This window comes from Crinia signifera, chromosome 2 (assembly GCF_055691185.1).
Source record: "Crinia signifera chromosome 2, ASM5569118v1, whole genome shotgun sequence".
Classification (NCBI taxonomy): domain Eukaryota; kingdom Metazoa; phylum Chordata; class Amphibia; order Anura; family Myobatrachidae; genus Crinia; species Crinia signifera.
The window spans coordinates 330,254,559-330,326,647 of NC_139218.1; the positions used below are offsets into that span (position 1 = coordinate 330,254,559).

Here is a 72,089-nt window from a genome sequence, read left to right on the forward strand (position 1 = left end):
ACCTCTTCCTGTACTCACACTGCCACTGCTCCTCTCCATGCTCCTTACTTCCTATCAAAGAGTGAAATGGCGCCAATGACCCTTTATATAGGGGGTGTGATGCATAATGGAGGGGACACAGGTGGGCCAATAGGTTGGGGGGTTCTTACTCATGCGGAGACAGTTTTGTATATCGCACTCCGGTTGGTCCAAAAATCGCACATGACCGGCGGAAGAATTCGCACTATTTTGTTACTTAAAAGCGCACCACTTCGCCGCAAATCGCACCTATTCGCACTTTTCAGCCTCCAAAACGCATCACATTAAATATGCGAATTATGACTGAAAAGTGCGATTTGTAAAAGTGCGATTTGCGGCGATGTGGTGCGCTAAAAAAACATGCGCATTTATGTGCAAGCATAGAATGTCACCCTATATCTACTTAGTTAGAATATATCACAACTAGTTGGCTATTATTTTGGGGATATTTTCCCGTTACACACAACTTTCTTTACACAGTGGTATAAGTCATAGAATGTGCTGTAGATAGCATTATATTCCCTTTACAGAGCTCTTAACACCTATCAAGACTAAAGATAATTTTTAGAACAATGTGTTATCCCAGGGCTGGGCAATTTGCGGCCCTCCAGATGTTGAGGAACTACACATCCCAGGATGCTTTGCATTAGTTTTGCTATGTGGCCATGCTAAAACTGATGCAATTTATGCTGGGATGTGTAGTTCCTCAACATCTGGAGGGCCTCAATTGCCCAGCCCTGTGTTATCCTGAGATATTGTCCCGTCTGCACAGAATGTTCACTGTGCAGGATTTGCTTTTATGAATACAGATTGCAATTTAAGAGCACGAGCAGCAATATAGTATCACATAGGAGAAAATGGGGCAACTAATAGCAACCATATCAAATAACGGTGTGCAGTGTGCCCAACCTCTATACTGTTTGAATTCCGTCTATGAGTAGACAGTACTTTTGCCCAGATACCTTTACTCCAGCCATCCCATCAGTGCCAGATCAGCCACCCAGAGCAGATCCACAAAACCCAATCCATGACAGTTTGTACCAGCCACATGGAGTAAGCTTCAGGTGCCAGTTATAGTACTGAACTTTTGCAGAGAACTGTCTCTCGTCTCAAAAGCCTTGAGGTATCCCAAAGGCCGATAGCACAAGGTCTTCAGGATATTGCCCATCCATCCAAACTACTGATCCCAGGGAGCCTTCTGTGACACCCACACTACTGGCCGCCAGGGCAATGTCCATGTCATTCTCACCTACTGATCACTTGCATCTCTCCACACAGCAAGTTCGATGGTACTCCGAAATTATGCTGCAGGTTCCTCAATCAGTGTGAGGCACACTTCTCCTAGCTGGCAAACAGCTTCTCATCAGACATATCCCAGGTAGCATATATGGTTTCACTTTTATCCGGTACCACTCTAGATTGGGTGTCACCCTTGTGGGAAGACACCCAATCGCAGATGAAGTTTAAGTTTAGGCTGCAGGGAGGGCAGGTTAAGCGTACCTCCCAAGTTATGATTGCAGGGAAGAAGTATAAAATTTGGGGGCATGTCCCCATGGCTATCTCACACAGTGCTGCAAATAAGCACATCCCTGTCTAAACCACTGTGAGGTATGCATATGTGCACAGCGTCTATTCACTGATGCTCTGCTAAGCAGACCAGCGACGGACAGCGGGGGCTTACATCTGCATCCCCCCCCCCCCCCCCCGCTGGCACAATGCCAACCAAGGGTGTGATTCGCAACAGTCCCAAAAAACAGGAGTGTCACGCGAAAGTCTAAGCATCTGGGCAACATTGCTAAAAAAAATTTTTTTACCTATTACAAAACATATGAAACAGAACATGATTATTCTTAGCCGACTTCTGGAGTATAACCGCTCACACAACCAGTTTGGAATTTTGACAGATCTGTATGTCAGCATGACCCCAAGTATGCATTCAAGTGCTGTTCCGAGAACAAAGTATTATTCTCTATACATAAATAACTATGGAAATGCATTCACTAACATGCTGTGTTTGTAATGTACCAACAAAAAGTTAGCATACAGTATCTATACATTAGGCTTCATTTTTTAATGCAGGATCCATCGTTGTACACTATGTAGATGCTGTAGAAAGTGGGGAGATTTTTTTTTGCCACTGTGCATGTGCTGCAATGATGGTAGCAGAGAGGATTCACAAAGTGACTGACAGTGACAGTGAGAGGTAAAATGTTTGCATGTCACATTCTCGAGGCATACTTGTGCACGTTACCAGGGCCGGCGTCAACACAAGGCAGGTCTAGGCATTTGCCTAGGGCACCGGCCACTGGAGGAAGGCAGTTCGCCCCTCGCCCGCCGTGCAAAGGGGGTACCTGCTGCGCCATCTGGGGAGCGGGCAGGGGGGTCCATGCTGGCTACTGACAGGAGCCTGCAGTGGTGTCCTTGCCGCGCGGGTACCTGCGGCGCTGTGTATAAAGCTGGCGGCGGTGGGGGGTCCCTGCAGTGAATAAGAAATAACTAGCGCTATGCGGCGGCGTGGGAAGCGCTGCCGGGTTTGAAAACACTGGCCGCACGCTGATTGCTGAGATTCAGCCAATCAGCGTGCGGCCAGTGTTTTCAAAACAGAAGAGCTTCCAGCGCCGCCGCATAGCGCTAGTTATTTCTTATTCACTGCAGGGTCCCCCCGCCGCCACCAGCTTTATACACAGCGCCGCAGGTACCCGGGCGGCAAGAACACCACTGCAGGCTCCTGTCAGACGGCAGCATGGACCCCCCTGCCCACTCCCCAGATGGCACAACAGGTACCCCACCCCCCGGCACTAGGGCGCCCCCACCCCAACTCGCCTGCGCCGGCCCTGCATGTTACTGCTATCTGAGATGCAGATGTAATATCTCCGGCATCCTTTCCCTACCAGCATGGAAAAGGATGCCATGCTCACTTCCTGCCTTCTGGTCTCGTTGCCTGCACCTCATGTCACCTGTCAGTCTCCCTCTCCCACTAAATTGTAAGCTCTTTGTAGCAGGGTCCAGGTAACAATGTGAGGGCGGCACTCCAGTGATGATAAAAGATACATAGACCAACGTTTTTTACCAACGTTTCAAATGCATTGTAACATTCTTCGTCATACACGGCGAGAAATGTTACAATACATTTGAAATGTTGGTCAGTGGAGTGCTGCCCTCACATTGTTCCCTATTTAGGTGCAGCCTTCAGCCTCTGCCAGGAGGTCTGCAAAAGTGTAGTGCCGGCCGCTTCACTTCAAGGCTGGCATGCCCCTTTGTCAAGGTGTAGGGAGAAACAATATAACATAAAATGTGCTTACGTTTAGTAAGGTGCCCACTAAACCCTCTGATCCCCGCAATCTCCGCTGCCCAGACCTTTGATTGGACCCTGTTGGAAATCCCAGAGGCTGTGCACTGTAAGCTGGAATACCCTGTGAGAGGTCCCTGCAGTGATTTCCCCCCAACAGCAGCCTGGCTTTAATGAACTGAAAAGGATCTGTCATCTAGAAGTGCATGTCCGGAGGAGAAAGTAGCAATGCAGAGGAAGCTGATGTGACCTTTAGAATATAACAATCCACAGGAGACGTAGGGTGAAATGTAATAGGTTGAGAGATTCAGAAAGTCAGATTTGGTAAGAAATCTCCAGGTTTTTTTTAAAGGGGCAATCATTTACACTTCCAAATTAAACTGATTTTTGCAGTGTAAATGATTGCCGCTTTAAAAAAACCTGGAGATTTCTTGCCAAATCTGACTTTCTGAATCTCTCATTCTATTAAATTTCCCCCATGGGAAGAATCAGGGCCGGCGACAGGAGGGGTCAAGGGTGACAAGTGTGACGGGCCCCAGTGATCTGAAGGGCCCCATCTGTGTGTGGCTAAATCTGACTGATTCACTGTGTGCCACTGCTGTGTACTGTGTGTGCACAGGGCCGGCAACAGGAGGGTCAAGGGGGACAAGTGTGACGGGCCCCATCTGTGTGTGGCTGAGTCTGACTGACTCACTATGTGACACTGCTGTCTACTGTGTGTGCACCCTGCCGTTCAGCGCTCAGAGCCGTCTACTCTGTGTGTGCACATGGCCTGGGGCCGCAGGGGCACTGCCGTACCTGCCGCTGTGGCCTCAGTCTCTGGCCCATGTACTTTTACTGCGCATGCGCGTGTCGTCTGTTCTGCACTCTGCAAATGACCAGCCCTGCCTGCTCGTAGTGCTCAGCGATCTTTTGTGAAAGTGACAGGCCAGCAGCAGCCAGGAGCCAGCAGGAAGCAGCAGCCAGGAGCCAGCAGGACTGAGAACGAGAGAAGTCTGCACCTGAAAGCAGGTTCTGGAGCAGCAAAAGATTAAATGAGGCTCATGCAGAAGAGCGTTGTGTGGATTTGGGATTATGTGGGGGGCCCCAGAAATATTATTGTACAGGGCCCCAAGATTTCTGTTGCCGGCCCTGGGAAGAATGCAGCTGGAGAGCCAATTTGAGGAGGCAGTTATACCACTTTTACACCAGAATGCCGGGTAGGACCCGGGAAATTGAACACGGGAAATTGTCAGGACATGCCCTGCCTCAGACCTCACTACACTACACTTCAATCCGGGTTATTCCCGTGTAATGCCCTTTTACACTGAAAAGGGTCAGCCCTGTCTTTCCTTGCTGGTGTCATTAAAAACTGACCTTTTGGGCTGTTTGAGATGAGATCACAAGAAAGGGAAAAAGGAGAGGGCGGCGTCTGCTCCCAGCATTGCAGCAATGATGGTGCAGGTCAGGTTTGGGGTCTGCCAAATAGGCTGTGTCAGGCTGACGGTGATGCTGTGGGACACACTGCATGACAGCCAGTGTGTGTTGCTGCAGAGGCTGTAAACACACTGGGGAGAGTGCCTTCAGCACAGACTGTTGCTGTAGTGTAGGGTACAGGCTGCAAACAGCGTGGTAACGCTGCTTCTGCGATGCTCCATGCGCTGTGATGTGCCCTGTGCGGGTCTCCGGCAGATTACATCATCTGCCAGAGCCGCAGAGGCACCAATCAGCTCTTCGCGGCCTTCTTCCCTCCAAATAACCCGGATAATGACCATTTACACCACCCTGACCCCCGGATAAGCCCTGTGTCCGCCCCGAACATTTGCCGGAACAGTTATTTTTTTCAGCCCATTTACACTGCGCCCCTCCCCGGACTGGAGCAGCAATATCCCGGGTCCAACCTCTGGTGTAAAAGGGGTATTAGAGGGCAGACCTGGTAATGCCATCTTCTGAAAGACCCACTGTTTAATGTCCTTTAGCAGCATTGCTCTGCTTGACTATGGTTAAGTGACATACTGTAGGCTGCCCTTTCTTGCTACTTTTTTTTTTCTTGAAGCCTGAGGTGTGGCTTCCTCACCCTGTGAACATGAACAAAATGTGCTGGGGGGCATAGGACATTGGACCCACTCTAAAAGGAGAAGGGTCATGTTACCCCCAAACCCCTCACTGACCCATCTGTTTGTTTTGGTAGAACAATGTGTAACAAGAAACCACTTCTGCCATTCTGAAATATAGGCTCATTTTGTAATAAATTTATTGTATACAAAGGAAAATTGTGAAAATGTATTCAAATTTGATGTAATTACAAGACTGATACTTTTACTTTCAGTCATCAATACAAAATTTTAAATATTATAAAGAGAACTGTGTTAAATAAATAAATAAACTACCCTTTTGTGTTTTCTATATGCCTACTTTCTATTTATGTCAAACTTCACGGTGACATCAACTTCAATTAGATCATGACTGGTTTTTACATCACTATATTTTCTTATTTACTAATATTTAACCAGGAAAAAGATAGAGCACTACTGGGTAAATATCCTCTTGGCAGCACTGTATATAGATATAAGCCAGAAACAGAAGGTACTTTATCCAACACCAAGAGATGTTTGAAAAGGCCATTAAACTAAATACACAAGTTAATTTAGCAGTACCTCCTAACATTTTGAATGAGTGAATTGGGACTCCTGCAGGTGTGGCCTCTGCAAAAGGGGACATGGCTTCACTGGAATCCTGTGACTATGAACAACACCTCCTGTTTTCATGACTGTGGGAGCATGCCCAGTGCACTGTAAGCACTGGGGCGGGCGGCTGGCTGATGTCACAGGATTATTCGATGCTGTGCTACTGTACCATGGAATGATTTTTTGCCCAGGCAGCCAGATGTAAGGGGACGTGTTAGCACACACATCCCCTCACATGCTAGCGAGGTGATTCGGGTGGCACTTACCTGTTCTCTAGGCTGCAATTGAAGTATCAAGTAGGCATAGTCCAGCAAATGAGCCTAAATTCCACTGCATAAAGGAGGTTATTTTGGTTCACTCTTTCTGACAAATTCCTTCTTAGATGGACAAAACCATGTGCACTGCAGGGGGGCAGATATGAAAGGTACAGAGAGAATTAGATTTGGGTGAGTTATTTTGTTTATGTGCAGTGAAAATACAGACTGCTTTATTTTTACACTGCAATACAGATCTCACTTTGAAGTAAAACCCCACCTAAATCTAATTCTCTCTGCACAAGTAACATCTGCCCCACCTGCAGTGCACATGGTTTTGTCCATCTAAGAAGGAATTTGTCAAAATGAGTGAACCAAAAAAAAAAAAAAGTGTTTTTGTGATATTAGCATTAAGCAATTCAGTTACTTTATGAACATTCCCAGGGCCGGCTCTACCATTAGGCAGCTTTAGGCATCCGCCTAGGGTACCATGATTGTGGTCTAGCACAAAATGAAGGATGTCTATAAGGAAAACATCATAGTTGTACTTAGGCCTTATTCAGACTTGTCCGCTAGGCTGCGAACAGATGTAGCCAACCGAATGCCCCCCCTCCATACGCTTACACATCCCTCATCTAGACAGACTTGTTTCCGACAGAGATGGCCAAATTCGGGGCTGACGCCCACCATGTGCTATTCCTGTAATGTGCACCTCCGCAGATTGCCAGTGCTGACCTATGCAGTGCACCCAGATGGTTTCTTTGTATATGTTGCCGTGCAGGGTTTATCATAGTACTACACAAGTATTTGCTTTCCAATTTCTGCATTGGGCTCATACAGCAGACCGGTTTTAAGGTTGCTAGAGGAGGCCGCCGCCGCCTCCTCTAGCATCCTCAAAAACTGTCTGCATTATGGGGAAGCCATTTTCTAAGTGTCACTTTTTATTAGCAGGAGCCGGGAGAGCCGGCACCCGACAGAAGAGCCAGTGGCAGGAGGTACCGGCCACACGGGGTTGGGGGGTTTGTTAACCCTACGGGTGGGGGTTGTTTTTTTATTAGCAGCCGGGACCCGCAAACAGAAGCGCAGGTGGCAGAAGGTACCGGCCGCACGGGCGGTTTGTTAACCCTAGGGGGGTTGTTAACCCTTTGGGGGGGCTGTTAACCCTACGGGGGGGGGGAGGTTTCACCCTACGGGAGAGGGGTTTGTTAAACCTACTGGGGGGGGGGGTTAATAGTTACGCCACTGAGTGTAACTTTAATAGTGCGCCCAACATGGCTTCCGCATCTGTTGCATTTGTGGATGGGATGAAAAATACATGGACCTGAGTATACACTGAAATCACCCATTTTGTGTAATTTTTTCTATGGGTAATCTATTCCATCCAGGGTAATCCTATGCAGAGCGCCTAAAATGGCTGCCTCACCTGGTACCTTTTCAGGGTGGAGTACACAACCCATGGAAGTTATTATCCAAAATGCTGCACCACTCCTGCATTATGCTTACTGTGTGCTCAAGGGTTTCTTTTTGTCTTTGACTTGTCTGTTACTGTACTACCAACATCCTCTGTATTATGTGCATTGGTTTTAATGTCTGTAAAGCGCCTTGAGTCCTGTTGGAGAAAGTGCGCTATATAAATAAAACTTACTTACCAATTCACTTAAGGCGTCAATTGAATTATAGCGATTGAACTTCAAAACTAGCTTAACTCTATATTACCCCTAGAAATAAATGGATGCCGGACGGCCCCCCATAGAGGGAGAATAGAATAGGTGGCAAGCGTAGCGAGCCACGGTGCCCGCAGCGTGGCAAGGGCAGTGATCCCGCAAGGGGCTTTGTTGCGCTCACCATGCTGTCCGGCCAGTCAGGATCCCGACGTCGTGCTAATGACCGTCGGGATCCTGACTGTCGGAACCCTGTACTACACCCGAAATAAATCACACGGACATATCTTATCACTACAAATAAAGACACGGACAACAACTGCATAAGCTTAAAGGTCACAGATATTTATTAACTGGTATGACCCTATTTGTAAAGGAATGGCTAGGACAGCGCTTGGAGACCAGCCTCCGGTCAATGGGTGTTAATAATGGCGGCAACTAGAACGCCCCAACTTGTAATGGGTATGGATTATTAGGTCACCAGCATTATGGTCGACAAGTAATACACTAAAACATAGCACGGCGTCCCCTAGCTTGGCTCGCTACACTCGCCATGCATCGGGCACCATGCCTCGCTACGCTCGGCACACTATTTTATTCTCCCACCACGCCCTAGTCGATAGTAGGGCATGAAATACCGTCTGTCGGCACATTTTGGCTAAATAAACAGTAAAAAAACCCATGTTGACCTAATGACCATGTCGACCTTACCCATGTCGACCTAATAACCCTGTCAACCTAATTATCCTGTTGACCTAACCCATGTCGACCATAAGTCATGTCGACTTTCCTGCATGTCGACCTAAATGCATGTCAACCTAATGGTGTCGGCCTAATGCTTGTCAACCATCATGCTGGTGACCCAATGAACGTAACCCCTTATAACATGGGAGATGAACACCCCATCTATCTGAAGGTACAGCCCGCACTGTGACGATCTCACCGCCCCTTCTATGGCATGGCAAGGACACTTCCATGAAGTGCCCAAAATACCTCCAGCCATTCTGGCAAAGGGAGGAAATACCGCACCGTGACCACCTGTACCTCAACATAACCGCTGGTCGAGAGCATGTTCCCGACGATTTTAATTACATATTTCATAAAGCCAATTAGGTGATAGCCAACAGGCCAGGTAGCAATTAAGAGAGCAAGGGAATGGGAGGGTGGGATTCAGGACTCAAAGAGGAAGTAGCATCATATGACTCCCCTTAGATACCCCTGACAAAACTACCTCCCCTTAGCTACCTACTTGGCTAATCCACCAAACAACAACTACCTAGGGCTCTTGGGCAATCTACCTTGCAACAAAATTTTATTAACCAATCACAAAATTCACAGGCTCTTAAATGCACTCATGCCTGTGCAGCCCTCACTTAATCCATACCTCCCAACATGACCCTCTCCAGGAGGGACACAATGCTCTGCTCCTGGACTTTCCTCTTAATGTATGATTACCATCACCTGTGTTGAACAGGTTCATTGATAAGAAAGGCACCACAGGTGATGGTAATTACACATTAAGAGCAGAGCCGAATTTCCCATTAGGCACGTGCCTATGGGCGGCACATGTTTGGGGGCGGCACTTGGATGCCTGTGATGGTACTGTCAGCCCAAAATGTACTAATAACTGCAAAATATCCACTGTACTATATTCCATCTTAAATAGAGTGTGAATGGATAGGACATGCAGACTGTCCTACTTTGTAAACTGTCCTACTTAGTAAATATGTATTCATAATAAAAGAACATGTCAGTTAGTGGCTTTTTTTATAAATCCATTATATTGGCTATTATCAAATGAGGGCTTATTAGTCAATAAAAATTATACAATTAGACAGGGGGTGGGGGCGGCAATATTGTTGTGCCTAGGGGCGCCGTCATCCCTAAATCCACCCCTTATTAAGAGGGGAAGTCCAGGAGTAGAGCAATGTGTCCCTCCTGGAGAGGCCATGTTGGCAGGTATGCTTAATCAAATTAGTAGGTAGAATCAGGATGTAGTTCAACTATCAGCACTTGGGAGACTGAAGCATACCTCCCAACATGACCCCCCCAGGAGGGACACATTGCTCTGTTCCTGCACTTCCCTCTTAATGGATGATTACCATCACTTGTGTTGAACCACCTTTCTTATCAATGAACCTGTTCAACACAGGTGATGGTAATCATGCATTAAGAAGAAAGTCCAGGAGCAGAGCATTGTGTCCCTCCTGGAGAGGGTCATGTTGGGAGGTATGCTTAAGGGGTCTACACACGGGGCAACACTGCTGAGCGATCTGAGCAATGTAGATCGCTCACCATACAGCGCTGTGCAGTGATGTGTCAGCACTGTGTGTTGAGTGATCTGTGGGGCCACCAGTGCTCTCACTAGATTTATCCAGCACGATGGATAGTAATCACTGAACAATAGCAACGCCCTGTGTGTAGGCCCTATTAGGGACAGATGTATGGAGAGAAAATGAGTACAGAGACATAAAGCAATCTTTGTCTACCTTAATTTATTTCTCTCTGCAGTTTTTCCAGGAGGTGGGGGGAGGGGGGGGGGGGTTTGCTGTCATTAAGCCATGCCCCCTTTCTGGTAAATGCCATGATCAGCGGCTCTTCGTGTAGGGGGTTGTACTAAAATACGCAATTTGTGGCATTTTAGCCCCAACCCTCCCCAAAGAGACACAAATGCCAGTATGTGACTTGCAGAGGGAGGGGGTGCGGGGGCTGATGTGGGGCCCCCGCTAAATGCAGGAGACTTGCTCACACTTCCGGAGGGCTGGGAGAGGGACCCTATTTCTGGGACCCTCCCGGCCATTCCGGGAGGGTAGGTAAGTATGACATAAAGTACCCACCAATCAGCAGTTAGTAGCTAATTGGTTAGTACATTATCTCTCTCCACGCTTTGATACATCTGTCCCTAAAGCTTGATAAAAACATTGTTAATTATATTAGTTGCCTACCCTACTGCATTCTGCAGGAGACTCCATGACATAGCAGCAATCTCCCTCTCTACCTCATCATGCTAGCCACACATCAGACCAACTTTCCTCCAACCATCCAACTAGTTGCTTGGATGGAATAAAAATATGGTACTGGATGGGAGCAAAGGACAATCAGAAATGTGCTCACAAACCCAGGAAAATAGACAAAAACATTTAGTCAAATTGTTTAAATCAAACAGGTTCAACTACAGTAGCGTGTCTGAGCGACAGTTTTTTGTCCTTTTCCAGATTTTGGGAGCAAATTTCTGAAGTAAATATTACATTTGCTCCTATCCAGTACCATATTTTTATTCCATCCAATCAACTAGTTGGATGGTTGGAGGAAAGTTGGTCTGATGTGTGGCCAGAATTAGTCTAGCAATCTCCCTCATTTCACCTAGCCCACATTACACATTGTTGTGGAAAAAAGGAAAGACAGATACAGTTACATTGAAGTATAGTTTCTCTTACTAACTGCTTTGGGGCTCATCTACAATTGGATATAAGTCATTTTACAAGATTCCTCTCAGATGTAGCAGTACACACCCACGCTTCTAGGTGCCACGTTCACAATCTCTTTTCACAACCTCTCCATATATGGAACTAGACACGCCCTTTGGGTGGAGCATGATTCGCCCCCTCAATGGAACGCTGTGCAAAATTCTATCACCAACTATAATCTCCCTGAAACTAATTTTCAAAAGTAGGCAAGTATGATATTATCGTGCATATCTTCTAGGGTCCTGATTTAGGGAATCAGAAAGTTGGGAGGCATGCCTAGAGTAGAATTTACCTACAATTGTGCAAAGGTGAAAACATTGCTCTGTGCAAAAGTGGAAACATTATAAAATTAATTGGTTCACCATTGGCTCAATTTGTCTTTCAGATGAACTAGTATAGTATTTCACTTACATATTCTTAAACTTTGTCTTTTATGAAACAGGAAGTTTCTCCTTGCAAAGGAAGGTACAGTACTTCCTGACAGTTGAAGTCTTGTATAGCTGCAGTACTAGCACAGGGTCATGCACTGCAGACATAGAACTACAAGGTAACAACCTTAAAGCCCCATACAAACTAGGTGGTATAGTAAAAGATATCACTCATAAGGGTCCTTATGAGCAATATCTTTTACTATATCGCCTAGTGTGCACAGGGCAGGCGACAGGGGGGTCAAGTGTGACGGGCCCCAGCAATCTCAAGGGCTCCAGAGCTTCCAAGGCCTATTACGGCCACTGACCTGTCAGTGACCCTCGCGGCCAGGCCGTCTACTGTGCACCATCTGTGTGTGGCTGAGTCTGACTGACACTGTGTGCCACTCCTGTCTACTGTGTGTGCGCCCTGCCGTTCGGGGGTCAGAGCCATCTACTCGGTGTGTGCACCAGTGTTGCCGACTCTCCCGGAATGTCCGTGAGACTCCCGGAATCATGGGACATCTCACGGACTCCCGGAAGAGGGCCCCTTTCTCCCGCAGCTGCTGCTTTGCTTCCCCAATGCGTGCCGCTGAGTGACGCCGCTGACATGATGAAGCCGCGCAGTCGACATCGCGGCAGTAGTACCTGTCCTGCAGTAGCTAGGAGACCTCCCCGTACGGCCGGGTACACAGTACAGGAAGTGAAGCTATCAGTAGCAGCAACATGTGAGTGATAGCAGCTTCCAACTCTCTAGCAGCATCAGCAGCACACAGTGACAGCCGGCTCCAGCCTTCAGAGAGCACACAGAGACTTCTGGTTTCCAGTGCACACTGCAGAACTACGGTAATTGCATACTCTGTTTACTGTTTACTTTTAGCCAAGTGATTAAGGGGATATCTGCTGTCCTGGCTAGTGAAGTGTGATACACAGACCCCAGAGCAGGGAACTCACACTTAGCCTAGATGAGTATACAATTACCGTAGTTCTGCAGTGTGGAAACCAGTCTCCGTGTGCTGTCTGAATTTAAGTGTGAGTTCCCTGCTCTGTCGTCTGTGTATCACACTTCACTAGCTAGGACAGCAGATATCCCCTTAATCACTTGGCTAAAAGTAAACAGTGCCCGGCAAGCAGCAGAGTTGCCGCAATAAAACCCTCTCCTCCTGCTTGAGTCTGTTTTCCTCCCCCCTCCTCCGGAAAGTACTGTAAGTTGCATGTTTTGAGCTTCATATATTCAGGGCACATTGCAAAACCATATAACCCTTTGAGGACTACAGTGCAGGCGATCCAAAGAGATATTTTTCTGATTGGTTGTGAACCATATTAGGCCCACCCCCTGGTGATGCAAGGCCCGCCCCCTTCACTTTTACTTTTCTCCCTGAAATTATTTTTCAAAAGTAGGCAACCCTGGTGTGCACATGGCCTGTGGCCGCAGGTGCATAGCCATACCCGCCGCTGGCACTGTAGCCTCAGTACTTTATAGCACATGCGCGGGTCGTCTGTTCCGTGCCTGCTTGTAGTGCTCTGCGTTCTTTCGTGAAAGTGACAGGCCAGCAGAAGGCAGCAGCCAGGAGCCAGGCCAACAGGACTGAGAACGAGAGAAGTCTGCACCTGAAAGCAGGATCTGGAGCAGCGAAAGGTTAAATGAGGCTCGTACAGAAGAGGGTTGTGTGGATTTGGGATTAGGTGGGGGCCCCAGAAATATAAATGTACAGGGCCCCAAGGTTTCTGTTGCCAGCCCTGAGTGTGCACCTTGAATAATGTTACCGATGTGTGCTCCTGCGCATCATTAACCACTTGAGTGGTATGCCTGGAAATCTCCCGGGCTCAGCTGGGCTGCCGCAGCGGGCTGTCCCTGAAAATTTCCGGGCATACCACTAAGATGAAGGTGTGCGCCAGTGGTGCCTGCAGCTGTGCACCACTGGTGCATCACCTGTCCGGGAACCCCCCCAGTGGCCGCTCTCCTTTCCCCTCCCCCCCCCCCCCTCTGCTCTCCGCTCCGGAGATTGTATGCCGGAGCTCCCCTGCCCCCGCCGCCATTAGTTCTAATAAGCAGGCGGCAGTTATGAAAGGCAGCTGGGGCAGCGGCAGGGCCCAGGAGCTCCAGCATAGATCACCGGAGCAGAGATGAGAGGGAGCGACAGGAGGTGGTAGTAATGGGGGGGGGAGGGGGGGAGGCATAGCTCTGTGGTGGGTTTTGCTGGGGTAGGACAATCCTGGGGTAGGACAAACTCCCTCCTCTGAACATGTATAGACTAGAGAGATCCTCGGTAATGAGGGCTAGCTACAGGTTGTCCCCTCCCCTGTTCCTCCACACCACCGTGGCATACCTCCCAACATTACCCATTCCTGGAGGGACACAATGCTCTGTTTCTGGACTTTCCTCTTAATGTATGATTGTCGTCACCTATTTTAAACAGATTAATGGACAAGAAAGGTGCTTCCACACATGTGATGGTAATCATAAATTAAGAGAGAAATCCTGTTCGGAAGTATGCCATAGCTCTGCTGGGTCCCCACAGCCACCAATAATGGTGTTGGCGGGGATTGGCTAATGTGTATGGGGCTTTAAACCTTTGTGAGATAATCACCTTTAGACTTTTAATAGCATATTTTAATCAAACCTCCCAACTGTCCCTATCTTCACAGGACAGTCCAGTTTTTTGGGGGATTGTGCCACTTCCCACCCAGGGCTGGCAGTGTCCCATGGTGGGGGGTACAGTTGGGAGCCCCCCTGCATGCTGCTGCTCTGTGCTTAGCAGAGCAGTGGGGAATAGATGCTGTGCGCATGAGCACACCATCTCTTCACTAAGGGCGGGATGTATTAACATAAATCGCCACGCCCCACTGCATTGCTAGCGCATATGTACTAACATATGCGGCTAGCATTATCTGGCACTGGGGGCATATGTGTGGCACTGTGGGGGCATATGTGCAGGGCACTGGGGGCATACCTAGCACTGTGGGGGGGCATATCTGGCACTGGGGGCACAAAGTTTTGTCATGTAGCCACTCCCCCTTGTGTCATATGACTTTATTTATCATCCTAGTGTAGCCTCCACCCTCCAGTTATGGGTGACCTGTTTGATGGCTATAAATTTGATTCTGGATGGATCTTTTCTATGTTTCTCATATCCTGTTTTAATATTTTTATATGCTCCACAATACTTACTTTAAATGGCCTTCGGCACGAAGCACAGTACCACTAAAAATGTTTTTATACTTGCTCCCCTGTTAATGATTAAGTAGGCGGGCAGGCGGCTGATGCATTAATTAGCCAGCCCTGGTGTCTCTGCCCACGTGTATATGACGCTTCCCGTGTGTATAATGCCCACATGTATAATGCCCACATGTATATGCCGCTGCCCGTGTGTGTAATGCCCACATGTCTATGCCGCTGCCCATTTGTGTAATACCCATATGTATATGCCGCTGCCCGTGTGTAATTTTTGAGTTGATAATTTTTATATGGCCCCCAAAGGGTTTTAAAATTTTCCAAATGGCCCTTGGTAGAAAAAAGGTTCCCCACCCCTGCCTTAGGGCATAGTTGCTCATGTTCTCCAGGTCACCTGGCCAGGGGCAAACGCAGGATTTTCAGAAGGGGGTTTCCATAGGGGCGGAGCAAAGCACGGAGATGGACACTTAGGTGACCCAGTATGCGCCGGGTCAGTTAAAGTATTATAGATAGACCAAATGTATATTATTAATAATAATAATAAAAAAAATAATAATATAAATATATATATATATATATATATATATATATATATATATATATATACACATAACAGCAGTATAGTAGACCCCTGGGCATAGCAATGTATTGGGGCCCCTACCGATCCTCCAGCGGTAGGGGTGGGGGGTGCTATGAGCGGAAGCTTTGATGTCCTGCGGGTGGTAGGGGGTATTATATCAACCACTCAGCATGTAGGGCCTGGATCAGTAATTTCCACTAATTACCCCTTTACTGCACAGATGGTGGGATAAGGGGGCATTGGGCTGAATGAAGGGGCCCTGATACATAACTTCGAGGGTGGTAGAGGATGTTTAATATGCAGAGGAGGGGTGTATAGTGGAGTGGGCTTATTATTCATAATTTTCTGGTGGGAGGACAGCTTGCTTGACTGCAGATATCTAAAGTTCCCAGAACTAGGTTTCTTAGCTTTTAATGGAATTAAAATCCCACCTACCAAATGGTATTGTGGACTAGGGGATCAGAGTTCAGGAGGCAGAGCAATCTGCCAATGAGTATATAAAACTACATACCAGGTGTGTGGAGCTGGAGCAGTAACCAGCTGCTTGGTCCCATCTTTTGGAATATACCCTCAGAAAAACTCTAAGTCAGACAGAAACTGAAATATCTGACTGGGGAGAGCAATTAACAGGCTTGGATGGGGACCACTGCTTTGAAGTCAGATGTCTCCGGTTCCCCTGGGCCGATTTTAAAAATTGTACCCATGGAAAGAGGGGACCCTCAGCTTTCAGACTAGGTCAGCTTTCAGACCCTCAGCTTTCAGAAACCCCCCCTGCGATCGCTACTGCTGGCAGGTGCACAGTCACTGATACATTTTAGAAGATGCATCTTTCTGGGGAAACCAGTTCTGTGGAAACCTTTAAAACTGGATAAACTAGAAGGTGAATGGATGATGTCCTGAGGAGAGTCAGTCATACTTCCCAATATAGCTCATTCCATGATGGACAACATACTGTGATCCATGACCAGCTTATCGGGAGAGAAAACGTCTATCTGTGGTATGTGTACCATGCCTATGGGTTAATGAGTGTTGGCAGTGTGTGTGTGTGTGTGTCTATGGTCCTGATTCAGACTTGATTACTGTGCTGCAGAACACAGCAATCAGGGAAAAGCCGCCCCACCAGGGTCCCCACCCGCCCCTGTGCGTGGCAGTAAATACGTTTGCCGTGCACACAGGGGGACAACCATTTTCAATCACTCACCATGATATGGTTCTCCCCCTGTTCACAGCACCAAGTAAGTCTAGACATACTCAGCAAGGCGATGGTCAACACAGACGGGCCCCATCGCACGAGCCCATCTGCATTTTTAGGCAACACTCCCAGAAAACACTGGGATGCCACCTACAAACACCCCAGACTGTCAATCACCTTGCGAACAGCCAATGATGGCTAGTCATTGCTGGCTGTGATCGCACTGCAGTCCGTGCTAATGAGCTGTCCTCCAATAACTGCTTGCGCTGTGAATTCATAGCCCAGCCAAGGGGCTGAATTAGGCCCTATGTGTTATATTAGTTGGGGCATTTCTATATACTACATAATGAATTTGGGTCACTGATGCGTGGCATATAATAAATTGGGGGCACCGATGTGTGGCATATTATACATTGGGGACCCTGACACATGGCATATAATAAATTGGGGGCAATGATACGTGGCATATAATAAATTGGGGGCACTGATGCATGGCATATAATAAATTGGGGGCAATAATACGTGGCATATAATAAATTGGGGGCAATGATACGTGGCATATTATCATTTGGGGACACTAATGCGTGGGATATAATAAAATTGGTGACACAGATGTGTGGAATATAATAACTTGTGGACACTGATGCATGGCACATTTTAAATTGGGGGTACCGATGTGTGGCATTACTATTAATCAGAGAAAGCATGGGCAGTGGGTGAAAGTTGGCCTAGCACGCCAAGACGGGTATGGGTAAAAACCGGACCAGGACAAAACCCCCGGACCAGACATCAAACTCTGCATTTTGGAGCTTGTAGCGTCCGGTCCGGGGGGGTTGTCCTGTCCGGGGGTGTCCTGTCTGGGGGTTCTGCCTGTGACACCTGTCACCAGGTAGAGGAGGAGGGGTAGAATAAAGCCTCACTGTATGGTCAGGGCATGTAGCAAAAACCGGACGGTCCGTACCACACGGGAAAGCTGTATGTAATCACCCCTTCCCCATGTCCCTGGGACCCCCCCCCCGACAAGACACCCCCGGACAAGACACTCCCCGGACCGGACCCTACAAGCTCCGGACTGCAGATTTTGATGTCCTGGCCCCTGGGCTGTCCGGCGGTCCGGAGTGTAGTCCGGGTCCGGTTTTTACATAGTCTCCGCCAAAACACCTTGCACCAGCCCCTGTGTGAAAGTACCAATTGTTCCGTTTAAGAATAAACAAATACTTGTTGCATATTTCTCTTATCCCCTTTCATTGTCATACAGTACCAGCCAGCTCTCCACATCCTGTGCCGCACACACACGAGTTCCTGCACTACTTACACATGGTAACACAATGGACAATCTAATTGCTGAAAGTGCCACATCTTAGATCCGGTCACCTCTATGCTGCAGTCACCCGCTGCCAGCGGACACGTTGTCAGTTCAGCCAGGTACTTTAATTATGCTCTTCATGAAACGAGTCTCGCTCCTGGGACACTGGGCGGGTCTGCAACCAATGCTGTGACAGGACATTGTCATACACGTCTATGGTTGGCTATGAGGCAGAGAGCTCTGAGTGTAGCTGTCTAGTGCGTGTGTGTGTGCGAGTGTGTGCGAGGTGAGCATCATCCTCTGTGCAGGCGGCAGTGCGCTACTCACTGTGAGCTACACTGTAAGTTGACAATATATACCCATTATACTCACGCACTGCTCTTTATTGATGGGTTGTACAATGTCTATCTATCTATCTATCTATCTATCTATCTATCTATCTATCTATCTATATATATAAAATTCTTTTTTTTTTTTCACGTGTCTGTCTGTATCTTGTCCTAGTCTCCTTTTCTTGTGCTTTTTTCTGCAGCACTTCCTAGATCTGTCGCCCTCGGCTAAAAATACAGTACTATCTAACTATCTATGCCTATAAAGTTACTTTGCTCATTTACTGGAAAGTTAATAATTGAGAGGTTTAACTATTGGAATTTTATTGTTACTATTTAAACTGCAACTGAATATATGATGTAACTACAATTACACAAGCAGAGATTGTAAAATAGTTTTATTGTCTGCAAACAGGTCATTTGGTACTTCCTCATCTTTACAGCCACTGCTTACGCCAATTACGTAAGCCACTTTCAGAATAGCACCCTTGTCCGCTTCCCTCGCCACAACTTTACTAAAGGTAATAGATGGTGGCATGGACATAGGATGGTGGCGTGGATCCAGGGTGGTGCGGGTTACGCTACGTAAGTTCCGTCGCATAAGCTGTGGCCACAAAGATGAGGCAGTACCGGTCATTTAAATAATGACTTGGTGCTTCTATTATTTCCAGAGGATACTTTGTACACAAACTTTATCAGAATAAATGGACGCAATTGTGACAGATTTATCTCCAGTCCTAACTAAATGCACTGGGTTACTAGCCTACAGAATTGTGAGTTTGGCGTTTTGGGTGAAAATACATTAATTGCTTTTGAGCAAGTTAGTAATTATTTTTATTATCCTTTGTTGTTTTGCATTGGATTGCTAAAAGCAGGTATTTCATTGGATTATTTTACTTTTATTTTTTTTAAATTAAAGTAAAATCGCATAACACATAGTGCGAAGCGCACCGCACTTTGCCGCCTCCGATCCGATGGGAGTCCCCAGGACATCTGAAACGAATGTACAAATAGACTGTGCAGTACTGTCTATTTCTACTATCTCGGAACTAGGGAAATGCTGCTCAATGCAGCATGGCCCCCTCCTCCCCCCACACCGTCCCTCCCTCTTTGTAAGCAGTCCCCCTGCAGATCATTGGATCAAGTCCTGTAATCATGGGAGGGGGTACAAGAAGCTACAGCCAGCCTTGGACACACACATATATATGTATATGTGTGTGTCCAACAAGGATTTGTTCTACTGGTAGGTAGAAATATGGGCGCCTATGATAAGAGTTGGCTGTCACAGAGCAGCTGCTGGTGAAATTGAAGCAAGTGGTGAAACCTCTCTATTTGTACGGATTGCACCGGATTGGGAACCGTACAAATAGAGAGGATTCACCACTTGCTTCCGAAATTTCAACAACAACCTTCAGGCAGCTGAATTGGTAAAGTGCACTTACCTTCAAACCCATGACATAGGGCAGTATTCAATGAGAAAAATTTGCCGTGTTCTATGGCGAATTTGTGCTTTTTTCGCGTTGGACGGAGAATTTTGGTCTCAAAAAGTGAACCACGCTATTCAATGTGATATTTTCGCCGTCTTTCTAAGTGATTTTCGCCGTGTCTCTCCATGTAGCAATTCTCCATCTTTTCATGGAGTGGAATGTGAACTTTTAAAATAAAAGTTTTTTTTTTAAATTTTGGTGTAAAAAAAATCAGGAATTTTATTCTGTGAAGGGGCATGCTATTTTTATTCATGTGCTTATAGCATGAATATATATTTAATTAAAAAAATTATAATTTTTTTATTACACAGAGCAGCCAGCAGGGGGCCGGGAGCCGAGAGCCGCTCATTAGATACTCATATATTCACAGCACCCGATCATTACATATGCATGATCGGGAGCAGTGAATATACCCGGTCCCCTGCTGGCTCTGGGGGGGGCAGCTTGTGCTGCCTGGGTCCCGGGGAGCCCTCCTCCCCTCCACATACGTTCTGGGGCAGGTAGGGAGACTTCAATCTCCCTGCCTGCCACCGCCCCACGGCTCCCTGCAGCGGACGCTCCTCCGCTGCAGGGGTTAAGATTCGCCGCGACCCGTGACGGAGAATCTCCAAACACGGCGAGTGCATGGCGAGAGAAAAAAAACTCTTGCCATGCAAGGAGAAAATTCTCATTGAATACTGCCCATATTCTGGAGCCATATGACCAACTAAGGCCCTCAAATTCATCCTATGAGTGAGGCTATTTTCATGAAAATGTTCTACTTTTTTACTTTTTCATATTAGTTACTGTATGTGTGTATAATATTTTTAATATAAAATACTTATATTGCACAATTGGTTTCTTTCATTCATTGTCGTTGTAGCGATGCTTCTTCTGTTTTTTTCTTGTACTGCTCATTATAGACCCTTTTCCAGCAACCTCTACCTTTTTTTTCCTAGATACACTAACTGGCTGGTGAGCTGTACAACACGCCACGCTGCTGAAGCTCCACTCCATCTACCAGTGTGTATAACAGTGAGTACAGATATACCTTCTTTATCTTCAATAAAACCACTTCACTGGTTTAATAACTGAGCTGTACTGTACACAGTTGTAAGGCATCTGCTGGTGTGCACAAAAATCCTATTAGGTCGACACCATTAGGTCGACATGGGAAAAGGTCAACATGGGTCTAGGTCGACATGGTTCTATGTCGAAAGGTCATTAGTTCGACAGGTCATTAGTTTGACAATGTCTATGTCGACAGTCAAAAGGTCGACATGGGATTTTTCACAGTTTTTTGGCCTGAATGTCAACACAGTCGACATGGACACAGTTTCAAGTGCACCGCAACCCCTCGCTGCACTCGCAATGCGTCTGGCACGGTGCCTCGCTGCGCTCGGCACACTATTTTGTTCTCCCACCATGCCCTAGTGGATGGTAGGGCATGAAATACAGCCTGTCGGCACATGTCGGCTCAAAAAACAGTGAAATACCCCATGTCGACCTTTTGACTGTCGACTTAGACATTGTCGAACTAATGACCTGTCGAACTAACGACCTGTCGAAATAATGACTTTTGACCTAGAACCATGTCGACATTTTCATATGTCGACCAAGAACCATATCGACCTTTTCCCATGTCGACCTAATGGTGTCGACCTAATACCTGTGTCAGACGACGGCGAGAATTCCCATGAACAGCTAGGTTCACCGCTAATGCAGTGAGCCTACTGCATTTAGCCATGAGCCTCGCCATTTCCATCTCGCTGGAAAAACCCAGCGAGGTGCAAACTGCGAGTGCAGGGGGGGGGGGGGGGGGTCAATTGAATTCTGACCTGCAAGCTGTGAAGGTGAGCTATCGGCACTGCCCGCCGTCACAGCTCGCCAAAGACCATTGAATATACCCCACAGATTGCTGTAGAACATAGTGAAAAAAAACATAAAACATTTCCAGCACAGTGTAGCAGCATAGCTGCGTATTACAGAACACAGATTGCCTGTAAGCACAGTATCCATACAGAATTTACACACCCATAATGGGGTTTATCAAGCTAAAAGGTGCATATAATTATAGAACCTGGAAGTTTGCTATAGAAATGCAATTGGGAAGAGATTGTGAAAGTGACAGGAGATCCTGTTGACCCTGCAGTCCACACCCAGATGATGTAGAGAGATCCTCGGGTACTACTAGCTTCAGTGTAGAGCAGAGCCCTTTAAATCAAATGCTGAGACTACTGCTCTGCATTTAAACTGTGAATGACTCAGAAAATGCAAGTTGTCACAAGGCATTTGAAAGCCAGGGAGATAATGTGAATCCTTTATTAAGCAAGAAAAGCAACTGCTTAGCTGAGTCAGCCCTGAGTATTACTGATATCTCTGCAGGAAAGGTTGCTGGTATTTCAATTCAGGAGCAACAAGACATTCCGGGCAAAATTTACTAAGATATTTAGTATTAAGTATTTTGGATACGAATTCATACGACTGTTATCGGTGTCATATTGCATTTACAAATTCGTATTCTGGAGGGAAATTTGCAAAGCAGTTGTATTTGACTGATTCGTATTTTACGATGTCGTATGTATTTAGTATATATAAATTTGCATCGGCAGGCTGCACGGATCAGTCAGATCTGTGCAGGCTGCAGCGAAAGAATAAATAAATAATTGTCCTGGTTAAAAAAGTTAGGGATCCAAACAAGTAGGGGTTCCCCGTATTTTTTAAAACCAGCACCAGGCCCAAGGGTCAGTCCTGGTTCCCAAGATACGGGGGAAAATACGAGTAGGGGTCCCCGTATTTTGTGAACCAGCACCAAGCCCAACCAGCCAGCAGGGTAATGCCACAGCCGGGGAACACTTATTATATAAGATCCCGCGGCCAAAGCATTAACCCTGACCAGTCAGCCTGGCAGGGGTCCTGGGGAATTGGGGACCCCTCAATTAAGGGGTCCCCCCCTCCTGAATTTAGCTACTTAGGCTGAAGCCTGGAGCTGTCCCCAGAGTCGGCCTTATCCAATTTGATGCCCTAGGCAAGATTTTTGTTGGCGCCCCCTAGCAGATGATATCACCACCAGATATACAACAGAACCCTCCCCCGCACTCGCCGTTTCCACCTCGAGGTGGAAACGGCGAGGCTCGCCACTATATGCAGTGGGCTCGCTGCATTTTCAACGAGCCTCGCCATTCTGGGGAATCCTTGCCACACCTCTGACAGTGGCTGCAGTGCCAGGGCCCCAAGCATAGGCAAATCTAGAAATATAATAATGGATGGTCCCAGTTCCAAATACTGAAGCAGGTTGGACCCTTGCATGGCAAAAAGGGGCATGATATTACACATAATATCACATACCGTGATGCCTATTAAACATAATATCACACACCGTAATGCCTATTACACATAGGGCGGTATTCAATGTGAATACCGGCGACGTGCAGCGAATCCTGTTTAGGATTAGCTGTACATTCGCCATGGGTCACCGCGTTCCGGAGCCTCGCCGGCTCCGGTATTCAACGAGTCAAGGGCTCGCTGCCCCTGACCGGCGAATATGAGCTCCTGCGGCGAACGCCGCAGGGAGCCTGAGGACAGTGGCAGGCAGAGAGATGGAAGTCTCCCTGCCTGCCCCACAACGTTTGTGGGGGGGAGGTTGGCTCCCCGGGTGCCAGGCAGCACAGGCTGGCCCCCGGGGGTGCCAGCAGGGGACCGGGCATATTCACTACACCCGATCATGAATATGTAATGATCGGGTGAAGTGAATATATGAATATCTAATTAGCGGCTCGGCTCCGGCGCCCCCTGCTGGCTGGTTAGTGTAAAAAAATATATATATATTTGTTTTAAAATTAAATATATATTCATGTGCTTACAGCACATGAATAAAAATAGCATGCCCCTCCTCAGAATAAAATTCCTGATTTTTTTACACCAAATGTAAAAAACAAAACACTTTATTTTAAAAGTTCACATTCCACTTCACCATAAAAATATAGCGATTGCTACTCGGTGAATCATGGCGAAAAAAACCTTCAAATGTATTCGCCATCTGGTCATTGAATAGGGTGATTCACCGTTTTAGTCAAAAATTCGCCTTACAGCACAAAATCGCCATAAAAACATGGCGAATCAGGCTCATTGAATACCGCCCATAATATCACACACCGTAATGTCCATTACAAATTATGCCACACACCGTAATGCCCATTACACATTAAACCACACCCCGCAATGCCTATTACACCTAATATCACACGCCGTAATGCCCATTACAAATTATGCCACACACTGTAATGCCCATTACAAGTTATACCACACACCGTAATGCCTATTACACAAAATATCACACACAGTAATGTCCATTACACATTATACCAAACACTATAATGCCCATTATACATAATGACACACACCATAATGCTTATTACATATTATGGCACACGCCATAATGCCCATTACAAATTATGCCACACACCGTAATGCCCATTCCACATAATATCACACGCCGTAATGCCCATTCCACATAATGCCACAAACCGTAATGCACATTACACATAATATCACACACCTTAATGCCCATTACACATTATACCACACACTGTAATGCCTATTACACCTAATATCACATGCCATAATGCCCATTACAAATGATACCACACACCGTTATGCCCATTACAAGTTATACCACACACATAATGCCCATTACACATTTGTATTTGGGTACACAGTGTTACACACACACGTAAGAGGGGATCAGTCATCAGGGAAACTGGGGTAGGTGGGTTCACAAACACAGAGGAAAGGGGTAGCAGGGGACAAGGGGTACAGGGGGGTCACACACACACAGGGAAAGCAGTGTACCGAAGGTCACACATACAACAGAAGGGGGTCACACACACAGAAGAGTTGATAAGTACAGCGATACCTGGGCACTCACCAATCTGTGTGGGGGGGGGGGGGGTTGGGAGCTGCAGGGTGTCAAGGTGGACTGCTACAGGAGGTATCCAGGCTGTACATAGTGAGAGGCTCTGGCTCTGGAACATGCATGTGAGCTTCTAGCTCCTCCACGGTGCGGCTGCGGGGCGGGTAGGAGGTGTCACTTCCCCCATGATGCTGCTGATGGGCGAGGAGACAGGGCAGGTCCTTGTTAACAGCACTGAGTGCTCCAGCCGGGTATCGTTGGGCTCGCTACGCTCATCTGACAGACACTAGAGGTTAAGCCCACCTCTAGTGTCTGTCTTCTGCAAGGTGGCGGCCATATTTGGTAAAAAAACGATTGAGTTCTGCTGTGGAACTATGAGTCCCAGCAAGCCTGGGCCGCATACTGGGACTTGGAGAACCACAAGTCCCCGCATGCAGCCCATTAATGGGGTTGCTGGGAAGCTTAGTTCCACAGCAGAACCAATAGTAAATAATAAATGCACAAACACGCCAGAAAAATAAAACTTTATTACACTCAGAGACCTTTCATACAGATACTTACCTATCTTGACACGTATGTAGGTCTCCTCCGTCCAGCCGATGGTCCTGAAGTAATCCAATGAGGGTACCCGTGGAAGCAACCCATACTTACCAGCATAGATTGCATCCTCTTCGGTCCAAGTATGCATCCAAGGACTTGGCCCCCAAAAAATAAAATCGCGACACCAGACTGGACTCAGGAGAAGCCGCAAGATGTCTTTGTTTACATCCTGCGCATTATTTCTGCAGCACGGACGTCAGACTCTTGTTAGGTCATGTAATGTCTGGGTGTGGGCCATGTGCGCCTCACACCCTGCAATCATGTTTCATACACCCTTGTCAGCAATATGTAATTATTCTATATGAGGTTTACATCATCCTGACATTTCTATCTTTCGGGACTTGAAGATGCAGTCGGATAGAATGTAATCTTGTGATCATGACCCTAATACCTATGTCGTCTGCGGTAATTTATTATTATTATTTATTAATAACCAGTTTACATTTATGACTATGGGCCTGATTTAGGCCTGTTCGCAAGGCTTTGTATACTCGCAGCCTAGAAAACGGGTAAACGCTGCCCAAACCAAATGCCTGCCCCCCCCCCCCCCCCCCACCCCACATTTTCATGCGAGGGGATGTGTGCACTTACACATCCCCTCGCATGCGGCCGAATTGGTGAAAAATCATTCGATGGTCGATGACCATCAAATTCTTTTTTCCCCCATTCGCAGGTAAACGTCATGTCAGCGACTGTCTGAACGAGACGTTCCCGGGCTGTTTTCATTCAGCTCGACAGCCGGAATTCAATGTTCCGAGTGTCGGAAAGTAGGAATGTTGAAAAACTGCTGTTTGCAGAAGGCGCTCACTGCGGGGGTTTGCACATGCCTTCAATGCTGACGGAAACGGCAACATTGAATAGGCGAAGGCCGCTCTTTTCGCCGGGATTGACTACCACCCATAGTCTGGGGTGGCATCAGAGCGATGTGTCCCCACATGCGACAAGACCCTGTAGCATGCTTTGCATACACACTTTGCACGCTACGCACTTTGCACGTTGGGGCAATGTACAATGTGATGTATTCAGCAACATGGCATCCTGCACAATATCTTCTGTTTGGCTCTACAGCATGGCCAACCAGAATCTGTTGCATGTGTCCTGTGGGAACACACAATGGCAGGTACACTGAATGATCCATCTGATATGTGGTTCCAATTTGGCCTGGAAACTAAATATTGTATCAAGATCATTTTAGTGTGTACCCACTCCCAGGGACGGCGGTCCAGGTCCCCCTCATCCAGCGGGAAAAGAAAAAGAAAGAATTTCAAAATGGCCGAGACCAGCCAATGACGGCTGGGCTACTGGGCAGGTTTCCACTATTGTTAGTGGTCAGTGTGCACCGTAAGTAGCTTATCATTGGACCATTGTGGCACCTGTCCAATCAGATGATATTTCAGTTAAATTTACCTGTTATGAAAGGTTTTAATTTTTTGGAATACACTGCCGAGTTCCCTGTGGAATATTGCTACTAGTTTACATCACTGTTGGAAAGACCTTAATGATGACCTCAAGGTGATTTGCTTTTGTTGGACTACCATGGGGATCTAGAAGAATTTATTTTTCGATCTATTTTTACTGATGTATGACTAATGGAACTGAGGTGAAATAGAGAACCTGAGCACAAAATGCTTTTCTCCAACTTTGGCTGCACAAAGCAATACTTTTTTTAACTCCACTTGGAATAAACTGAAAAGTGCTAAATCCTGAGATTGCTGAAGCCAGAATCACAAAAGATGGAATCCCAACCATAATTATGCCAGAGGGTTAGGGTTATGCTGCAGTGGGGAGGGTTAGGGGTAGGCTGTGGGAGGAAAGGGTTAGACTGCAGGAAGCGAGAATATAGAATGACATAGGATTAGTTCTCTTGTCAGGACTATGGCAGTCAGGATGCCAGTGTCAGTATTCTGACTGCCGGCATTCTAACTGCCAGTAATCCATCCCATGTCAGCACAGATGCTGCTGTCAATTAAACTGCATGTTTTTCTTTTCAGCAATGGCATTCTTTTCTGGCAAATCAGCGTTGATGGCATTCAATTGTGGAATTATAGTGGGCTTTTCCACCATATTTTTCCTGGTGAAAATGATCACAGAGACTTCCAAGACAGATGTTCCTTTAGCAATTCACTCATGGAAACACATGGACAAGCTACGTATGCTAGATCAGATCCCTCATACTCACACGACAGGTATCTTGATAAACTCATTAATATCTAATACAATTGAGCTATTCTAATGTTTAACTGTAAGATTGTTAAAGTAGCGTACATTTAAAACAGCCTATTAGTGATTCTCCTAAGGTTTGAGTAAAAATACTGTATGTAAATGTAATTGCATTTCTGATAAAATGGGCATGGCAAACTTTCAGGCGCAAATGAATGTGCAGCAGAGTTTGCTGCGCTATACAAGACACTTAAAAGTAATAATAGTAACGTAAATCGACCTGCTATACAAAACTGTGAAGTCTACCAAAATCCACAGTATTTTAGAGAATGATGGCTAACTCTTATCCACTACCTCTGATTGATTAGTAAACCTTAGTTAATATCGAACAATAATTCGAAGTGCTAGTCCCTGGTCTGCACCTATAGGTGCGTCCTCTAAGGTTGTCCATGCACTATATGGCGTGACTAGAGACGTGACTGATGCTGAGAGGAGTAGCGTGATGTACTTTTCTTTCAGTTTTGTATCTTAGTGGCTTTTTCTCTGGGTCTACAATGTGACCAATGGGGCGTACACATGTTTCGATTTGGACACATTTAGATTTTGCTTCTAGAAGCACAATTGAATTGACATTGAACAGTCTTCAATCTAGATTCGATCCCGATGAGTGGCCCGTGGCTTCGGGATTCAAAGCGGAAATAGTCTTTCCTGGCATTGGGGGTTTACTATTGAGTCCTACTGTCATGCTACTCCCTTGAATGCCCTCCGTTTCCTGGGCGTACCTACCATAATGCTGGGTGTACCTTCCAAATTGCTGGTTGTGCCCAGGAAAACACTGGGCATCGCATGCGAACGCGGGCAGGCACCTGTCTTCCTGGGGCAGGTGACTGTCATCACAGGACGTCAGCCGCTGCCCAGTCCTCAGACCGGGATACGCTAATCTAAGTTAGCCCAGACTGACTTAGATTAGCGAGCATAGTAGAAATCATTAGCTGGCCAGTGACCATCACATGATTTTGGCCCTGCAGTCTACCCTGCGAGTGGATGTTTAGGTGATGATATTCACAAGTTGGCGGGGGGTGGGCATTCGCTTGCCCAGCGGTTAGCGTTAGAGAGCTCGCTTAGTAGCAAACTACCACTGCTTAGCTAGCCAGAATCACCCCCATACAGTATTGTGGCACTAATGAGTTCTAGATGACATACAGATGTATCCACAAAAATCTATCCTCTGCGTGCTACAAATCATGTTACTTATAATGTAAGCTCTGTGTGATTTTGTAGCACTGCGCATCTTTGCATCCAACTTTTTCCATTACAATGCATCTTATTCACAAAACAGTGCGAGTGTGACACACAATCAGCTTCTGCTGATGAAAATGATATGTGGCATGCCTATATTCTTTGTGTGACTGCCTCTGTATCTGCATAAAAAATGCTGTTACAATGTTTAACTGGAGAGCACTGGAATGTAGCATTTCATATGCAAATACATGGTTGCAAACAGAATATACTGTAGGCATGCTGCATGTCATTTAATCAACAGATTGGTCTGTTTTGAATAAGATGCATTGTAATGGAAAGGAGGTGCAAGGAGGCTAGATGTATGTGGACACATCGGTACTTCAGCTGTTTTGCATTTCTTGAGTATTAGTAGTCTACTAATGGTACGGAAATCTATGCCTCTGACTATTTTATGTTTGGGTCTTGTAGATAACAGCACAGTGAGTGATGAGCTAGAGCACAAAGTCCGAATACTTTGCTGGATCATGACTGGACCAAACAACTTGGACACAAAAGCTGTACATTTAAAGTACACTTGGACTCGTCATTGCAATGTGGCCTTATTCATGAGTTCCGTCACCAACGACAGCTTCCCGACGATTGGTTTGAATACCAGTGAAGGGAGGGACCAGCTGTATTGGAAGACTATTAAAGCCTTTCAGTATGCACATAAGCACTACCTAGAGCAAGCCGACTGGTTTCTCAAAGCAGATGATGACACCTATGTTGTGGTGGATAATTTGCGCTGGATGCTCTCTAATTATACACCTGACCAGCCGGTCTATTTTGGGAAACGCTTCAAACCCTTTGCCAAGCAGGGCTACATGAGTGGCGGAGCTGGCTATGTACTAAGCAAAGAAGCTTTGAGACGCTTTGTGAAAGGATTCCGCACTGGAGATTGCAAACATACAACATCAGTGGAGGATTTAGCACTGGGGCAGTGTATGGAAAAAATGGGGGTTATAGCAGGGGACTCTAGAGACACTGTCAAAAGGGAAACTTTCCATCCATTTACACCTGACTATCATCTTACAGGAGATTTTCCTAAGAGCTTTTGGTATACCAGTTACTGTTTTTATCCTATTGTGCAGGTAAGTGAACAAGAGCATTCTTGCTGGAACCCAAGGAATATAATGTATAGCAATGAGGTTGTCTTACACCTCCCGTATCCTCTGTATTAATGGACAAATGCATTCATAGGAAATCATTTACGATGTGCAAAACATCTGCAGTCCAGTGCATAATAGCATCGGATAAACTAGGTTTTCACTGAGCTTTTTGAGTGGGTGTGGACTGAAAGGTCTACAGTATCTAGGTAGAAAGTAAATAGTTCAACGTGCATTTGGTTGACAATGACAAAAGATCAACATGCAGTCGGTTGATGCAAAATTTTGACCTGGAAAAGGTCAACATAATTTTCCCACTGGCTTTTTTTGCCTGTAAGTGGCAACACCTGTCAACATGGACCCCAATTATTGTAGCGCATATGCTCTCCATGATTTGGGCCTGGCCTTCGGAACACTTTATGGATGGTAAAGTATGAAGAAGACACCAGTAATGAACAAGACTGCAAGAAAGTCACTTTGACATTTTCATACATCAACCAATTTAATGCCAATCTTTTTATTGTGTCGACCTTTTGCCAATGTCAACCTTTTGATATTTTATCAACTGATCGAGTCCATGTCGACTTATTGCCTGTGTCGACGTATTGGATGTCGACCTATTCACTGTCTACCTAGACACTGTAGACCTTTCAACCACTTCCCTTCTGAAGGGAAAAGGGAGGACAGGAATCACTAAGGGGCAAGAAGACATAAATTTCTGAGGAGCAAGAGGGCAAAACTCAGTGAGGGGCAAGAGGGCAGAAATCACTGAGGGACAATAGGGCAGAAATCACTGAGGGGCAAGAAGACATAAATCACTGAGGAGCAAGAGGGCAAAACTCAGTGAGGGGCAAGAGGGCAGAAATCACTGTAGGACAATAGGGCAGAAATCACTGAGGGGCAAGAGGGTATAAATCACTGAGGGGCAAGAGGGCAGAAATCACTGAGGGACAATAGGGCAGAAATCACCGAGGGGCAAGAAGACATAAATCACTGTGGGGCAATAAGACATAAATCACTGAGGGGCAAGAAGACATAAATCACTGAGGGGCAAGAGGGCAGAAATCATTGAAGGGCAAAAATCACTGTGGGGCAAGAAGACATAAATCACTGTGGGGCAAGAAGACATAAATCACTGTGGGGCAATAAGACATAAATCACTGTGGGGCAAGAGGGCAGAAATCACTGTAGGACAATAGGGCAGAAATCACTGAGGGGCAAGAAGACATAAATCACTGAGGGGCAAGAAGACATAAATCACTGTGGGGCAATAAGACATAAATCACTGAGGGGCAAGAAGACATAAATCACTGTGGGGCAATAAGACATAAATCACTGAGGGGCAAGAAGACATAAATCACTGAGGGGCAAGAAGACATAAATCACTGTGGGGCAATAAGACATAAATCACTGAGGGGCAAGAGGGCAGAAATCATTGAAGGGCAAAAATCACTGAGGGACAAGAAGACATAAATCACTGAGGGGCAAAAGGGCAAAAATCACTAAGTGGCAAGAGGGCAAAAATCACTGGGGGGCAAGAGGGCAAAAATCACTGAGGGGCAAGATGGCAGGAATAACAAGGCAATCTTGTGAAGAAGAGTAAGGATGTTTTTGGTTAAGTATGGAGTAGGTCTGCCGCTATTGTAGATAATGCTGCAAAGTCTTCAAATCAGATTAAGGGGCAGAGAGGATGTATTTGTAGCAGTGGTACATGCTGTAGGAGGCATCCAAAGCCATTCTCACACCACACTCAGACATGTAGCAGAAACTACATTATTATTATTATTATTACTTTTAGCATCCAGGTTGCACAGCGCCATTTCTATGCATACTTCCCACACACATTTAATGGGTGCACTGCAAGGGTTGAGGGAGTAGTGGAAGGCATACACCTTCATGCACATTCAGCAGACCATCCAGGAACACTAGCAGCAGAGTATCGCAGCATTGTGCATCTGCGAATTTCACAGCTTTGCAAGCCAACTAAAGACTGACCACACGAATACCTGCCCCTCTCACGGCGAATATCCCGGCACACGCATGTGAATGGATGTTTTGCATAAATATCCTTTTGCAGCCTTGCGTGCGGGGCCGAAATAATTTAATGGTCGCCGACCATTGAGTGATTTTTCAAGCGTTTCCAAATCTAAGTCTCTTTCTGGTGACTCCGATTTGCGGCGCCCTGCTATGTGAACAGGGCGGGTAGTTGACATCCGGTGACTTAAGAGGGAGCGTGCAGATCAGAATGACCTCCCTAGTGTGCGTCATAAATGTTCACAGTTTTGACAGTTAAGAGGAAGCGCAAAGGTTTAAAACAACTGTTTGTGTCAAAACTGATATCTCAATTGCAGTCCAGTATTTACCCTGCACAGAAACAATATAACTCACCCAAATCTAATGTTTTACAAATGGCACAACCCAGCAGTCATTGATACTGATTCAATATCGATGGCTGCAGGGATCCGCCCAGGAGGGAGGAAGGGATGGCGGGAGGACGGCATGTGGGGGAGGGGGAGATGCTGCATTGAGCAACATTGCACTGCCTTCGATCTAGCAGATCGTAGCAGAAATAGACTTGTCTGCCAAGTCTGTTTCTGATTTCGATCCCGATACTATGGCCACACAACAGGAGCGAATAGAAAATTATACTGACTCGAACTGTGTGTACACAGCTTAACTCTCTCTGTGCACGCCGCACATATGGTTTTGCTCATTTGCTAACAAAATGTGCCCTACAATCAGGTCTGAATTAGGCCCATAGGCTCCATGCTGTGTGTGAATTAAATCTATTGTCCATTGAAAAAAACATATTTATTTCAACCATGGCTATCCATTATGATATTTGTATGAAGTATTAGTAGTAGCTTCTTTATTTGTGCTTGATTTGTTTTTTATACGGTTGTTAGATTAATGTTTTCATAACCTGAATTATAGAAATGAATTGTCTCTACATTATTCTTCTGCAGGGTCCCCAGTGCTGTTCAGACCTGGCGATATCCTTTCATTATGTTGACCCGGAACTCATGCACGTGATTGAATACATGGTCTACCACTTAAGGGCATACGGATACAAGTACCGTTACCAGCCTCCATTGCCAAAAGCTGCAGACAGGCTGCCAGTACATTATGACAATGCTACAATTAAAGTAAAAATTTCAAATTCAAATGAAACCATCTCTTAATGGATTGGACGGGTCTCGCGTGTAAGGACCAACTTGAAAGTTCATGAAGGCTGGCATTCTTCTATGTACTAAAAGTATTGTCTGACCTGTTTCTAATTTATGAAAATATGTGAAATATATGAACTGTAGAACACAATACTTTCAGTATAATTATTATTATTGGAAGTTTTGTTGCTCTCATTTAAACAGAGCACATGGCTAGATAACATTTTCTGTGATGACAGCGAAGTAGGAATGATGCTGGAAAGCAATTGGGGTCTGATTCATATGTGGTGGGTGTTGTTATTGCTGCTTACATGGAAGAAACTGCGACAGCATTTATATGTTAATACAGTTGTACAGTAGATGTTCTGCATCCAGCTTGCATTTGAGATCCTAGCCACATCCTTGGATCATCTACTACACCATTACCCTCTACCCCCAAATAGACTGTCAATCAGCCCTGACTGCAGCCCCACTTGGGCTATCTGACTCCTCCAGTCACACCTATGCTTTGTCTCCTTGGCCAGTATTCAATGCCTCTGATTCGCCATATTTTCAGGGGAATCAGGCAATTCGCCGGGGTTTACAGGGAATTTTCTCACAGGAAAAACAATTCGCCCTATTCAATGGACACAATTCTCTGCAAATGAAGAGCGAATGTCTGGCGATTCTCTGTTTGTGATTGTCCGCGATTCGCCAGTGGTTTTCAATGGGGTTTTTAGTGGAATTCGCCGAGAGTGTATTTAATGCTGAAGTGGAGAACTGCTTTCTCCAGTGATTTTCCCCGGATTCTCCATTTTACATTCGTCATCTTTTTTAGGTGAACTGGAATGTGATCTTTGAAAATAAAGCGTTTTTTATTTTTATTTTGGTGTCAAAAAATCTGATTTTTTTTTCTGTGAAGGGGTATGCTATTTTTATTCATGTGCTTGCAGCACATGAATATATTTTAATCATTTTTTTTTTTGTAAACAATATATATATATTTATTTACACATTCACCAGCAGGGGGCCGAGCCGGGAGCTGCTCATTAATATTCATATATTCACACACTGATCCCGATCATTACACATGCACAATCGGGACCAGTGTGTAGCGGCTCCCTAACACAGCCCCCTGTCAGCTCTGGGGGGCTCTCCCTGTGTCCCCAACATCCCTCCTTCACATCCTTCACCTCCACAGTGTCCGGCGCAGGCAGGGAGGCTTCCATCTCCCTGCCTGCAGCCGTCCTCTGGCTCCCTGCGGCATTTGCCGGGGGGGTGGAGGTTAAAATTTATCGCCAGGGGCAGCAAGCCCCTGAGGCGTTGAATAGGGGGTGAGGGAGGGCTGGCAGCGAATGCTGCAGCCCTCCGGAACCCGGCGATTGTGCAGCGAATCCAAAACAGGATTCGCTGCACAAGGGGTATTAAAGTATTGAATACCTGCCCATGAGGCATTAAAAGCATAGATATAGCTCTCTGTAAATTATTGTTTAATTTAATTAGAAAATAGTGTTACTTCTTGCATGATGTAGACTGGTTTACACAGAGAGAGAGGAGAGCAAGTTTTATGCAGCCTCTTATATATGGAATTCATGTCTGGTAGGCTGTAGTAATGAATGTAACTGTCAGTACCATTTGATACCCAGGGTTTATATTAAACAGTTTTGGTATTCTCTAATTTTATCATAACTGCAAATAATAGCTTTTTTTTTTTTTTTACTTCAACAAGACAAGTTTTGTATTGTTTGTTTTTTGGTTGTTTGTTTTTAAATCTTGGACAGATTAGACCAGTGGTTCTCAAACTCAGTCCCTGCACAGTTCACGCTTTCCAGGTCTCCCGACAGTTGCACTCATTACTGACTGACACGCTGCAAAATATCCACAGATGGAGCTAATTATTTCACTTGATTCTGTGAGGAGACCTGCGAAACATGCACCGTGCGGGGTCCTGAGGACCGAGTTTGAGAACCTGTGGATTAGATGATCTTTAGGTAGCAAACTGGAAAGTTTAACTTTATAGCCCTCACTAATAGGACCAGATGTACTAAGCTTTAATTGTGATAAAATGGAGAGTGATAAACTACCAGCCGATCATATCTGTGATTTTTCAAACCTGAAAAAACTGTAACATGGCAGTAAAAAGCTGATTGGCTGGTTGTTTATCACCCTTCATTTTATCACTTTTTGAAGCTTAGTGCATTTGGCCTCTGGAGCAGTGGTTCCCAACCTGGGGTACTAGTACCCATGGGGGTACTCTGCAGACCAGTTGGGGGTACTTGAATATAATATTGGTAATGGCAGAAGAAGAATTCACCAGATGGCTGAAAAAGTCTCCCATTGTGAACCACGTTGCATCATCATCAACGTCTCCTCGTGCATTTGCCCGACCACGAATCCACTGGGAGCTACCTGTGCTGCCCTCAGACATCAGCGATCAGCTGTACCACGCTCACACGGGTGGAGGAAGCAGCTGCATTAATCCTGGGACCCGATTCCTGACTGCACACTACTCCTTGTAACACTTGTTTACCAGGCTTTTTGATATGTTACATTTTTACAATGTTATATGGAACCATTTCAGTAGCGCACACAGGGGGGTTTCTGAGTACCCAGAAACCCCCCAGGAATCTGAGGGACACAGTCTGAAAGCTGAGGGTCCCCTCTTTCCAAGGGTACAAGAATTTTAAAAATCGGCCCTGGGGAACCGGAGATATCTGACTTCAAAGCAGTGGTCCCCATCCAAGCCTGTTAATTGCTCTCCCCAGTCAGATATTTCAGTTGGGACTCTCCCTCTTTGAGAGACACTAGAAGCTGGTCTCTACTGTGCCCAGAACCAGAGATATCAGCCTTCAAGCAGCTGGTTACTGCTCCAGCTCCACACACCTGGGGCGAAATGTAATAGGGTGCGATTTTTAGACATGTGCGATTTTTGGTCAAAAAGGCTGAAATCGCACATTTTCCGAAAATCGCACATTTAATAGGTTGAAAATCGCGGTAAAAATCGCAATCGAAATCGCACTTTTGAAAGTGGCGATTTTTAGTCACATTTCAAATTGCATCCAGATGTTTTCCCATTATAAAGTATACAACTCGCAAATGTAATAGGGTGCGATTTTTGGTAAATGTTACCAAAAATCGCAAAAAAAATAGACCAGGTTCTGACAGGCGAATTTGACAGAACCATGCACAGATCATTGAGATCTGTTCATGGTCCTGTTAATAAAAATGTGTAAGGGTGTTTTTATAAAAAAAAAAACTGTGTTTTTTTGAGCCGGACCTGGGGCCTTATTCTGATCGGTGCGGCCAGATCAGAATATGCGGCCGCAACCGTGCAGGCGAATCCCCGCCTTCCATACGGATCGCCACCTGCCGTCCGTACGCGGATATGTGGCGATCCGCATGAAATTGGACGGGGATACGCCTCCTCCGTCTTGGGAGCAGCCCCTGCATTCGATGGTCGCCGAACATCGAATGCAGGGCCGCACGCTCCACCAGGTCCCGCAACACAAGACCACACGGACACTTGTCCGTGTGAAATCATGTATGGGGGCGGGCAGCTGACATCCGGCGATGTCAGATGCCCGCCCCGTACCCACGCGTCACGGCCTCATTACCATGCATACGCCCCGCGTTTGCATGGGAACGCCCATGAAACGCGGGGCGTATGCATAGGGTAATCAGGCTAAGTAGCCCCTCACGCCCCTCTACGCCCCTCTACGCCCCCTGTGCGGCGTGTAAAGAATCCGTGCGGCAAAATCGCCTGCACATGCGCAGAGTGACCTCTGCACATGCGCAGACGATCAACATCGGCGGTCCGTCCGCATGCGGGAATATCCGCACCGATCAGAATAAGGCCCCTGGTTCCAAAAATACGGGCGGACAAAAAGCATAGGGGTCCCCCGTATTTCTGAAACCAGCCCCGGACTCTTGGACCGGTCCTGGTTGCAAAAATACGGGGGACAAAAAATCTGGGGGTCCACCGTATTTTGAAACCAGCACCGGGCTCCAACAGCCCGCGGTGTCATGCCACAGCCGGGGGACACTTTTTATACGAGGTCCCCCGGCCAAAACATGAGCACCGTGGATGGTCAGCCTTGGACAGGGTACCTGGAGGAGTGGGGACCCCCCCAATAAAGGGGTCCCCCCCAGGCTTCACCCGTCCAAGGCTGATCAGCCACGGTGCTCATGTTTTGGCCGGGGGACCTTGTATAAAAAGTGTCCCCCGGCTGTGGCATGACACCGCGGGTTGTTGGAGCCCGGTGCTGGTTTCAAAATACGGGGGACCCCCAGATTTTTTGTCCCCCGTATTTTTGGAACCAGGACCGGATCAAGAGTCCGGGGCTGGTTTCAGAAATACGGGGGACCCCTATGCTTTTTGTCCCCCGTATTTTTGGAACCAGGTCCGGCTCAATGAGCCCGGGGGGCTGGTTATGCTTAGGAGGGGGGACCCCACGCCGTTTTTTTTTAAACTTTTTTTTAAGCACAAAATCGCATTTATGAAAATGCACACATTTTCATGACTGAAAATGCCACATTTTCATGACAAAAAATCGCCCGAAATCGCGGCAAATCGCATTTTTTGCCGCAAATTCGCATCTCATTACATATGCGAATCCGCGGCAAAAATTTTGATTTTCAAAGGTGCGATTTGGTGCGATTTTTTTTAGTCTAAAAAATCGCACCCTATTACATTTCGCCCCTGGTATGTAGTTTTATATTCTCGTTGGCAGATTGCTCTGCCTCCTGAATTCTGATCCCCTAGTCCCCAATACCATTTGGTAGGAGGGATTCTCTAGTTATTAATTCCATAAAAAGCTAATAAATCTAGTTCCGGGAACTGGAGATATCTGCAGTCAAGCAAGCTGTCCTCCCACCAGAAAATTTTGAATAATAAGCCCACTCCACTATACACCCCTCCTCTGCATATTAAACATCCTCTACCACCCTGGAAGTTATGTATCAGGACCCCTTCATTCAGCCCAATGCCCCCTTCTCCCACCTCATCTCCCACCATCTGTGCAGTAAAGGGGTAATTAGTGGAAATTACTGATCCAGGCCCTACATGCTGAGCGGTTGATATAATACCCCCTACCACCCGCGGGACATCAAAGCTTCCGCTCATAGCACCCCCACCCCTACCACTGGAGGATAGGTAGGGGCCCCAATACATTGCTATGCCCAGTGGTCTACTCAGCTGTTATGTATATATATTTATATATAATTGTGCAAAAACGCTGGCACTCAACTCCAGAAGGAAACTTTTTGCCCGGTGCCTTCAGTATAAGTACAGGCAATGCTGTCCCATGTAGATAATAGGAGAAGACTGTGTCACTCGGGACTGGTTCAATAACAAACAACTCATAGCCAGACAATGGTTAAGTTGACGTTTTAGCCCTCAGGCTTTTATCAAAACAGCTTACAGCTTTGTAAGCTGTTTTGATAAAAGCCTGAGGGCTGAAACGTCAACTTTACCATTGTCTGGCTATGAGTTGTTTGTTATTGAACCAGTCCCGAGTGACGCAGTCTTCTATTATATTTATATATATATTTATTATTATTATTTATATACATTTGGTCTATCTATAATACTTTAACTGACCCGGCATATACTGGGTCACCTAAGTGTCCATCTCCATGCTTTGCTCCGCCCCTCTGGAAAGCCACTTCTGAAAATCCTGCGTTTGCCCCTGTATTCATAAATATGTATACTTACAATATCTTCATAGTAATACTAATGTACATGTTCACGACTTGTAATTCAATAAATCCTCCTCAACTTTAGACTTGGAATGATGTACTCCCAAGTATTTGTATAATAACCAATCAAATAAATTAGATTATTTTTTGAAGTGTTAATATTTTGCATTGTATTTGCATTCTTTATGCACATGTGTCATCATACACCTATCCACTTTGCATTGTATGGAACAATACTATAATTCCAATGTGATTCCGAGCGGTGCACTCTTTCAATTTTTCCCCTTTATTTTGGTCATAGTGTACGAGATACTAAGGAGTCATATATTCCTATGGCAGAATAAATGGCATAAAGTTGGATATGCCCTTCCACGACTCTCCAGACTCCAGAGCCTCCAAACTTTCAAGTGTTCCCTGAAACTCACCTCTTCAGGCAAGCCTATCATATTTAAGTTCTACACACATAACCCTCTGAGGCACTTATGTATTTTATAGCTTTCTTTCTGGACTTGTAACTTGGTGGGACTGCTATGCTATTACTGGTGCCTGTCCTTGTGTTTCCCCCCTATATCAATATAGATTGTAAGCTTGCAGCAGGGCCCTCCTACCTCCATGCCTGTCTGTTGTTACCCAGTTTGTTTTATCACTGTCTACTATTGTAAAGCGCAACGGAATCTGCTGCGCTATATAAGAAACTGTAAATAAATAAATAATATTAACCGTAAGAAGCATGGCGTGCATCATATCAGACAAGTTTATTGCCTTTTTAACCTGGATTTTGTACTTTTTCCTCAATTTTGTATCTATGTTTTATAATAGTGTATTAGGTACATACTGTAGTATCAGTGTTTTGGCGTGGCTATTTGGGACAATTTGACGATAGGTGTATGTGGACACATCGGTGGATGAATTCGTAGACAAAAATCGTATTTTCATAGGAAAATACAAATTTTTGGGGCGTATTCGTATTTTTGGCATTTACAAATACGAATGAATACACCATCGATAGAATACGACAGAAACCACTATTCAAAATAATGGTGTTTCCTGATTTACTAAGTGGCCGTATTTAAAATACGGCCGCTAATTGGCGTAAAATAGCCGCGAATGGCCAGCCAATTACGGCAGGAAAATACACTTAATTTTCATGTCGTATTTGGCTTTAGCCTGCACGGATCAGTCAGATCCGTGCAGGCTTCAGTGTTTAAAAAATAGAAAAATAAATAAATAAAAAAACAGCATGGGGTCCCCCCACAGCCGTAACCAGCACCAGGCTGAAAGAGTCGAGGCTGGTAATAAAAAATCAGGAAGCCCGGCAAACAGGGGTTCCCCGATTTTTTAAAACCAGCCCCAGGCTCCAGGGCCGGGGCTGGTTCCCAAAATACGGGGGAGAAAATGACTAGGGGTCCACCGTATTTTAAGAACCAGCCCCAAGCCAAACCAGCCAGCAGGGTAATGTCATAGCCGGGGGACACTAACACTTATTATATAAGGTCCCGCGGCCAAAACATTAACCCTACTGACCAGTCAGCCTGGCCGGGGGCCCTGCAGGAGTGGGGACCCCCCCCCAATAAAGGGGTCCCCCCCTCCAGGACTTACCTGGCCAGGCTGAAGCCTGGTGCTGTCCCCAGTAACCCTGGGCTGTGGTTAGCGGGCTGATGAACTTGTGTAAAAAAAAAAGAAGAGTAAATTATTGTTTAATACTGTGGAACTATGAGTCCCAGCAAGCCTCCCCCACAAGCTGGGACTTTGAGAACCACAATTCCCATAATGCGGGGCATTAAAGGGCCCGTTGGCACTTGTAGTTCCACAGTATTAAAAATAGTAAAATAAACAAACACTGACACATGAAAAATAAAACTTTAATACATTCTAAGCCCACACATACTGATACTTACCTATCTTGAGCCCGTAGGTAGGTCCCGGGGTCCGGGGCTCTATGGTCCGGGGGTCCGGGGCTCCAGGGCTGTAGAGTAAGGGGTTCCAGGATCCGAAGAAATCCATAGGGGTACCTGTGGAAGGAAATACAACTCACCAAGGTCCCCCAGCGAAGATCTGTCCTCTTCGTTCCGATGTAGTCTAGGTCTTCAGAAAATAACAAATACCGGACTATTCCGGCCGGTTCCCGCCACGGACTGAGGAGAGACGCAGATGTTTAATCTTCTGACTTTCTCGGCTCCTGATTGGCCGCTAGGCGGCCAATAGAATCATTCGGAGGAGAGGCGCTGAACATGAAACATTAGCATCTCTCCTCAGTCCGTGGCGGGTGTTGGCCGGAATAGTCCGGTGTTTGTTATTTTCTGAAGACCTGGACTACGTCTGAACGTAGTCCAGGTCTTCTGGCCTTGATGGTCTTGAGCTGGGGTAGCCAACCCTAGTCCTCGAGAGCTACCAACAGTGCATGTTTTGCAGGTCTCCTCACAGAATCACAAATGAGCTAATTAGCTCCATCTGTGTATCTTTTAAAATGTGTCAGTGATTAATGAGTGCAGCTGTGCAGCAGCTAGGTTGTCTGGAAAATGTGAACTGTTGGTAGCTCTCGAGGGCTAGGGTTGACTACCACTGGTCTTGAGCAAGGCCAGCAATTATCCTTTTCAGTTCCTTGCCTCACAATGGTGCAGATGTATTAAGGATGGTAAAGTGATAAAGTGGGCAGTGATAAGCTCCTATCTGTAATTTTTTTTAAACACAGCCTGTATCTTGACAGTTAGGAGCTGATTGCCTGGTGTTTTATCACCTTCTACTTTATCACTTCACCATGGGCTCAAGCATGAGGTGCAGTCTTAATTGATAACCTGATGGCAACCTTTCACACAGTTTTACCTTGTATGGTGGCTGTAAAATAACCCCACTGCAAGGAAAGTGACAGAGCACATCCATATAATATAACCAGCAGCCACTATCCTGCTCCTCAAGGGTGGGGTGCACATTTGCTATGCTGTGGCACTGACCACTATTGTAGGTGCTAATAGAGTCAGTAGCAGAACTACTGCAGAATGTGACCAGTTAAGGGTCAAGAATTGCAGAGGACACAGGAATGTGGGGTTACCCCTTCCATGCTCCTATTCTACTGTACTTTTTTTTTAGAACTACTATAGCACAGATAGGGTGTAGCATCTACAGATATAATGGCGGAATTTGGGGTGGGTGTGGGCTTGATGATGCCACTTTCTGATACTGATACTTGTCCATATTGATATCACTATGATAACAACTTTCTGAGCTTGCTCTACACATGTCAGCTAACGTAACCCAGGGACCAATTCTGGTAAGTGTATTGGTATGCATGGTTAGGGTAGTGCGAAAGTAATTTCCCAGCAAAAACAATACGGCACAAAAACATGAAAGAAAGTCTCAGAGCGGTAAATGACATAAGGGTGTGATAAGACTGTACTGTACAGTATATTCATTCCAGGTGCCCACAGACAAATACCTGTCACTGTAGGCCTCATTGATTCTTAAACATAATAATATCTATCTAGTGAGTGCGTGATATCTATCAATCTAGTGATTCATATTCACTAGAACAAAAGCCACACCTTAACTTCTGCGTGTGGAATGTTATGTGCTCTTTAGCCAGTATGTAGGGAAAGAGGTTTAGGCAGTTTGACATTTTAGAATCTATTATATTGTTCAAAAGTTTAAGTGTGGGGCATACAGGCAAGAGAGGTGTGATATTTTTCGGGTAGTACATGAAGTTGGAGTTGACTGGGGCATCAAGGGCCCACATGGGAAGTACAATGACGGGCCTACTGAAGGGGAGTGACCATACATTGGGTAGTTGTCACCTGGAGGGGAGTGGGCATCCCACAAAGTGCACTACATAATATTATACTGCCTGATATTTCTAGACGCAACACTATGTCCAGAGCTGTCAGGCTGGCTAATTTTAGCATTGTGCAAGCACATAGACTGGCCATCTTGGAAAGTGATTTATGTATCATATGTATGAACAGGGCCATTTCTAGAATAAGAAGAGCTGTGCAATCACATGGGGTTCCACAACCAGTGTCTGTAGAGTATTCCATGTGATTTAGCCATTTGGAATACTTCTGAAATTGGCCCACCCAAAATGGCTACCACATTAGAGATGCCAGATGCTAGAGGAGTATATTGACATTAGTTATAGTGCATAGTGCATATTGTTTAAGGGGCATTACGGTGAGATATATAATGGGTGAAATGTAATAGGTTTAGAGAATCATGGTTCCTTAATCCTGTGCTCTTCTTTGGGTACCTTAGGCTGCTAGAAGCGCATGAACAAATCGTTTTTATTCTCTTATAATATTCTTTCCAGGCAAGGGAGATTGTCTTGACTTTACCCAATTTAAGTATCATAGTCTTAATAGAAAAAGCATTCATACAGTCGGTGATGAATTTCTGAATTGTGTCTGTAATGTGCGTCTTAATTGAAGGTAACTATAAAAATATGGGATAGGCAGATTGACTGTAATTTATTTATTTACAGTTTCTTATATAGCGCAGCATATTCCGTTGCGCTCTACAATTGGTAACAACAGTGATTAAACAAACTGGGTGGATACAAACCGACATAGAGGTAGGAGGGCCCCGCTCGCAAGCTTACAATCTATAGGATTGCTGGAAAGACCTCAAGCTACCTTCACAGTATAGCTGGGACAGTGTTGTTATGGATCTGGAAGCCCACACCCAGTGATCCGTGAGAGTCTTCGGCTCAAGGTGCCAGCGGGAGTACCAGAGGGGAGTGTCCCGGTCCAAACCATAAAATTCAGTTAAAGCAATGGGGGCAGGGAATCGAGATATAATACAACTTAATAAAATCTTCATGGCTGAGAAACTAGGGAAATAACAATGAATAAGGACCCAGTGTAGGTAGTAGTCCTCAGTGTTCTGCAGACAAGTCCTGATATGAGTCATAAAGGTGAAAAATTGGGAACTGCCAAACCACTATTAGTTCTAGATCTGGTAAGAGTGTTCAGCTGAATCCTAGGTCCAAACCAGAGAGGACAGGATGCTATTCAATTTCCTAAACAAATGAAGGCGGCGCTGGCGATGACATCACCTCCAAGCACCATGATACCTGTTTGACGCGCCAGGCCACGGACTTCCGCGCTGGGGGCAAGCCCAGCCCCGTGCACCATCTCAGCCCCTGTTCGCGAGGTGAATAGATGCCGAACACAGGAATCCATTCACCTCCTCCCTGCCTCTGCTGCTGTCTGCTGTCACCCCCCCCCCCCCCCCCCCGTCCAGTCTGGAGGTTGGGCTTCCCCCATTGATGTAAACGGGAGCCTGGTCAGATGATCCGGTGTGCCCGTTTACATTGCCCTCTACCCAGGTCCTGCCCATGTTCTACCTTGGTCAGGACCAGGGTAGAAGTCTCATGCAAAGGAATACAGATTACCCCTTTTATACCACCGCTGATCCGGGTCCACAAGGGAAAAACCCGGGTTTTTTCGGTGGTGTAAAAGGGCTATTACAAAATGATGTTTGGTAACAGTTTGTGATTGATTGCCATTTTAACCCCTTCCCGACATTGGACGTACATTTACGTCATGGTCGGGAAGTACTTCCCGACACATGGCATAAATGTACGTCATGGATTTAAACTGTCACCGCGTCTATAGACGCGGTGACAGTTTGGAGATGTCTGCTGTCCCTGACAGCAGACATCCCCCCTCGCCGCCCGGGGGGGGCAGGAATGCCCCCCCCGGTCGGCGATCGCTGTGATTGGCTGTTCAAATGTGAACAGCCAATCACAGCTATTTCTGTGTTACCGGCGGCTATGCCGCTCGGTAACACAGAAAACGGTGGTGATCGGTGCTGTTAAGTACAGCACCGATCACCACCGATCCACGGACACCCCCTCCCTCCCACCCGGCAGCACTATATCTTACCCGGCACCCGGCAGCCGTGTGGTGATCGGTGCTGTTATGCGCCGCAGCGCTGCCTCCCCCCTCCCTCCCTCCCTCCCTCCCCCCGCCAGCAGCAGCAGCACTAGGGACATAAAAATGAAAAAAAATAAAATGAAATGATTATATATATATATATATGTGTGTGTATGTGTGTATATACACACACACACACACACACACACATATATATATATATATATATATATATATATGTGTGTATATACACACATATATATATATATAGATGTGTGTATATACATATATATATATATATATATATATATATATATATATATATATATATATATATATATATATATATATATATATATATATATATATATATATATATATATATATATATATATATATATATATATATATATATATATATACAGATAGATATTCCCGACCGAAGACGTATATATACGTCATGGTCGGGAGGTACTTCCCGACCGAAGACGTATATATACGTCATGGTTTTAAACTGTCACCGCGTCCATAGACGCGGTGACAGTTTGGAGATGTCTGCTGTCCCTGAGCCCCGGTCGGCGATCGCTGCGATTGGCTGTTCAAATGTGAACAGCCAATTGCAGCGTTTTCTGTGTTACCGGCGGCTAAGCCGCTCGGTAACACAGTGATCGGTGGTGATCGGTGCTGTTAAGAACAGCACCGATCACCACCGATCGCCAGCCCCCCCCCCCCTCCCACCCGGCAGCCCCCCTCACTCCCACCCACCCGGCTGCCGCAGCGCCAGCACCCCTCCCACCCCCCCGCCAGCCGCAGCGCCAGCCCCCCTCCCAAAGCTGGTGACCAAAATGGGGTCACTTGTGGGGGGGTTCCACTGTATTGGTGCTTCGGGGGTCTTGCTAATGCGACATAGCACCCACCATTCATTCCACCACCAAAAATCACTCCTTCCCTTCTGAGTCCTGCCATGCACCCAACTGGTATTTTTTGGTCACATGTGAGGCATTGCCGTACTCGGGAGAAATTGGGGCACAGATTTTGGGGTGCTTTGTATCCTTCATTCCTTGTGAAAATGAAAAATTTTGAACCAGATCTGCATTTTTGTGTAAAAAAATGTAATTTTTTACAGAAAAATGCAGTTCTGGCTCAAAATTTTTCATGTTCACAAGGAATGAAGGATACAAAGCACCCCAAAATCTGTGCCCCAATTTCTCCCGAGTACGGCAATGCCTCACATGTGACCAAAAAATACCAGTTGGGTGCATGGCAGGACTCAGAAGGGAAGGAGTGATTTTTGGATTTTGCAGCACAGATTTTGGTGGAATGAATGGTGGGTGCTATGTTGCACCAATACAGTGGAACCCCCCCACAAGTCACCCCATTTTGCAAACTACACCCTTCAGGGAATTCATTAAGGGGTATAGTGTACATTTCAAACCCCCAGGGGTTTCACCAATTTTGATACAACTGAGCTGTGAAAATGAAAAATTATTTTTTTTTATTTTCACTGCCCAGTTGTACCACAATTGGTGAAACCCCTGGGGGTTTGAAATGTACACTATACCCCTTGATGAATTCCCTGAAGGGTGTAGTTTGCAAAATGGGGTGACTTGTGGGGGGGTTCCACTGTATTGGTGCAACATAGCACCCACCATTCATTCCCCCAAAATCTGTGCTGCAAAATCCAAAAATCACTCCTTCCCTTCTGAGTCCTGCCATGCACCCAACTGGTATTTTTTGGTCACATGTGAGGCATTGCCGTACTCGGGAGAAATTGGGGCACAGATTTTGGGGTGCTTTGTATCCTTCATTCCTTGTGAAAATGAAAAATTTTGAGCCAGATCTGCATTTTTGTGTAAAAAAATGTAATTTTTTACAGAAAAATGCAGTTCTGGCTCAAAATTTTTCATGTTCACAAGGAATGAAGGATACAAAGCACCCCAAAATCTGTGCCCCAATTTCTCCCGAGTACGGCAATGCCTCACATGTGACCAAAAAATACCAGTTGGGTGCATGGCAGGACTCAGAAGGGAAGGAGTGATTTTTGGATTTTGCAGCACAGATTTTGGTGGAATGAATGGTGGGTGCTATGTTGCACCAATACAGTGGAACCCCCCCACAAGTCACCCCATTTTGCAAACTACACCCTTCAGGGAATTCATCAAGGGGTATAGTGTACATTTCAAACCCCCAGGGGTTTCACCAATTTTGATACAACTGAGCTGTGAAAATGAAAAAATATTTTTTTTTATTTTCACTGCCCAGTTGTACCACAATTGGTGAAACCCCTGGGGGTTTGAAATGTACACTATACCCCTAGATGAATTCCCTGAAGGGTGTAGTTTGCAAAATGGGGTCACTTGTGGGGGGGTTCCTAACTTTTAGCATCTTATGGTGCCTAGAAACCTACATGGTGCCTAAAAAATAATCTCATAAAAAGGAGGCTCCAAAATCAAGTAGGTGCTCCTTCTATTATGAAGCCTGTGGTTTGGTCACCGTGCACACTAGGGCCACATATAGGATATTTATGAAAACAAAAGAATTGGGGGAATCAATTTTTAGTCACATTTCTCTAGTAAAATCTACTGTATTCGTTAGAAAAATGTATTAAAATTGAAACTCTGCAAAAAAAATGAAATTTTGAAATTTCACCTACACTTTGTTTTAATTCCTGTGAAACACCTAAAGGGTTAACAAACTTCCAAAATGCTGTTTTGAATACTGTGAGGGGTGCAGTTTTTGAAATGGCATCATTTATGGGGGTGTCTCACATACAAGTCCCTCAAAGTCACATCAGAACTGAACTGGTCCCTAAAAAAATCAGTGTTTGAAATTTTCTTGAAAATTTGAGAATTTGCTATTCATATTTTACGCCTCCTAGTGTCCAAAAAAATGAAAAGGAAGTTGAAATAATGATGGCAACATAAAGTAGACATATGGTCTATGTTAGTTATTAACTATTTTGAGTGGTATGATTATTTGTCTCACAAGCAGAAAATTTAACATTTTGCAAATCGCTAAATTTTCCATTTTTTCACGACATTTTGGTATTTTTCACAAAAAAACACAGACTGTATCAACCCAAATTTACCACTAATTTGAAGTACAATGTGTCACGAAAAAACAATCTCAAAATCACTGGGATAAGTAAAAGCAAAAAAAAGTTATCCCCACTTAAGTGAGACATGTCAGATTTGAAAAAAATGGCTCTGTCAGGAACGCAAAAACTAGCTCTGTCAGGAAGGGGTTAAATCCGAACAGTGAATTTAATTCCTCTTCCGTTTCTGTGTTTATAGATATTGGATGTACCACTGCGCATATATTTTGTGGTGTAAAAATAGGTATAGGTATAGGTATATCTATATACTATCCTATTCAATTAAATATAAAGTTACTAATTATTGTGATGATTTAAGTTAGCTCTCCAGTGGGCAGCAGCGCTCATCGCCGAGCCACACACACTGTGCGGCATTGAGCATAAAGCCGCTCAAACTTGCTGTTTTGAGATGATTTCAACTGAAAGTCGTCCAGTGTGTAAGGGCCTCAAGGTGTGATTGTCAAATTAAGATCTAACTATAGGCATGGATTTAGTATAGGGATGCTCTAAAACTGGGGTAGCTAACTCCAGTCCTCAAGAGCTACCAACAGTTAATGTTTTCCAGATCTCCTCACAGAATCACATGTGAAGTAATTAGCTCCACCTGTGGATCTTTTAGAACGTGTTAGTAAGTAATGAGTGCACCTGTGCAGCAGCTAAGTTGTCTGGAAAATGTGAACTGTTGGTAGCTCTCGAGAACTGGAGTTGGCTACCACTGCTGTAGAATATGTAGCATGTATTATGTATGTAGGTAAAAGTGATAAAAATTATATAAATGTTATTGAATAGCATGAAGATATGCTGTAATGTATACAGTGATTAATCAACATATATAGTTTGTCAAAGGTGTACTTGGTTAGAGTGAAAAGCATTAGGACAGAGGACTTGGACACTCACCTGCCTTTTGCACCCACATTGGATCAAGATTCACAATTCACAGCCATTGTCACCTCAAAGGATCACTGTCACTCTCCACACCACCATTATGGATACTGCTCCTTTGCATTCCAAACTGGATTAATTCCCCAAATGGATATCAATTGTGGTAAATATATCCATACCATCCAATTGAGAGAGACTTTCCCTTTGGAGACTTGTTTATGTGTACTATTTCTGGCGGAATACATAGGAAGTCCTTTAATTCATTCAGTGAAGTGTCAAAGGTGCCTTGTGCTTTTTACCATTCTTTCATTATTTCATTGTTTATTATTAAACATCATGTATTTTCTTTATATTATTGTATAGCGCTACTTTTTTCTATTTTGTTTATTTCTTGTCTGAGGGATATCGCCTTCCCTCAAAGTAGAAGTAAAGATCATCCACCATGATGTTGTGACTCCACCCGGGGTGGTAATTAAACAAAGGCAAGAACACATACCCGAGACAAAGCGGGCAGCTGTAAAGGAAGAGGAGAATGCTAAGCCTAATGGTCATAAAGGAATCAACCAGCGAGTGGAATAACCCCATTGGGGGAAATATACTAAGAAATAAGAAAATTACTGATGCTGGGTACGAATTCATACGACCGGCATCTGCCTTATTTTAGGAGAAAAACAATCGGCAATAGGGCAGATTTACTAATCTGCCCTATTTATGGACACATATTTTCCCGATAGCATAGGCGGCCATATTTTGGGCCATTCATATTCGTATTTGGTGGCCATATAGTACAAATACGAATTGGCAGCCTGCATGGATCAGTCAGATCCGTGCAGGCTGCATTGTGTAAAAAATAGAAAAAACGGGTTTATTGCTGGGCCAACTCGGGTCAAGATGCAGTGTGAAAGTAGCAAAGAGAAAAACCTGGGTCGATCAACATGGGATTTGAACCCAGGTTAAAAGAGTGTATAAACCCAGGTCACAGTGTGTATAATGGGTGACCTGGTTTTAGTGTGAAAAGGTTTGCTGTGTATCTCCAAACATCGTCCGATTAAGTCTGGGTACACACTAGAGTGGCCAATCCTGGGATCAGAGGGATCCTGTGATTTGGTCCAAAAATTGCTGGGACTTGAATCCTGGGATAGGAGTTTCCAATCCTGGGATTTCAGGACTAGATTGGGCTGCGCAGGTCACCGCCAATACTGCTGCACCCCAGCACCGCCGTTCTGCCGGTCCCGGAAGCACTGTCGCACTGCTCTCCTCCACACGGGTTTGGGTCAACCCATACTGAAGGGCGTCATGGTTCAGGTCGAGACATGAAATAGATCGACATGGCTAAGGTCAACAGGGTTGGAAGGTCGACACAAGCATTAGGCAGACAATGTCAAAAGCTTGACATGAGTTTTTCAAGGTTTTTTTGTCCCGAATGTCAACGTGTACACCCTCAAAGTGTCCTGCTGCGCTCGCCATGCTTCGGGCACGGTGTCTCTGCACTGCTCACACTATTCTATTCTCCTTCCATGCTCTACTGTAGTGGTTCTCAAACTTGGTCCTCAGGACCGCACACAGTTCACGTTTTCCAGTTCACCAGACAGGTGCACTCATTACTGACTGACACATTTTAAAAGATCCACAGGTGGAACTAATTGTTTCAGGAGACCTGCAAAGCATGTACTGTGTGGAGTCCTGAGGACCGACTATGAAAACCTGTGCCCTAGTGGGTGGTAGGGCATGAAATACCACCTGTCGGCACATGTCAGCTCATAAAAAAAAAAACAGAGAAAAACACATTTTGACCTTTTGACTGTCAACCTTGCCATATCGACCTAATACTTGTGCCGACCATCCAACCCAGTCGACCTTAGCCATGTCCACCTATTTCATGTCTTGACCTAAGCCATGTTGACCTTCAGTGGTGAACTCAATGCATGGGTCGAACTAATGACCATATACCTCCAGGTCAGGAAGAGGAACTAGACAAGAGCCTATTGCAGGACATCAATAAAATGGCATTAAAAAGAGAGGTGATAATCATGGGAGACTTTAATCTACCTGATGTAAACTGGGAGCTGCCTGTTGCAAGTTCCACCAGAAGTAGGGACATGCTGAATTCCTTGCAAGAAGCATCCCTCCAGCAATTGGTGAGGGAGCCCACTCGTAAGGACGCAATATTAGACTTAATACTTATAAATGGTGACAGAATATCTGACATAAATGTGGGTGAAAATCTGGGATCCAGTGACCATCAAGCAGTATGGTTCAGAATAAAGACAGAGACTGACTCATCGCACACAAAAACAAAGGTGTTAGATTTTAGGAAGGCTGATTTTGGTAAAAGTAAGAGGCATAAAGCCCTGTAACAAATTAACAGAATTGTGTGTCCCTCTTGGGATCGGACCCAAGACACACACATTGTAAGTCGCTTACCATACCCAGTGCGGATGTGGGCTGGCGTGAGGGCGGCATCAGCGAGGTCCTTCTGAGCATTGTTCCGCTCTCCGACTCCAGGGCCTGCTGAGAGCTAGCCACGTGACTTTGGAGTTTACCGTGGCTTGACGACAGGAGGATACTTAGGGTAGGTAGTTCCTGGGTCAGAGAGAGGCCACCTCCCAAGGGAGTACTAATCACTCTGCAGTATCCAGCCCGCCCCGCTCTCCATTCCAGCCGCAATCAGCAGGTGCTGGTGCCATGTCTCCAGCCCAGCAGTCCAAGACCTGGTTCCCCAGCCATGCCCAGGTCACTGTGTTCCAAGGTGGAAGGTGGGTGGCTGGTTTCTCTGTGTCTGCTGACTCCCGGCATGCTGCTGTGGCTGAGATCTAACTTGGGAAGTCAGCATGTAACCCCTGGCAGAGCATGTAACCCATTGCAGAGCATTTAAACATACCCTCCAACAAGACCCATTCCACCTTTAGATGGACAAAACCATGTGCACTGCAGGGGGGCAGATGTAAAATGTGCAGAGATAATTAGATTTGGGTGGGGTTTTACTTCAAAGTGAGATCTATATTGCAGTTTAAAAAATAAAGCAGCCAGTATTTACCCTGCACAGAAACAAAATAACTCACCCAAATCTAATTCTACAGTGTCACTACATGTACTGAAATTTATTTCCAGTGTTTCATTATAAGTTTCGTTATAAGTGTCACTGTATCATTTATATTGATACACACTATGCAAACCAACAGACCAGCAACTAACCCCAGCTATGCCAGTAATGTTATTTCCTTTTTAAATTGTGTCTTACATGTAGTACAGTATGTTTGTTTTTATTCCTTTGAGAAATTTTAGAGACAAATAATTAAAGTTATTTTTTAACTTATTCACCCTTTTGTGCACCACACCACAGACATTCTTTTGTTTTCCCTGCATCAATCTATCCATTGTCTTGCAGTAGCACACCTCAAATCTGACATGGACTGAGTCCAAAAGAGATTGTTGATAAAGAGGTAAAGCTAGTTACTCAGTTACTCCCCAGTGCGATCAAACATCTCTTCTCTTTTTTTTAATGCTGGGTGCACACTAATCTAGTAGATTTATCTGAAGATCAACTGATCACAGCCGCAAGTCAGGAGGCTGGGAGCGCAGGTCAGGAGTCAGGGAGCGCAGGTCAAGTGCCGCTGGGAGCGCAGGTGGGGAGGCAGGGGGTTCCATTGGCAGAGGTGCTGCCATAGCGTGACCTACGACCAAGTCAGGTTTTGCGCAGGCCGCTAGCTAGGGTCGGGAACAACCAGAGCTGCCCGGAATTAGACTGCGCATGCGCAGTCTGATCCCGAAATCCCGGAATTGGATACTACAATCCCGGGACTGAAATCCCAGACATTTTGTGGCCAAACCCTGGGATCCCTCCAATCCAGATCCCAGAATTGGACACCCTAGCTGACATGATGTGGCTATATCTTTTCTTCTTAATAATGTGATTCCAACTATATTTTAATTGGTCTTATAACAATAAATGCATACTGAGTTGGTGGAAGTACATAGAAACCATAACTGATGTATTTTCTTTTAATGTTGTCAGGCATATAAACCAGATGGGTTACGCTCAGGGCCGGCTCTACCACTAGGCAGCTTTAGGCAGCTGCCTAGGGCGCTGGGATCCGGGGGGCGCCACCAAGTCTGAAAATATAAAAATCAAGGATATCTATGAGGATTCTTGTTGTACTTAATGCAAACAAGGGCTGTGAAACTTCTAAGACCTCATCTCCATACTTCTCTTGAGACATACTTCCCTTGTACTCTGTTGTGGTTGAGGTATTGCCTAGGGTGCTGAGAAGCTTTACACCGGCCCTGGTTACGCTGTGCTTACAAGACCTACTGTATCTTATCTATTTATGATTAACCAAGATTCTACTGGGTGTGTTTCTTACTAAATGTCTTGTTATTGATCACTGACGCTGACAAAACTGACTGGTTATAGATAGTAGATGACTCAACAATTAGTGGCAGCCAGGAAAATTGCAAAGGGAAATTATTTACAGTAAGTACAGGTTTGCTATTTGTAGCATGATATTTTCTCTTTGCTCCTGTCAGTGTGGAGTGTATGTAAGTACAAAGCCTTTTTATTATTTATATCGTAGTCAGGTATACTACAGAGCCTTCTGTATAATGTATGGAGCAAAATATTCTATAAAATTATTAAAATATCTTTCTTTAGACAATACATTTTATATACTGTAGACCATTAGTATACAAAGAGCAATCCCAGAAAATGACCTTGAATGATATTTGAAAAAACAAGAAAACAAAACTGCGCTAGAATAGAAATGTATTTATTTATAATAAAATGGTTCCCCGGACCGGACATCAAACTCTGCATACCGGAGCTTGTAGTGTGGGGGGTATCCTGTCTGGGGGTGCTGCCTGTGACACCTGTCACCAGGGAGAGGATGAGAGGGAGAATAAAGCCTCCCTGTGTGGTCTGGGCATGTAGCAAAAACTGGAACGGACTCGACCACGTGGGGAGGCTGTAATCTCCTCTTACCCATGTCCCTGGTGAAAGCTTTCACAGGCATCCCCCCGGATCGGACACTACCAGCTACGGAATGCAGAGTTTGATGTCCGGTTCGGCATTCGGGGCTCTTGTCCGGGTGTGTTTTTTTACTTAGTCCCTCCTATGTATCTAGCCAGTTAAATAAAAAATGCACAGCTAAAACGACATTCAAGGCAAAAAATATTGTATTATATCCAAAACAAAATGACATTCAAAACAAAACACATTACATACTTTATATCAAACGCACAAAATATCTAACAACTAATATGCTGTATGTACAGTGAATGTTTCACTAATCCGCAAAGATTGACTGTTTATTTAATAAACAGGATAAACTTTATTGAGATTCTTTACTGATAACCAATCCTGGCAACATTGTTAATTGCATGCATGATTAGACAGCTGCTTATATAGTAGAGCAGGCACTCCCAACCACGGTCCTCAAGGCACACCAACAGTGCAGGTTTTAGTGATATCCAGGCTTCAGCACAGATGGTTTAATCAGAAGAATCACTCAGGTACTAATTAAGTCACCTGTGCTCAAGCCTGGCTATCACTAAAACCTGCACTGTTGGTGTGCCTTGAGGACCGTGGTTGGGAATGCCTGAAGTAGAGAGTAAGAGAAAAATATTGTTTTATTTTGTGTGTTGGATATATGTAATACTTTGTGTTTTGAATGTCATTTTGTGTTGCATGCTGTATATGAAATATTGTGTCTTGAATTCTGTTTTAGCTGTGCATTTTTTGTTATTCAACTGGCTCATACTTACCTGCCTGACACGCTACATGCCGGAGAAAATGCTCTGTTTCTCGACTTCCCTGGTAATGTATGATTGCCATCACCTGTGGGGAAACACCTTTACCCAGCTCCCCACAGGTGATGGCAATCACACATTAACAGGGAAGTCCAGAAACAGAGCATTTTCTCCCGCATGGAGCAGGCCAGGTAGGCAAGTATGAACTGGCTAGGTACAAATAGCTACCAATTTATTTTAAATACATATCCTAGCGTAGTTTTTTTCTTTCTTGTTTTTATTTGCAGAGTACACTCCCAACTAACTGCTGCTGATTAGAAATCAGTCAGATATTTCTCTCTGAAACATAGGACCTAATTCTGGACCACACGCAATGCTGCCAAATTCGTGTTGCGCGTGAATGTAACACCGCCTGTACGGACGCCCACCACCCCTTCCCCGTGTGTCTGTGAATCGATGTTTACCATAAACATCCATTCACAACCTTGGGTGCGGGGGAAAAGTTATTAGATGGTCGGCGACAGTAAGTTTGCGGGCAGCGCTCATCCGCTGGCGTCAGCTGCCTGCCCCCGCGACACGGGCATATTTACATGAGAACGCCCAGCAGTTTCATGTGAAAGACCATGACACGCTGGGCGTTCCCATGGGCGCAACTCCTCGCCGCTGACCTACGCCCCCTGCTCGCACTGCTAGGTGTGAACTGGATGGCAAACTAGTTCATCATGCCCACTCGCACCCAGCGTCTGCACATGTGCATAAATGCGCATGTGCAAACGCGTGGGGGATCGATCCAACAAGAATAACCCCCATAGTGTCTGGTAGCACATTGTCTATAGCGCACCACTATACAGTATATCTTTTTTGGATTACCTTATGTACAGTATAAGTATATTAAGGGTCTAATGCAGTGGTTCCCAAACTTTTTGAATCAGGGCAATTAAGTGTTAGTATTTTTTATGGCACCCCTAGGTCAAACATTTCTTATTGAGAAATTCAGGAAAAAATATTAAAATTAAATAAATAGTTTTTACGGATCATCCTTAGGGTCAAATATGTGGTTAGGGACATGATTTGCTTCCGTTTGTCCACATATTTTAGGATGGGAAGTTAACAAATAGTGTTTTTTCCTATTAAAATTACCATAAATAATTTGAACAGCTCCTAGACCAGGCTTTCCCAAACACGGTCCTCAAGACACACCAACAGTGCAGGTTTTAGTGATATCCAGGCTTCACCACAGATGGTTTAATCAGAATCCCTCAGATACTAATTAAGTCACCTGTGCTCAAGCCTGGATAGCTACAAAACTTGCACTGTTGGTGTGCCTTGAGGACCGTGGTTGGGAATGCCTGTCCTAGACCATCAACCCAGGGCACCCCTGCAAGGTGTCCTAAAGCAGGGCCATAACTAGGGGGGGACTGGGGGGTCACACGCACCGGGCGCTGGAGGGGGCGCTGTCAGGTTCGGGGACAGCCAGCGGAGGTCCGGTGACAGGCAGTGGGGTTCCGGGTAGCCGCTGTAGCGGCAGCTTGACTCCGTCCGTCTCTACTCTCTCCTACTAGCGCGGCGGCGGGAAGCGCTGGTGATGACTTTGAAAAGACTTGCCAGACGCTGATTGGCTGAATTCAGCAAGTCTTTTCAAAGTCATCACCAGCGCTTCCCGCCACCGCACTAGTAGGAGAGACGGACGGAGTCAAGATGCCGCTACAGCGGCTATACCAGTCCCCGGAACCCCGCTGCCTGTCCCCGGACCCCCGCTGGCTGCACACAGGAGTTATGTAAGTTATCAGCGGGGAGGGGGAGAGGGGGGAGGGCTCCAGCGCCAGGGCCAAGGCGGTCATTTGGTCCCCCCCCCGGTCAGGGGAAGGGGGGGCACCAAATGACCGCCTTGGCCCGGGTGCCGGAAACCCTAGTTTCGGCCCTGCCTGAGGCACACCAGGGAGTCACAGCACACAGACTGGGAACCTCTGGTCTAATGTACTGTAGACCTGAATACAAGTCAGTTTGGAAAAATGATTGTGTATATTTTCCTTGCATAAGCCCGAGAGCCAACATGCGATTGTGAATTCTGTTTGGTAGGGGTATGGTGTTAACATGATTAATGATTAATTATTCTGTAAACTTCGAAATAGCCTAAGGTTAAATTGATTCTCAAATGTTTAGTTAGCCGCGTAATCACAGCACAAGCTGCAAATACTCAGGGGCCCATTTATTAACATTATATTTACTAAAACATGTCAGTTTTTAATACGCCCCAGTGTAGTTCGGCAACTTCTCATTTATGCCACACAGTGCACCTAATTCACATAATGGAGGGTATCCAAAGTGTGTTGATATCGAAAGTCGGAAATATCGGCACACACCTTTACAATTTGTCCATTTTCGAACACATTTTTCGCCATGCTAATTAAATTTTTCTAAAGTCGCATTGTCGAAAATCAGCTAAATTGACGAATCTGCAACAGTTTTTGAAAAATAGGTACTTGTATATTATCACGGCACCCATCGCATCGCATACCAATAATTAAGGTATGCGATGGCATGCGATGGGACCGATTTGAGGCTTTTCCCGGGCAGAGTGTACAATTTTAATATTGCGTCGCATCGCATGCCATTATAATGGCATGCGATGTGACGCGATTTCAATGTTAAATGCCCAGCCAGACCCGATTTTTAATTGTATCCCCACCCTGATGGGTAATAAGTATGTTAAATGCCCCCCCCCATTGTTAACGCCACCCCACTATCAACGCCAACCCAAAGCGTGGCGAGCGCAGCGGCGGTATGCGTCCTCCGACCTTTTTATACCCCTACTATCCACGTCGGCGTGTACCCCCTCTATGGAAAGAACTGAAAAGATGGGTATACATTAGCCGTCTGCTGACTATGCTCTGTGGGCCGATAGTGAGAGAATTCAACGGAAACAAGCTCTGCACAACCCCATGCGGAGAAGTGTTCTATGTGGGAACACAAGGCCTGACCCAAATGGGAACGTTGGCGGGTGAGATAGATATTCTGGGCCTGTTATGTTATAAAAAATTGTATAGGCCAAGGTTCTCATTGAGCCCTCTGGGTTGCAATGAATCCAGCTTGAAAATCCATTGGGATTCAAGCTGCAACAACTTTCTGGATCTGTTGCCGCCTCTGATGGAGAAGGGTACGTGGTCCACTATTTTGTACCGCAGGGTTGCCATGCTATGTTTGAATGCGCAGCGAGCGCAGCGAGCCACCGAGCCCGAAGCGTGGCGAGCGGACGAGGATACCTGTGCAGGCTGCAAGGTGTAAAAAACAATTAAATAAATAAATAAATAATAAAAAAAACCCGGCGTGGGGTCCCCCCCACAGCCGAAACCAGCACCAGGCTGACAGAGCCTGGAGCCGGTAATTAAAAATCAGGGAACCCGACAAATAGGGGTTCCCTGATTTTTAACAACCAGCCCCAGGCTCCTGCTCTGGGGCTGGTTCCCAAAATACGGGGGACAAAATGACTAGGGGTCCCCCGTATTTTAAGAACCAGCCCCAGGCAAAACCAGCCAGCAGGGTAATGCCACAGCCGGGGGGAGACTTTTTATGCAAGTCCCCCCGGCCAAAGCTTTAACCCTACCGACCAGTCATCCTGGCCAGGGGCCCTGGGGGAGTGGGGACCCCCCCAATAAAGGGGTCCCCCCCCCCTCCAGGACTTACCTGACCAGGCTGAAGCCTGGTGCTGTCCTCGATGCCCCTGGGCGGTGGGCATCGAGCTGATAGTGGTGTAAAAAATAGAACAAACTATTGTTTTTTACTGTGGCACTACAAGTGCCAGCAAGCCTCCCCAGCAAGCTGGGACTTGGAGAACCACAAGTCCCAGCCTGATGGGCATTAAAGGGCCCGCTGGGTCTTGTAGTGCCACAGTAAAAAAAATAGTTAAATAAAACACACTGACACCCATTTAAAATAAAAGTTTAATACACACATTACACACATACTGATACTTACCTATCTTGATCCCGTTGGTAGGTCGCTGGCTCCGGATCTGACTGATCCGTGCAGGCTTAAAGCAAATAGAACAGGAAAATGGTGTTCTATTTTCCTGTCGTATTTGCATGCCTGTTTTACACCACTAAGCAGCCGTATTATCAGTACGGCTGCTTAGTAAATCAGAAACCACCATTCTTTTGAATGGTGATTTCTGTCGTATTCTATCGATGGTGTAGACATTCGTATTTGTAAATACAAATACGAATGTTCCATCTTTAGGAATACGAATTGTTGTATTTTTGGGATTGTAAATCCCGAAAATACAAATTTGTAAAAAAAGGTGTATTTCTCCCTACGAATACACCTTTTTTCTACGAATCCATTTTGGTAAATGTCCCCCATCGTGCCAATTGAGGCATTGAACAGTAAAATCGGGTCAATTGAGAAATTTAACATTGATCCCTATCGGAAATCGCGGGCATCGCGTCAGTCGCGTCGCACCCGATTTTTAGTGCATTCAATGGCCGCGATGCCCGCGATTTTTTTACCTGCGATGCCCACGATCAAAATCGTGGGCGCCGTGCTAGGTAAAGAGTACCCATTTTTCTTTAATAATTAAGAAGACCTCTTTGATCTATTGTCAATCAACCAGGATTTGTTTAATTTAGTCCCAAGGCAGCCATTGGTCCAGCACTTGCACAGGGTACTGAACATCGATACACTGTGTGATTTATTTATTTTGTAATAGCTACTGCACCTGAATCGGGCGCATTGTTGGAAATAAGGGACTCCCCTCTTTAAAATTAAAGTGCACCTGAATTTGTAGACATAAATTTATTGGGTGTGGATTATTAGATAGACAGTGACTAGAAAGTTTGTCACCAAATGGTTAACATGCAATAGGCTAAAGTTGGTCAAAAGGTCAACATGGTCAAAATGTCGACAGAAAATTATAGACAACTGTCGATATAGACCCCCAATTAGTGTAGCACGTACCTCACTTAGGCCACTTTACCATTCTAAGTTGTAGTCCACGTGGATGGTAAAGTATGGAAAAGTCCAAAACAATTACAAAATTGTGAAATACCCATGCCGACCTTCATATGTCTATCTTATTAATGTCGAAGTTTTGAACCCTGTTGACCTATTGACTATCTGTCAGAACCAAGATTTATTAAAGGTGGTGTAAGAGAACATAAGACCACATGTGCTTACTCCTGACAATATTAGCACACACTCATCTGCTCTGGCAAAAGATGAACTGGATCAAAAAGAAAGTATCAATGTCCTGTACACCGTTATATTTTATATACGTTATATTTTATATACGTTATATTTTATATACGTTATATTTTATATAGGAGAAGTGGCTGTATAATCAACCCTTCCTTTCTCGGTCATCCAGCAGGGCCATTGGCTTTCACAATGGGGTATTAGAGCTGGGCTTGCTGGGAGCTAGGCACACTAAACTTTAGGAAATGACTGGCTCCTCCCCTCTAATACCCAGCAACCTTCAGTTTAGAAATTTGTGCCGAGGGAGCTAGTCACTGTGGAGCCCTGCTCCACATAATTCCATAGCACTTTTTCCTTTTTCACTTTCTTTTTTCATATATTTTGTAATTTCCCTTTTACATTGGTAATCTCTGTCTAAGCATACTGAACTTCTGACATTATGGTTTATATTTTATTTACTATAAACCAATTAGATTGTAGCTATTATCTTCTAAAGGTGCTAGATAAATGATAAGTAGAATCTGATTGGCTTCTACGGTCAACATCTCCACTTCTGTGGACACCATAGTAAATATACCACTATCTTCCTTTGAATTTGTCTTACAGAACTGAAAAATGACATGCGTTGGGAGTCATGTTTCATGGTTACAGTCGAGTTTTGGTTTCGTTGTGGGCTTCCTTATAACATACTTCTTGGTTGGTGATCAACTGCTTTTCTCCCAAAAGCTACAAGTAAACCCTACAACTCTCTTGAAGATTACTACTACAGCTCGTGTTTCTGGTAAAGGTACGGCATAGTATTTACTGTATGAAATTATCATTTTCAGCTCTTAGCTAATTTGTGGCATGTACCACAAATACACAGTAGGATCAAATAAACATTAGAACAGTAAGGCCGGATAAGCTAAGGCCAGAAATACAGGGAAAACATTATGGCTAAGTTCTCACATGTAGCAAGCTCCGGAATGCAATACATTTCAGGGCTTGGACCTGATCAGTAATGCCACTTCCCTCTGAACCATCCCCCCCCCCGGCATTTTTAATGCCAGTATGTACCCAATGAAAGGCAGGATGTATCACCTTGTGGATGCGAGTCATAGTACATCTAGCCCTAAAGGACCCCCATACACTAAGCCGACTTGTCCTAAGGATAAGTCATCCCGATTTCTCTTGAGCACAAATATCTGGAGCTCAATAGTCCATCGTATGCAATCCTGATTCATGGCAGGATGCTCTAACATCCCCGGCCCTACTTCGCCAGCTACCGCATCCATAATAATCGCATATGCACTAACATATATGATTATTAACACAAAGGACAGCTCTTGCGATGAGAGCTGTCCTTTGCCATGTGCTGCTGTCCATGATGGATCCCTCACACAGGACTTGGCAGAGAAGTCCATAGGCTTCTATAGTGTATCGCCATCTTTTTCTGGCGTTCTCTCCTGCAGTGGTACCCCGACGTGGGCTTTAATGCATACGAAAATGCGGTAAAATCCAGATAACGGAGGTTTTTTAGAGCATTTTCACATTAGTGGAACATAAAAGAGAGACTAACAAAGAATATATAGGGCGGTATTCAATGAGGCTGATTCGCTATGTTTTTATGGCGAATTTGTGCTGTTTGGCGAATTTTTGACAAAAACGGTGAATCACCCTATTCAATGACCACATGGCGAATACATTTCAAGGTTTTTTTCGCCATGATTCACCGAGTAGCAATCGCTATCTTTTTATGGAGAAGTGGAATGTGAACTTTTAAAATAAAGTGTTTTGTTTTTTACATTTGGTGTCAAAAAATCAGGAATTTTATTCTGAGGAGGGGCATGCTACTTTTATTCATGTGCTGTAAACACATGAATATATATTTAATTTTTAAAAAAATATTTTTTTTTTTTTTTTTTTTACACAGCAGCCAGCAGGGGGCGCCGGAGCCGAGCTGCTCATTACATATTCATATATTCACTGCACCCAATGTTACGATCGGGTATAGTGAATATACACTCCCCTGCTGGCACCCCCGGGGGGCAGCCTGTGCTGCCTGGCACCCGGGGAGCCCACCTGCCCCCCACAAACGTTCAGGGGCAGGCAGAGAGACTTCCATCTCTCTGCCTGGCACCCTCCTCAGGCTCCCTGCGGCTTTCGCCACAGGAGCTCATATTCGCCTGTCAGGGGCAGCGAGCCCCTGACACGTTGAATACCGGAGCCCGCTGGCTCCGGAACGTGGCGAATGTGCAGCGAATCCTAAAAAGGATTCGCTGCACCTCGCAGGTATTCACATTGAATACCGCCCATAGTGTAGTATATTCCTACATTGCTGTAACACTTCTGAAGAACACCTCCAGGTCCCACCGCCTATATGACTGATAGTGTACCCAACTCACAATGATTCTAAGTGTTCTGTGCACGTAAATGTATCCTTAATGCAGCAAATTCCACGACATGTAAGAATAAGGTAAATAGATCGCCATAGTCAAGCAAGATCTCAGATGTGTGGTTGTTACATACTCACGCAGCCATATGTAGACTTATGGGGCGTACACACGGTTCGATTGGACATGTTTTCAATTTCTAGAAGCAAAATCAAATCGACATCAAATTGAAATCGAACAGTATTAACTGCCTTCGATCTAGATTTAGTCCCGATGTGTGGCCCACGGCACCACAATCGAAAACAGAAATATGCTTGCCTGGCAAGTCTACTACTGCTTCAATATGGAATATCAAATGCAGTTACATGCTGCTCTATGCAGCATCCCACCTCCTTCCCCCTGTGTGCTGTCCTCCCACCGCCCTCCCTCCTGTTCGATTCCAGCAACCCTCCGGGTCCCGATATCAATATTGAATCGGTATCGCCGGCCGCCGGGATCTAACCGTGTGTACACCCCATTAGAGAACAGTAGTCTCAATGGTAATAAAAGCATTCATTAAAATATAAGATGCAGGAGGCATCTTGTGTCAATTAAAGTCTCCTGATGGCTTCTCTGAATGCCACTATCCAGCTTCTGCAACATAAAAACAGAATTTGACAGCAAATAAGAACCACGGCCCCTCTGTCCCTTTTTTTTAACTATATTGTTACCCTTAAACCCTATTTAATCCTTTTTTTCTTTGTAAGGATGTCCTTATGTCTATCCCATGCATGTTTAAATTGATCTACTGTCTTAGCCTCCAATACCTCTGATAGGAGACTAATCCTCTTGTCCACTACCTTTATGTGAAGTAATTTTTACTCAGATTTCCCCTGAACCTCCCTCCCTTCAGTGTCAGTGCATGTCCTCGTGTTCTAATACTAACATCCAAGGACACAGCATCATATGTGTGGACATTGGTCATTAATCCTCAGGTTATTCAGGATGGCCGTGAAATTCATGTTGCTCAAGCCAGTACAGTAAGCTAGCTTCTCATGGTGAAAAAAAACTATAATGAGGTATACCAGGTATCTGTATACCTCCTTTTGAGATACACCTAATGCTTCTCATTCTCAAGGAGAGATGTGGAACCACAGTGTATTCTTTGTAAATTATAACAATAAACCTGACTGAATGTAAAATAATGATATAATCAAAGCAAAGTTTTAGGACTATAAGAAAAAAGTAGAAATAAAATAAGAATAAAATAACAGTTGTGTGTTTTGTTCTTCTAAATAATTATTTATGGACAATATATATGCATATTCTCACTTCATAAGTATCTTTTACTCACGCCTGGGGTTTTATTTGCACCCGGGCAGGGTTGGATGCCAAGAACTTGACTAAGGGCTATGTGCAGGAAGCTGGATGGCTTGGTGAATTTCCTTCTCGTGGAGAAGGAGTTGATGAGGGTTGAATAGCTAAGTGCACAGGAGAACAGGAGAGTGCGGCTAGCACAGTGGGTAGCTAGGAATTAGAACCGCTAGTGTATAGACAGTGTTTCTGGAGAAACCAGCCTGAAACCTGAATGGGTTAGAACTGGTAAAGTGGACCGGGCTGAGATAGGTAATACAGACCAGGCTGGTACCGGTAATGCTGAACCATACTAGAATTGGACTGCTGAGCAAAACTGCAAGTGGACTGCTAAGTCGGGCTGGAATCTGATTGCTGATCTGGACTGGAACAAGAGTGCTGAGCTGTATGGGAACCAGATTGCTGAGCATGATGACTAGTACCAGATTGTTAAGCAGGATTGGAACAAGATTCTTGAGCTAGACTAGAACCAAAATGCTGCATGGGACTAAAACAAATTGCTGACTGCAGGGTTGCAGCCTAATGGGAGCCAAGTTGGCATCTGAAGAATTATTGTTGCACTGGCATCTGGCTACTGCTCCAGGAAGTACTTTTATAGGAGTTGTTGCTTCTCATTTAGTAGCTGCAGCCAGCTGAGCAAGTAGTGCAGTGTTCTGACTGGCTGATTGAATCCAACATAGTGCGGGTTCTGAATACAATTCTGGTGTAGAGACTTTCTGGGCATTGTAATACAAGCAAAACCTGCAGACCTTTGGGACAGTCGGGAGAGACAATGGATTTGCAGATACTGAGAGCTGAGAGTGCAGTGTGTGATATCTTTCACTTAAGCCACATTAGACAAAATAGTACAAAATATCACTCAGAAGGGCCCTTTGTGTACAGACAAGGGAGGACCTCCTTAACAGCACCCACTCCCCCTGCCATTGCTCGTCGTTGGCATCAGCAAGTATGTATGAGCTTGCAGATGCCGGCACCTCGCTGAGTCCCTGCTGCTGGCAATATCGGTGGCAGTGGGGATCGGCTAGTGTGTATGGTGCTTTATTAGGTACTTGTGTACTATCACAGCGCCCATCGCATCGCAGACCATAAGGCATGCGATGGTATGCGATACGACGAGATGTCCCCCGATGTCATACAATGTTAAAATTGTATAGCATTGTATATGGCATACAATGCCATACGATGCGATGCGATTTTAAAGTGTATAAGCACCCTAATGGGGGCTTACAATGTTAAATGCACCCCCACGCCACTCCCACTATGAATGTGAACCCGAAGCGTGGCGAGCGGCGGCGGTACGCGTCCTACGACCTTTTCATACCCCCACTATCCACATCGCCGTGGAGTTGATTTTATATAATGTGGGGAGCGCAAAGCGTGGAGAGCCCCGCGAGGGGACGCGGAATACATGTAAAGTAATACGCGTCCCCTCGCCACGCTTCGGGCTCGCTGCGCTCGCCACACTATATAGAAACTACTCCACACAGACGTGGATAGTGGGGGTATGAAAAGGACAGAGGACGTGTACCGTCGCCCCTCGCGGGCTCGCTACGCTCGCCTCACTTCGGGTTAACGTTCATACTGGGGGTGGCGTTGGGGTGCATTTAACATTGTAAGCCCCCATTAGGGTGCTTATACAATTAAACATCGTATAGCGGGCTTATACAATGTTAAATCGCATCGCAGTGCATCGGGTGTATGGCACGCGATGCGATGCGATTATATGGTGTGAGACCAAATATCGTGGGCGCCGTGCTAGTACACAAGTACCCTTTATTATCAATATATTGTAACATAATTGTATAGATTTATTCATTGCCACAATCGTGTTCACTATATTTTGGCTTTTTTTTCACTAACGATCACATCCCAGCTACTTTATTAGTGCAAAATGAAAGCTACTTACTGATCAGGTGGTATATATGTATATATTAGTAAGCCCGCTCAAAGCTAATGCTTTGAAAGCTAGTAGATGTAGTTTCACTTACTGCCAACAAATGGCATATATATATTCACATAACTTTTCAACATACTTTACAAGAGTAATTCCCATTGTGCTTGCTTCTATTTCTGGCACACCTTTTGCAGCCAGGTACAGCCCATAGACCCTTATTCAGATCTGATCGCAGTACAAATTTGTTCTCAAAATGGGCAAAACCATGTGCACTGCAGGTGGGGCAGATGTAACATGTGCAGAGAGAGTTAGATTTGGGTGGGGTGTGTTGAAACTGAAATCTATATTGCAATGTAAAAATAATGCAGCCAGTATTTACCCTGCACAGAAACAAAATAACTCACACAAATCAAACTCTCTCTGCACATGTTGCATCTGCCCCACCTGCAGTGCACATGGTTTTGCCCATTTTGAGAACAAATCTGTACTGCGATCAGATCTGAATAAGGGCCCATGGTCTCCAAGCCTCCTGGCCAGCAATCAATCAATATTGAAAATCAATAGGAGTTGTTAAACACCTCTAAATTGTGAATGAAAGTGTTTATTTTATATGTGGGGTGAAACATCCAATACTTCAATAATGAACATTTCATAATTAAGAATTTTGAATCTTGCAGAAGACAGAGTGAGTGAGGAGCTGTTCCGTGAAGTCAGAGTCTTATGCTGGGTAATGACAACACCGTTCCACTTAGCAACCAAAGCCATTCATGTGAAGAACTCTTGGACTCGTCACTGCAATAAAATTTTATTCATGAGTTCCGTACCCAATGGAAGCTTCCCAACTATTGGTTTAAATACCACAGAAGGCAGAAATCAGCTGTACTGGAAGACGATCAGAGCATTCCATTATATACACCAACATCATTTTCATGAGGCTGACTGGTTCCTAAAGGCAGATGATGACACCTATGTTGTGGTGGAAAATTTAAGGTGGATGCTTTCTAATTACACACCATATCAGCCGGTCTATTTTGGCAAACGTTTCAGACCTTTTGTTAACCAAGGCTACATGAGTGGAGGAGCCGGTTATGTACTGAACAAAGAATCCTTGCAACGCTTTGTAGATGGTTTTCGGACAGGAGTTTGCACTCATGCATCAGCTGTGGAAGATCTGGAACTGGGTAGGTGCATGGAAAGAATGGGGGTAATACCTGCTGATACCAGAGATGGTGAAAAGAGAGAGACCTTCCACCCATTTACACCTACATATCATATGACTGGTCATTTCCCTGATAGTAATATTTATCGTCACTACTGCTTTTATCCTTTAATAGAGGTGAGTAGTTCATCATTATTGGCTATTAACATTCTAACGTATTCTTTAATAAACAATGGAGCATCAGTGGCAAATGCAGGATTTTGAAACAGGGTTTTTCAAATAAGTGGTTACAGAACCAATAAAAACTGCCCCCTCCCCCCATAGATTGCCAGCACAGCCCCCCTTTTTTTTTTTAAATTCAGTCTTTATTTTATTTTATAAACAATACAGAGACAAACATATACAATAATATAACAAGACAAAAGGTCAAAATACTGCATCGTATCCTGGTACAAAGCTTGATTAACATTCAACACGATCACACTTGAAGAGAAGGAGAACCTGTCAATTTGCAATTAACTACTGCTTATTCAGTACAGTGTAACAAAGACTTGATTGCTAAACCATAATCCAGTGAGCCAAGAACACAACTTGCTAATTTGCTATTCACATCAATTAAACATTCCCTCTTGCTGATACAATTTTCATAAAGTGCAAAGTGCGATTTGTGCAACAAGTTCAGTTTGAAAATAGGACGTAAATCCCATTTTAATATACTAAATTATACTCTTAACATTTCATAATATCGTGAGTGCTATAAATCCTAAGTGGAGGAATGTTATATTGAAATTATTGATCTGAATAAAGTGCATAGTGCATAGTGTTTTGTGCCACAAATCCATAAAACCAAAGTAATAACATAATTAAATCTCTTTTAAATTATAATAGTTCAAAAATCCAATTTATAAAATTTCGAGTTGCGCCAACTTCCCCATGTTTTATAAAACTTAGAGTGGGCCCCTCTACTTGCATAAGTAAATCTTTCATGTGAGCATATAGTATTCACCAAGTGAATCCACTCATCTCTAGAGGGAATTGCCTTTTCCATCCAGTGCCTAGCAATTATAACCTTGGCTATAGCTGAAACATTCCTAACTAGTTGTAACCAAGGCTCATTCTGTAGACCGTGTTCCCATACCCCCAATATCATACCGGAGGGGGAAAGAATGTATTGTGGAACCCCCACCGTCACCAGTATATTGATAACATTACCCCAAAAAATTTTTAGTTCACAACACTCCCACAGTAAATGCCAAAGGGTTCCCTGCTCTAATTGGCACTTCGGGCAGAGGTCATTACCGGATAGGCCCATTCTTTTCCTACTCACCGGAGTTATATATATACGGTGCAAAATATTAAACTGTACCTGCTGAATACGGATTGAGATGGTCGCTCTACTAGGGGCCGCCAATATCTCACTCCAAGAAAGTGAATCCAACCGAGGAATGTCCTCCGCCCAACGTGACTTCAGACGTTCTAACTCCTCCCCTTGTACACAAGATTGCAAGAATTTGTATAGTTTAGACAACCGATGGCGGGGTCCCAAACCTGTCATAAAGTTTTTCCCCGGGGATGACCTAATGATACCCCCTCTTCTTAACAGTTGAGTTAGGGCACTGCTTAATTGGATATATCTAAAGGCCATCTGGTCGGGAAGGTCATTTGAACATTGTAATTCATTGAAGGATCGGATTCGTCCGTCTTGTATAAACTGACCCACAGTCTGTAATCCGTACCTTCCCCAGGCCGCTCCCAGTTGGCTAGCTATATTATTTAGTGCTGGTATCGCAAGGATAGATGAATCCGGGTCGATATCCCCATAGTGTGTGAATCTCTGTACTTGATCCCAGATTGTTAAAGCTTGGGTAATAATTGGGGGAAAATCCCGGCGCCTAACTCTAGATAGGAGAAGCTGAAGGGGTGAAAGGCCCAACTTGAGACCTCCCACGAGAAGTTGAGACTCCAGTAAATTTTCTTTTTCTTGAATCCAAGAACAAATATGAGTAAGTTGCGCAGCCCAGTAATACAACCTAAAATTCGGCAAGGCTAACCCCCCATCCCTTCTTGCTCTATATAGGGTTTTTAATCTAACTCTAGGTCGTTTATTTCTCCAGATGAATGAGGAAAGAGTACCTTCCAGATCCTGGAAAAATTCTAATTTAATATAAACAGGAGATTGGAGGATAATATATAGTAGCTTAGGGAGAATGGACATTTTAATTAAGTTGACCCTGCCAATTTGAGATAGAGGGAGCCCGGTCCATCTACGACATTTATCCCGAATATCTTTCAAAACGGGGCGTACGTTGTCCCCCAAAAAATCTTGCGGAGATTTAGAGACCATTATACCCAAGTAACGAAACTTGTCGGTGGTTCTCAGCAGTGAATCCTGCGGAGTGGTAGACGGTGATTCCCCCAGATAGATCAAATTAGACTTTTCCCAGTTCATTTTTATCCCGGAGAACTCCCCGAATTTCCTAATCACACCCATTATCTCTGGCAGATTGGTTTCAGGATGATCTAAACCAACCAGTAGGTCATCCGCGTAGAGGGAGACCATACTCCGACCACAGGATATTGTAGGGCCTAACTTAAATCTCAGAGCACAAGCCAGGGGTTCCACCGCCACTGCAAATAGCAGAGGAGATAGAGGACACCCCTGCCTTGTGCCCCTTGACAAGGGGAAAGGGGGGGAGGTGTATCCATTTATCGTTATCCTTGCCTCTGGGTGTTGATATAACAATTTGATCCAATTAATAAATCTATCTCCAAAGCCAAAGGCCTTAAGGGCAATCCACAGGTAGTCCCACTCAATTACATCAAATGCTTTGCTGGCATCAAATGATGCCAGCGCCGCAGAACCTCCCCTATAGTTATTTAACTGGATATAAGAGTGGACCCTTCTCAAGTTGATCGCTGTTGATTTTCCCGGACGGAATCCAGTCTGGTCTGGGTGAATGATGTAATCTAGCACCTTCCCTAACCTATTAGCTAAGATCTTGGCATAGATCTTTGCGTCGGCAGAGATTATTGAGATGGGGCGGTACGAGTCAACCCTAAGGGGGTCTTTACCCCCTTTAGGGATCATCACAATGGAAGCTGCCGCCATGGATTGGGGAAAATTCCATTCCTCAACCATGTCGCCAATCAAAGTCCAAAGGGCTGGGGCTATGTTTCCCGCATATTTACGGTAGAATTCTCCTGGTAGGCCGTCAAGCCCTGGCGCCTTGTTATTTGGGAGGGATTCAATAGCTGCCACCACCTCCTCAAGTCCTATAGGGGCCTCCAACCCCTCTCTGACTTCGTCTGACAACTGAGGAAGATTTAGAGACACAAGATAGTTAAATAAAGCTTCTCCACCCTTAGAGGACTGAGATCGATATAGGTTCTTAAAATATGACAAAAAAATATTAACTATATTCGGTGTATCTGTAACATTCTCCCCAGTATCTGATCTAATGGCAGAGATAAAGCTGGACGGTTGTTCTTGCTTGGACAGTATCGCCAACCATTTTCCCGCTCGATCAGTGTGGCCAAACCTTCTATGATCTCCCATGGCTAGTCTACGGCTGGCCGCCTCCTCAAGATGTTCTCTCAGATCACTCTGGGCTTGGCACCACGCTTCCTTATCCGACTCTAACCCTGTACTACAATATTTATCTTCCAGCGTAGTAGCGCTGTACTCCAGATCTTGTAATCTGGCCCTATATTCTCCCTTAATAGAAGCAATATGTTTAATTAGGATCCCTCTAGCAAAGGCTTTGAAAGAATCCCACACCAATGTCCCACTAGCTGAGCCCCGATTCTGAGACATAAATTCCTCAAATACCCCCCCCAACCCCTCCTGGTCCCCCATTTGTTTTAACCAAAAGGGCTGCAATTTCCAATACCTGTAACCTTCTGCCGTGTCTAAGTCTAGTTGTAACAGAACAGGTGAGTGGTCAGAGATTCCCCTTGATTTATATTCCACTATTTGAACCCTATTAAGGAGGCCTTGCGAGACCAGCACCAAATCAATTCTGGAGAAAACCTTATGGGTTACCGAAAAACAGGAGTATTGTCTACGGCCAGGGTATTTGACCCGCCAGGGATCCCACCAACCGATATCGTTGATGAAGTCCCTGAATTTACTCCCTTCATTAATACATACAGCATTGGGCTTAAATCTGTCCACCCGGGAGTCCAAGACTTTATTAAAGTCCCCCATGCACACAACATGGGAGTCAGGAAAGTTAGCTGAGAAGTCCACGGCTTCCTTAAGGATAGTATATGAGAAAGGAGGAGGTATGTAAATTGCCAAAATGCAAAGCCTATGTCGTTCGTAATGCCCTTCTAAAAAGATATAGCGACCATCCGGGTCGATTTTACAAACATCCGGGGTAAAGGCCACCGATTTTTTTATCAATATGGAAACTCCACGGGACATATTAGAGTGAGGGGCATGGTAGAGAGAGCCAACCCATGGTCGCCTAAGTGAGGAAAGTTTCTCCCTGACTAAATGAGTTTCCTGCAAACAAATTATGTCAGCTTGATGGTCTCTACAATACTTTAGGACGACTGCCCGTTTGATTCTGTCATTCATGCCCCTCACGTTCCAACTCAAAAACCGTAAAACCATTAGGGAGGTAATCTACTATGGCACTCAGCAATGGTAAGCACAAGCCTGCACTGTAACGATATTTCAGCAAATGACCGGTATACTCCATCAAGCAATGTACAGGAAAAAATTAACGAAAAATAAATAATTACAATACACCAAACAATACATAAAAAAAGAAACATCAACCCACCCCCCCTCCCCCCACCCTGTACGCCATCCCCTAGGCCTACCTAACCCCCACATCCCTGGACCCCTACCCCTTCTTTTGGGGCTATTACCATGAAGGCCACATTGTAGGATCCCCCCTCCCCCCCTCCCAACCGCTAAAGCAACATTAAACACTAATAATATTTTAGCAGATAACCCCCGCTACTTAAAAAGAAGGTCGCCTCCAGCTACATCAGCCTGTTAAGCTTGTTTTTTCCCAGGGGCAAAATGATTAAGCCAATTAGCCGCCTCGGCTGGAGTGGCGAAGAAGTTGGTAACCCCATCGGACGCTACCCGAAGTCTACTGGGGTATAACATAGAATAATGTAGACCCAGATCCCGAAGTCTGGTCTTAATGTCTTTAAATTTCATCCTGTCCCGCTGGACTTCAATCGGGAAATCTGGGAAGGTAACGATTTTACCCCCGTTATAACTTAACTTGGGTTTCGCCCTCGCCAAACGAATGATGATGTCTCTGTCCCTGAAATGAAGAAGTTTAGCGATCAGCATTCGTGGTGGGGCACCAGGGACTGGGGGGCGGCCCGGGATCCGATGGGCCCGCTCGATGGCGAACTGAGCGGTAAACACTTCTCTTCCAAATGTGCTAACAAGCCACTGTTCCAAAAATCTTTCCGGTTCGCTGCCCTCAACTCGCTCAGCAAAGCCCAAGAAACGAACGTTATTTCGTCTCAATCTCCCCTCCATATCGGTGAGCTTGTACCTCATCTCCCCCACCTGAGAAGCGAGGTTTTTAATCTGATTATTAAGGGGGGAAACCTGATCTTCAATTTGAGATATTCGTGTCTCAACCTCGGTAACTCGCTCCCTAATTTTCTCCGCATCTTGTCTAAGAAGGGAGATATCCGATTGTACTTTTCCCAATTGGACAGACAGGCGGGACTCGCAGTTGTTAATAGCGTCCAACACTTGCTGCAGGGTGATTTCAGTAGGTGGGGGGGGGAGTATCCCCTTTAACTGGTGAGGATGCTGGAGTAGAGGTTTGTGAGGGAGGCCCGG

At 45.2% G+C, this 72,089-nt stretch overlaps 2 protein-coding genes across 3 annotated transcripts in view; both read left to right on the top strand.

Moving 5' to 3' along the window:
• Positions 1-12,577: 12,577 nt before the first annotated feature.
• On the top strand, positions 12,578-33,951 carry LOC146057759 (glycoprotein-N-acetylgalactosamine 3-beta-galactosyltransferase 1-like). 2 transcript variants are annotated; one of them, XM_083169413.1, is made up of 6 exons: positions 12,578-12,608; positions 17,968-18,134; positions 20,770-20,845; positions 27,314-27,508; positions 29,193-29,854; positions 32,836-33,951. In XM_083169413.1, exons 4-6 carry the CDS (start codon positions 27,316-27,318, stop codon positions 33,049-33,051), a joined length of 1,071 nt encoding a protein of 356 aa, XP_083025539.1. In that variant the 5' UTR covers positions 12,578-12,608; positions 17,968-18,134; positions 20,770-20,845; positions 27,314-27,315; the 3' UTR covers positions 33,052-33,951. The 2 variants fall into 2 exon arrangements, with proteins under 2 accessions (XP_083025539.1, XP_083025537.1); XM_083169411.1 differs by lacking the exons at positions 12,578-12,608; positions 17,968-18,134 and adding an exon at positions 18,261-18,355.
• Positions 33,952-65,801: 31,850 nt separating this feature from the next.
• The window catches only part of LOC146059112 (glycoprotein-N-acetylgalactosamine 3-beta-galactosyltransferase 1-A-like), a 10,792-nt gene continuing 4,504 nt past the window's right edge, over positions 65,802-72,089 (top strand). The window contains exon 1 of the mRNA XM_083171234.1: positions 65,802-66,442. Coding sequence (XP_083027360.1) covers positions 65,837-66,442 — 606 coding nt within the window. The 5' untranslated portion in view covers positions 65,802-65,836. The remainder of the gene's footprint in view (positions 66,443-72,089) is intronic.

What these genes read in the sequence shown, in the direction of transcription:
- LOC146057759 (XM_083169413.1), top strand. Translation starts at nt 27,316, where the DNA reads ATGGCATTCTTTTCTGGCAAATCAGCGTTGATGGCATTCAATTGTGGA. An exon ending in CCCTCATACTCACACGACAG is followed by an intron (nt 27,509 to 29,192) that starts GTATCTTGATAA and finishes TGGGTCTTGTAG; the next exon opens with ATAACAGCACAGTGAGTGAT. An exon ending in GTTTTTATCCTATTGTGCAG is followed by an intron (nt 29,855 to 32,835) that starts GTAAGTGAACAA and finishes ATTCTTCTGCAG; the next exon opens with GGTCCCCAGTGCTGTTCAGA.